Source organism: Eurosta solidaginis, chromosome 2 (genome assembly GCF_040869045.1).
Source record: "Eurosta solidaginis isolate ZX-2024a chromosome 2, ASM4086904v1, whole genome shotgun sequence".
In the NCBI taxonomy this organism is placed as follows: Eukaryota; Metazoa; Arthropoda; class Insecta; order Diptera; family Tephritidae; genus Eurosta; species Eurosta solidaginis.
Genome location: NC_090320.1, coordinates 113,699,073 through 113,771,161, shown reverse-complemented (window position 1 = coordinate 113,771,161; position 72,089 = coordinate 113,699,073). Strand labels below are relative to the sequence as shown.

Sequence of the window (72,089 nt, the reverse complement as noted above, 5' to 3'; positions counted from 1 at the left end):
CTAGTCCCGAAATGATCCTGACCGGCTCCCGGACAAATCCCGAAAACCATCACGAAATGATCCCTGGGGGGGGGGGGGGGGGGGGGGGGTCCCCAAATGATCCCGAAATAGTCCCGAAATTATCCTGACGGGATCCCGGATGGTTCCCGAAAACTATCCAGAAATGATGCCGAAAAAGTCCCGGAACGACCCTGACGGGATCCCGGACTGATCTCGAAAACCATCCAGAAATAATGCCGGAAGGGTCCCAAAATGATCCCGGAATAGACCCGAAAAAGTCCCCAAAATAACAACGACGGGATCCCGGACGTATCCCGAAAACTATACAGAAATGATCCCGGATGAGTCCCAAAACGATCCTGAAAAAGTCCCGAAATGACCCCGACGGGATCCCGAAAGCCATCCAGAAAGGATCTCGGAAGGGTTTGGATATGACCCTGAAGGAATTACAAATAAGGTGAAGATAATTATAAAAGCATGTTAATAAGGCAGCAGGCGCGCGTTGAAGCGAATGAAGAGTTCCAAACAAACATGCAGGTAAAACTAATAAAAGTGTGTTAATAAAAAGAATTGAAGGACGGAGGATGGCGGGAGGAGACGGAGAGCACCACCGATCGTTTTTCCAAAAATTTTTAGACTCGATCTGTATGAGCCAGATACCAAAAATGATTGATTTAGGAGAAAATTACATTGAGTTATAACAATTTATAGATTTTACACCAGAGGGGTGATGGGGAAGGGGAAGTGAGGAGACGGAGGGTGTCACTGCTCACTTTGTAAGCCCTCGACTTATTTCACCTATTGAATTTGTAATATTGGTGAAGGTCAGTAAACGTAAAGTTATAATGTGTAAAAATTATTAAAAAGTAATTGTTCGAAGGGTCGTGGGACCCGCTCCCCTTTCCATTTTCGAAAAAAATTTCGCCAGTAGACTATTGTCTATCTGTGTCCCAAATTTCATCAAAAGGGACCTCCCCCCTTTTCAAAAAATAAAGCTAGTAGATCCTTCTAGACTATTGGCTATATGTGTGCCAAATTTCATCCAAATCCGCCCAGCCGTTCTTGCGTGATTGAGTCACAAAAACAAAAGTCTGGACATCCAAAGATGCTTCTGTGTAAACGCTCTTGCTTAAACGTGTTGCGCATCGTTCGTTGCGTTCAAGTATCTATCATCAGCCCAAAACTTGTTGCCGTCATTCAGAAAAGTGAGCATGTTGCCACAGTAGCCCCCCAGGAGTAGTGACTTTAATGCACCTAAGAAGTCACGGATCGTTCCGCTGCCGACTTCTGGAGTATGTGTGTTAGACTGGATCGATTTATTAACCGATATCGTGCCATAGATTTTTCGATAGGATTTGGGCTCAGGATAAAAGTTCCCTCTACGCATACCCAAAAAATTAATTTTCGAGCCTGCGAAAAAAAAAAATGGCGAAAGGGTCAATTTTTCGGCCAAAACGCTCCCCAAAACCCAAAAAATATTTTTTTTTTCAAAACTGTTATCGCCAACGTTTTTACAACAGTTTTTTGAAAAAAAAAAAATATTGTTTGGGTTTTGGGGAAAGTGGCTTTGAAGCTTTTTACTCCTGCTGTAGGGTTTGTTTATAATTTTAACTTTACAATATTTTACTTTGTAATTTTGTTATTTTTTTTAAATGTATTCATGTATTTTTGGTTTTCAATTTTGAATTTGGTTACTTCAAAAATTTTCATTCTGGTGAAAAATTCAATTTTTGTACTAACGATTCAATTAAAAATATATTAATTATTACATAAAAATAGTTCCTTTTTATTTCAATATTGGAACTACAATTGGCGATCCCGCCTTTTGTCGAGTGCAGTAATTGTTTTTTGAATGTGGGATAACCGTATCCATATCGGTCCTCGTATATAATTTCTTGGCATTATAACGGTTTAACATAGAAGATCTAATATTAACATAGAATAACTAATATTAACCTAGAAGAACTAATATTACAGCAAAATTCTAGATGCAGTTGCAGATACATAGAAGAACTAATATTACAGCAAAATTCTAGATGCAGTTGCAGATACATAGAAGAACTAATATTACAGCAAAATTTTAGATGCAGTTGCAGAAACATTGAGGAACTTATAACAAATTTTATGGTGATATACAAACATTTCATTCACAATTAGTCACTATGATTATTGTTCTCAACGCTATTAGCTGTGTGCGTCTTCGTACATACCGTGTATTTTGCTGCGCCTAGAATTAAGATAGAGCTGGTTTCATAGCAATAACGACCATTGATTATATCAACCTTAACAACCTCTGATGTTATCAATGACACTTCCGTCACTTTCGCTATCGTTATTGTTAATAAAGTAAGAATTACACAACGTAAATGATACTTCTGATATACTACTAGCAACAATTTTATCTTCCTGCATCTCAAAAAAAAAACAATTTCATATTGATACTAAATCTCGAGTAATTAAGCCAATTTATTTACATTCAATTGGTAACTTATTTAGGACTATTTACATTCCATAAGGTAGTAGCAAAATTAAAAAATTTTAAATTGTGAACTCTTCCTTCAATTCAGTATAGTATTTATTTAATATAAATTATATAACTGTTTTACTGATTTATATTAATTTTGTTTTATTGATTTTCTAACAGGGAACGACTTTTTGTCATCCCTTGTCAAATTTGCTATTTTATTCTCTAACTTTCTTTTTCAAAACGGTTAATATGTTTCACTCCCCACACAACAATACACACAACATACAAACTAAACTCACAAGCAATTTAAATGACTCACTAATTGATTTACCGAATGAGAATTTTTCTGATCATATTTCGAATCCTTACGAAAATATAAGATCAAATGAAATTTCCGCAACATCAATTAAACTTCCACAATTTTGGACTAGTTGTCCAGAAGCTTGGTTTATCCATGCAGAAACACAATTTAGTACTAAAAATATAACGCAAGAGAACACAAAATATGAGCATATTATTACCGCGCTTCCACAGGAAGTAATTTTAACGGTTTTAGATTTTATTCAAAATCCCCCCCAAGTTAATAAGTTTTCTGAACATAAGAAAATCTTAATAGAAAGGCATTCATTAAGTGAAAGTTCAAAACTAGATACAATTTTTAGTGGTTCTGAGATGGGAGATCGTAAACCCTCAGAATTTTATCGATCATTGATTTTACTTGCCGGTTCAAATTTCAGTGAAAATATTCTTAAAAAGATTTGGATAAGAAAACTTCCCAAAAATTTAAGTGCGATTTTAGCTAGTTCCAATTCAACTAACATAAACGAATTGACAAAACTCGCTGATATTATTTGGGAAGTCATAAATAAAAATGAAGTATATTTGGTTAACGCGGTTTCGAATTTAGTACCGCAAAATTCTGTTGTTGAAAATTTGGTTAAAACCACTTCTTTGATGTTTGAAAATTTTCAAAAACTTTCTTTAGAATTATCTGAAATAAAAACTCAAGTTTATCAAAATCAATCTAGATCACGGTCGAATTCCAGAAATTATTTTAGAAATTCATTTAGACGTCGTTCCGATTCGCGTAATAATCCAAATTGGGTGTGTAGATTTCCCTACAAGTTTGGAAGTAATGCCCGAAATTGTGAACAACCGTGTTCTTATAATAAAAATAAAGATTCAACAAACTAAATTCAACCGTTGTTGCAGCGACGAACAACGGTAATTTGGAATTTTCAACTCGTCGCTTTTTCATTTTTGATAATGATAATAAACTACATTTTTTGATCGATAGTGGAGCAGAAATTTCAGTGTTACCATTGTGTAAATTTCCACATACGAAACGTACAGATATAATTCTTACAGCAGCTAATGGTTCAACAATTTCCACATATGGGAAAAGGCTTTTAAACGTAAATTTAGGTTTAAGACGTGAATTTCCCTTTACATTTTTGATAGCGGATATAGCTAAGCCAATAATTGGAGCAGACTTTCTTTGTAAATATGGTCTCCTTATTGATATGAAACAAAAGCGATTAGTGGATCCCTTAACAAATCTTTCGGTCAATACCATTTCTTCTTTTTGTGACATTCCTTTACCAAAGTTATTTGCGGTTGATAATAAATTTACGAAATTATTAAGAGAGTTTCCGTCACTTTTTGCAGAACCAGATTATACGAAACCTGTTAAACATACAACGGTACATCGACTTGTAACGGAAGGTAGTCTTCCATTTTCTAGACCCAGGCGCTTAGATCCGATAAAATACAAAGTCGCTAAAACGGAATTTGATTTTTTAGTCAAAACAGGCATTTGTCGGCCTTCAATTTCTTCAGTAGCATCGCCACTTCACTTAGTACCTAAAAAAGAGTTGCATGACTGGCGTTCTTGCGGTGATTTTAGGAGATTAAATATTGTAACTGTGCCGGATCGTTATCCTTCACCACACATACAAGATTTTAGTATGAATCTTCGTAATAAAAATATATTTTCGAAATTAGACTTAGTTAGAGCATATCACCAAATTCCTATGGCTGAGGATGACATTTATAAAACTGCGATTACAACTCCTTTCGGTATGTTTGAATTCATGCGAATGCCCTTCGGACTTAGAAATTCTGCACAAACTTTCCAAAGATTCATTAACGAAATAGTCAGTGACTTAGATTTTGTATATTCTTATATCGACGACTTACTTATTGCAAGTAAAGACGAAGAACAACATTTAAAACATTTGCGTATACTTTTTCAACGCCTTTCAGAGTACGGTTTAAACATTAAACCAAGTAAATGTACTTTTGGCGTATCAAATATAGACTTTTTAGGACATAATATTTCTGGTACAGGTATTCGACCTTCTGACGAAAAGGTAGCAGCTATTCGCAATTTCGAACGTCCGAAATCAGTTAAGCAAGCCCAAAAATGTATAGGCATGGTAAACTATTACCATATATATATTCCAAAATTAGCGGAATTTACGAACAAAATTTATAATCTAATTAACAGAACAAGTAAGAAACGTGACAAAACTTTAATATGGGACGATATATCTAGGGGAGCTTTTGAATGCATTAAGGATAAATTTGCATCTACGATATTGTTAAATCATTTTAACAAAGATGCCAAATTATCTTTAATAGTAGATGCATCTAATACGGCTATTGGTGGTGTTATACAACAAACGTATAATAACAAAATTGAACCATATATATAATTTTCTTCCGATCTGTTTGGATAATATTTATGTATATTTTAAGCTACGCAGATCTATTGTGTTGGGTGCAAATAAAAATAAGAATAAAGATTATTCCACCTTTCAGCTCGACGTTTCGCCAAATTTCCTTGGCATCTTCAGGAGCGTGACGCTGTATTTATTTAATAAAACAACAAAGAACACAATCAGATACATATATATTTGAAATTTAAAATACTGCAAATAAATATTGATTGCACAAAAATTTTTCTCACTTACAATGATTAACGAAAAACACAATTTTTACTAAAACATTTAAACATTTAAAACATTTGAATATTAAAAAATTGCGGAAAGTTAATAAAGTACAAAAAATCGATACCACCTACATGCGGTAAACTTGTCATACTAAAAATTAAATTACAAACATAATAGGTACGCGGCGGCGATATTTTCTGTATCTTCTTTTTTGTTTATTGTGTTTCCTCTTTTCTGCAAAATTCTTAGGCTTTCTAAGGTGTAACGCGCTTTTTCTCTCCTTTCGGTGTCTATTATTTTTATGTTTTCAAAATCAGCTGTGGGTTTGTCTTCTATTGCATGCTGTGCCAAAGCTGTGCTTTGTTTTTGTTTACGTATATCTGCTTCGTGCTCAGCTACCCGCGTGCCGAGCGCCCGCTTTGTGGTCCCAATGTAGACCTTATTGCAGCTATCTTCTTTATTCCCTTTAGAATGAATTTCGTAAACTACATTGCTACGTTGTTGGAGATCTATGGGTGCTTTTGTTTTTGTAAAGCACGTTGCCAAAGTGCAGTTTGACCTGTATGCTAGTGTAGTGTTTGTGTTTGATATTTTTGTCAAGTCATGTGTGAAATTTTCTGTGAGCCTAGGAATGTAAGTGACACTGAAGTATCGCTTTGTCTGGTTATTTGTATCTGAAGACTGTGTTTTTTGGGCTATATTTTCTATTTCCATTTGTTTCTGATTAATAAATTTGATATGATATGGTCTGGATAATTATTCTTTTTAAGCGTCAATTTAATTTTCCTAATATTTGCGTCATGAAAACTTTGATGGCTGATAGATAATATTTTGTCTATAAAGTTCTTCGCCGTATTTATTTTGTATTTGAAAGGCTGTGAGGATATAAAGTTTATGAGGCGCCCAGAAGAGGTTGGTTTCGAATACCAATCCAATATTAGTTTGTTATTGAGCCTGTGTATCCGTGTGTCTAGATAGGGGATGTTGTTGTTTTCTTCTTTTTCGATCGTAAACTTTAGTCGATTATGATATCTATTTAAAACATCTAATATAGTATTTGTGTCTTTTCTTGGGATGATGGCGAAAATATCATCTACATATTTGACTAGGAACTTTATTTGTATGTTGTGTTGTTTCTGTAATTCAATAAAAGTGTGTGAAAGCACGTGATCCATTATTATATTGGCAATGGTTGGGGAAAGGGGGTTGCCCATAGGCATTCCATATGTTTGTGTATATATGTTGTTGTTGTGCACGAAATAATTGTTGTCTTTTAGGCAGAACTCTAAAATATTGTGAAACTTGCTCTTAGGTATATTCGTATATTCCTTTATTTCATCCCATTTTTGCATTATTATTTTGGAGGCCATATTTGTTGGTATATTAGTGAATAACGAGACGACATCAAACGACACTAACAATTCATCATCACCTATAGTTAAATTTTGCAGTCTTTCTTTTAACTCAAACGAGTTTTTAATGTTATATTCGGTGGAAATCAACGACATAAGAATTGTTCCTATGTATTTGGACAAGTGATAACATGGAACATTGATAGACGAGACAATCGGACGTAAGGGACAGTCTGGCTTATGAATTTTTGGCAGTCCATATAAACGAGGTGCTGTAGCTGCTGTGCTAGTTAATTGTTGTTTTTCTTTTAGGCTAATGTGCTTTCCTTTGAACAGTTCGAGTATTATATTGTTGTTTTTCCTTTGAAGTGTGGATGTTGGGTCAGCTCGTATCGCTTTATAGGTATTCTTGTCTCCTAGTATTTTTTCAATTTTCGTGTTGTAGTCCGCTTTATATAGAACGACTGTTTTGTTCCCCTTGTCCGCGTCTGTTACGATTATGTCATCTTTGTGAAGTTTTAGAAAAGCTTTTGTCGTTTTGTAGGTCTCTAGTACAAATTTCTCTACGGAATTATGTTTAATATTACGCCTAAATTGAAGAATTCTGCTGCAAAATTTGTTTCTTGCTATTTATTTTTCATTATCAGTTTCTAATGTTTCAAACACTTGTTCCATTTCTGCTATTGTGTGTATAGGTGAGAAATTTTTGTTTGTTGTAGGGACGGTAAATTTTTTGCCTAAAGACAACAGCCACTTCACATCTTCGGGAAAATCTATGTTTGTAGTGTTTACAAACCATTCGCTGTTAATGTTGATTCCCAGTTTTCGTATTTGCTCGTGCTTAAGTTGTTTAATCTTAGAGGATAGTGTCGCTGCTTTCTGTTCTCCTATCTTTTTGCTGAGACAGTTTTGCTTGACTATAACTGCATTGAATTCTTCCTCACTAAGAGCTTTACGTATTTGTTTTTGAGTGTGGTATATTGTATCTTTGGTGGTTTTTATGTTCATATTTGTTTGTGTTATCTCAATGTTAAGTATTTTTAAGAAGAAATTGTGTTTGGTTTTTTCTATTTGTTGTGTTATTTTACCTGACGTTGTATCGACTATTGTACTTTTTAATGTGTTGGATAGATGTTTGGGAATAAGCGCGTACCTTTGCATTCTAACAAAAAATTTAGAGGTTCTGCTTGTTTCGAAAGTTTAATTTTCTGTTTACTAAAATGCTTAAGATTCATACAAATATGTTCACCATATTTATATTTCATGTGGTTGTAGTAGTTTTTCATGGTTCGGCTATGTTGTTCTTTATTGTTGTTGTTGTAAATTACGATGTAATACAGAATTTTTTTATATTACCGGCAGGCTTTCCGTGAATAATATATATAATTTTCTTCCGATCTGTTTGGATAATATTTATGTATATTTTAAGCTACGCAGATCTATTGTGTTGGGTGCAAATAAAAATAAGAATAAAGATTATTCCACCTTTCAGCTCGACGTTTCGCCAAATTTCCTAGGCATCTTCAGGAGCGTGACACTGTATTTATTTAATAAAACAACAAAGAGCACAATCAGATACATATATATTTGAAATTTAAAATATTGCAAATAAATATTGATTGCACAAAAATTTTTCTTACTTACAATGATTAACGAAAAACACAAATTTTACTAAAACATTTAAACATTTAAAACATTTGAATATTAAAAAATTGCGGAAAGTTAATAAAGTACAAAAAATCGATACCACCTACATGCGGTAAACTTGTCATACTAAAAATTAAATTACAAACATAATAGGTACGCGGCGGCGATATTGTCTGTATCTTCTTTTTTGTTTATTGTGTTTCCACTTTTCTGCAAAATTCTTAGGCTTTCTAAGGTGTAACGCGCTTTTTCTCTCCTTTCGGTGTCTATTATTTTTATGTTTTCAAAATCAGCTGTGTGTTTGTTTTCTATTGCATGCTGTGCCAAAGCTGTGCTTTGTTTTTGTTTACGTATATCTGCTTCGTGCTCAGCTACCCGTGTGCCGAGCGCACGCTTTGTGGTCCCAATGTAGACCTTATTGCAGCTATCTTCTTTATTCCCTTTACAATGAATTTCGTAAACTACATTGCTACGTTGTTGGAGATCTATGGGTGTTTTTGTTTTTGTAAAGCACGTTGCCAAAGTGCAGTTTGACCTGTATGCTAGTGTAGTGTTTGTGTTTGATGTTTTTGTCAAGTCATGTGTGAAATTTTCTGTGAGCCTAGGAATGTAAGTAACACTGAAGTATCGCTTTGTCTGGTTATTTGTATATTGAACCTCTTGCATTCTTTTCTAAAAAACTTTCTCCAACCAAAATTAAGTACAGCGCATTTGATAGGGAATTATTGGCAATTTATTTAAATATAAAACATTTTCGATATCTTTTGGAAGGACGACAATTTACAGTTTTTACGGACCACAAACCTTTAACTACAGCTTTAAATTCAAAAACAGAACGGAGTCCCAGACAAACGAGACATTTGGAGTTTATAGCACAATTTACTGATGACATACAATACATTAAAGGAGAATCCAATGTTGTAGCAGATACGCTATCTAGAGCTTTCGAGGTTAATGCAATACACAATACAGAGCTGAATTTCAAAATTTTACAAAGCGAACAACAAAATGGCAGAGATTTAAACGAGCTAATATCTAAAATACAATTTTTAAATTTGAAGGTAATTAATATTAAATTTCAATATTTGGTGTGAAGTTTCTGGAGATACACCTAGACCATTTGTACCGAGTAAATTACGGAAGACGGTATTTGACATGCTGCATGGAATTGCACATCCTGGTACAAGAGCTACACGGCGACTCATAATTAAAAAATATTTTTGGCCTAACATGACTAAAGATATTAATAGTTGGTCAAAAGAGTGTCTTAGCTGTCAAAAATCCAAAGTTTATCGCCACACAAAGTCTCCTGTTGTCAAAATTCCCATTCCTAAGAATAGATTTGAGCATATACATCTAGATATAGTTGGACCGTTACCTATTTCGAAGGGACATTGTTTTATTTTAACAATAATTGATAGATTTACTCGTTGGCCAGAGGCATATGCTCTAAAAGATATTTCAGCGTCAACAATTGCGAACAAATTTTTCAAAGAATATATATCTCGTTTTGGAGTTCCATTGAAAATAACCACCGACCAAGGTAGCCAATTCACATCAAAATTGTTTTTAGAGTTAACCAAATTACTCGGTAGTCATCATATTACTACTTCGGCTTACCACCCTCAAGGAAATGGTATGGTTGAAAGGTTTCATAGGCAGCTAAAAGTTATTATAATGGCTAGAGATGGGTCAAACAATTGGTATGACGAGTTACCTGTCATACTACTTGGGTTGCGATCTATTTATAAAGAGGATATTTCAGCTACACCAGCGGAAATGGTTTTTGGTCAAAATGTACGTTTACCGGGGGAACTTGTTGTTCCATCAGCTGAAAATAATTCATCAACTGAAATTTTAAGTAGTTTACGTGAACATTTTCGGAATATTAAATCAAATTTAAGTCATCATAGAAATTGTGATACAGGAATTTATGTTCCAAAAGATCTTCAAACTTGTAAATTTGCATTTGTTAGAGTTATAGATAAACGCTCATTACAGCAACCATATGAGGGACCTTACAAAATTGTGGAAAAAGAACGAAAATATTTTAAATTGGAAATCAATAATACTATTAAAACTATTCCAATTGACAGATTAAAACCAGCAATAATTGAAACAACAGATACAAACAACACTAACAATACACTTAAAAAGAGAGTTACTTTTAATTTGTTTGATGTTGATTTTTCTTGAAGGGGGAGTATTGTAGGGTTTGTTCATAATTTTAACTTTACAATATTTTACGTTGTAATTTTGTTATTTTTTTTAAATGTATTCATGTATTTTTGGTTTTCAATTTTGAATTTGGTTACTTCAAAAATTTTCATTCTGGTGAAAAATTCAATTTTTGTACTAACGATTCAATTAAAAATATATTAATTATTACATAAAAATAGTTCCTTTTTATTTCAATATTGGAACTACACCTGCTTCCCACAGGCCTCCCAAATGTGGAGAGACGGTGGGGATGAAGTGCCATTGCAGTAGTTGATGAGCGTATTTAGACAATGCGTTCTCACGAAAATCTGCTATAAACGCCTTAAAATCAAATCTCAGAGATCGTGAGGCTCCGACCAAGTTATTTCCATTGTCGGAGTAGACATTTTCTGGGCACCCTCTCCTGGAAATAAACCTAGAGAATGCCGCAAGGAAGGATTGGGTGTTGAGGTCGGTTGTGGCTTCCAAATGTATGGCTTTCGTACTAAAGCAGAAAATCAGACAGATATAACTTTTGAAATACGGCACCCTATACCTCTATAACTTTTTATGTCGAATGGTCCTGCAAAATCTACCCCGGTGTTGGTAAATAGTCGGAAAAATGTGGTACGTTCCTGAGGAAGATTCCCCATGAGTTGGGTTTCTAACCGCTTCTTATAGATCGTGCAGGCCTTAAAGCTGTGAATAATGGACTGATCATATTTTTAACCCTAGGAATCCAGTTGTTGAAGCAGACTAGTTTATAAATTAATACCTGAAAATGAAATGTAATTAAATAATTTAATTTAGATTAATGAAGTTAAATAGAAATAATTATGTACTTACCTAAATACTTAAAATAGAGTTACCTCATACTTACCTTATATTTTTCTATGACCTACCTTATACCTACCTTATAATTAATTTACACTTACCTTATTTTCCCTTTTAATGATTTTAATTACTTACCAATTTACTTACCTTAACTTTTAGCACCACCCTAATGTAAGCAAATTCATGATTACAGTCTGTATTCGACTGTACCTATGTGCATGCGGTGTGTGTATACACCTACTAACAAGGGCTTAAGTGCAGTATACGGACAACTCCAAAATCAAAAAAAGAAGTATGGGGATTGATAGACATTGCCAAGGTGAGTATAACTACACAATTTTTTTTGTGGGCAAATGACAATAACAGGAGTTATTAAGGGTCAAAGTTCATATGAAGCATTTTTTTAAATCTAAATTTCTGTTTAAGTATCGAAGCGATTTTCAAAATTTTTTTCATTGTATAGGCAGTAAAATTACCTTTCATTTGATATGCTGTTTGTATTCCTATCCCGTAAAATACTTAAAAAAATCGATGTTTAAAAGTGCTATATTTACTAAGTAAATTACGCATATTTATTTGTACATATGTATGTATGTATGTGTATGTATATTTCGTTAATACGTTGGTATTTAAAGCTTAAATTAATTTTCTATAGCGTTAACCAACAATTTTATTGAAATAAATGTATTCGATATGACGTTATGGTAAGGCTCCATTAATCGATTTTATTGATTTCTATAAGGTTGGTTGGAAGATTAGCTGGACCTTAGCAGATGTTTGGAAAATAACCGTTATTTCAATTTATTGAAAAGTGTTAATTTAAACTGTTAAATACAAGTGCAAATTATTATGGCAAATATCAAGTTGTTGCAAATTTATCAAATATTTGAGTGCTGTGAAAGTGGTCCCATAAGTGAGTCAGCCCCGCATACACTGCAATAGTGGGGATTGATTCCCAAGTTAATTGAAAATGCTGATAGCGGTGACGGTTACTCTTGGAGGTTAGCTTATATATGCTAGCATGTGATTATGTGTATGTAACAAGTTAATTTTTAAAATTATTTAGGTGTTGTGCTCTCAAGGAGGGCAAGGGCAAACGTAGATGTAACGTTAAAGTCTCGTTCTCCCATTCGTCCCATTTTCAAAATGGTAGCTTTCGCGTATTTATGGATTAAAAACACTACCCTCGATTTCATTATGGATGAGCTCACGATAGCAAAACATGCGGTGGTCGATTGGAGCAGCTTTTGTCGCAAGGTGGTGTTTGATGGTATGATCATAAATAATAATAAGATTAGCGGGGACGGGGTGATTGTTGAAATCGGCGAAAGTAAGTTTGGTCGTCGGAAGTACCACCGCGGTCATCGTGTAGAAGGGCAATGGGTGTTCGGTGGGGTGGAGAGGGGAACTAACCGATGTTTTATGGTACCTGTGGAGAAAAGGGACAAAGATACTTTGCTGCAAATCATAAAAGAATGGATTTAACCCGGTAGCATAGTTGTGTCCGATTTCTGGAAGGTTCGTTGATTTGATAATTATATATTTCATTCATTTATAAATATACATTTATGTATATCGTTTACAGGCATATGATTGCTTACAGGATGAGTGTTATGTACATTTTAAAGTGAACCACTCGCTCAACTTTAAAGACCCCGAAACTGGCCAGCATACAAATACGATCGAAGGGTTATGGAGGCATTCCAAGGTCTTTATACCCCAATTCCACCGCAAAAAGCAATTCTTTTGCGGCTATTTGGCAAAATTTATTTTTCTACGGCATTGCAAAGCTACTAATATTGATTTTTAACAACATTTTTTAAAATGGCTGGGAACCTTTACAACCCATTCAACCCACGACTTGTAGAGGAGGAAGATGAAGATGATTATGAGGTCGATATGTCGGCGTGAGTTAAACGTAAGTTACAAAATAAATACTTATTTTTTAAGGGGCTATGTATGTATGAAAGTATTCTGCGCAGAAATACTGTGGACGACGGTGGGGTGCAATAAAGCCATACGCAATAACGCCATAGGGCTTTATTTCCAATCAGTTTGAGAAATAAAGTCATATGGTCTTATTTCCAATTGCTAATGGAAATAAAGCCAGTATGGCCTTATTGCCATTTTCAAAACATGGTTGTGGTAATTTTATTAGGCTGTACCTAAAAACGCGCAAAAGAGTGCGTACCGTGGTATGTTGCCACGGTTCAGGCAACCACCCGGACTTGGCATGGCGTAGTCCAGGGTTATTTAAATAAGGGCGGCCGAAGGCCGCCAACTCGGAAAGGTGTTATGCACATAAAGGAAACAAATACCAGGTGTTCTGCGCAGAATTACTGTTAATTTGCCCAAAATTAAGTTTTGGTATACCAGGAACAGGACAGTTGGTATTGCATTGATGGGACTAAGGATATTATATATAATTTTAAATGAAAGCTTAAATTATTTCCCATCTACCAAACTATATTTTCATATATTTAATACAGCAATTAAATTAAAAAAATTATTATTTCAGGAAATTCTTTGCAGTTATATACTTAAGATATACATCAAATGAAAGGTATTGGAAATACCTATCCAACGACGTTGATAATCGGTTCAATACTTTAGAAATAATTTAGATTTAAAAAAAAGCTTATTATGAACTTTGACCTTTAATAACTTTTGTTGTTGTTGTTTGCCCAACAAAAAAAATATATCGTTATGTTTCTTTTATTAATACCTATCGATCTCAATTTTTCGCTTTTTATATCAGCATTGTCCGTATACTGCACTTGTTCCCTAACAAGCGCGACTTGTCCACGCTCCCTTGTACAAATACACACATACGTAAGGTCATAGGTCCAGGCGAAGAACTTACCGCTTATTGGAATTGGAAGTTGACAAACTGTAAATTAGATTTAAGAAAATATTATAAAAGTTACAGTCAATTAGTAATCGACAACGGCGGTGTTTTTTCTTGGTGCGAATTTAATATACTTTTGTATTTACCTAGTGAAGATAAAATACTTACTTGGCGAAAGTAAAGTTTCTTACTAAAAAATCTTAGTAAATTTTCATGGCGCCCGAGCAGGGACATATTGTATATTAAAAATTTTAAAAAATTTAATACACTATTAAAATTGTCACAAGTGCAAGTGAGTGCTTAATTAAGAAACCAATAATAATTTGGTTTTGCTGGCTAATGACCTAGTTTTTAAACAAAGTGCAAAAGCGTTAAATTAAAAACGTGCGTACAACTACAAACAAATACTTAAACAAAACAATTAAATAAATCAAAATTTTTATGATAACTATATCAAAAACAACAAATATCGAAGTAATTTATTTGAACAATTAATTGCCTGTCGCGATCACGTGTGCAAAAACAAAATACATACATAAATTGATAGTGCAGTGCAGTGGCTGAAAATAAACAAAAAAAGCTTAAAATTTTAAAAAGTTTAAAAGAGTTTTTAAAACCATTAAATACTTACTTTGATAATTAAATATAAAATAATGGTTAAAAATACTTACCTTTATTAAAAATATTTATATCAACCTAAAGATTAAAACACAACAAACACTTAAAACAGTGTTAAAAAATTAAAAATACATACACACAAAAAATATTTAAAAATAATATTTAGTTTAGAAGTGTTTCAAAATAAAGCAAATAGTGAAGAATTTACCTGTGGAACCAGCGCTTGTAAACTTACAGTAGCCCGCAAAATAATAGTAGTGCCAGTGTGAAAAACCTGAAAAGATACAAAAAATTAATTTTATTAAGACTTACCCACAAGTGCGTTACTATATCTAAGTAAAAGGGCAAAAAGAAGTTCTACACTTACCACCAAAAAGCTCTATGTGAAGAAAAAGGTTTATTGAAAGGCTATTTGCGCAATAAACTGTGCTGTACACATACGAAAATACTGCCGCCTGTACCCGATAACCCTCCTGATCAAATATTTGACCACTTAGGGATTTCTGGCCAGGAATGAATTGCAGCTGTATACTCTGCAAAAGGGAAGTCGAAGCTGGAAACGAACCAGTCCTTAAAGAACAGGTATTGAGTGCGAACAATTAAAAGCTGTTGAGGTTGTTGGTTTTGTTAAATTGCTGCGAAGATCACCCAACAAGCTTTAACTTTGGCATCTGTTGTATTCACTTTGAAATTAAATTGCTTATAAACAAATTTCGTGAAACAAGATTTCGGGATTGTTTAGTGAAAAATTACCTCGTACAATTTCCGACAAGGTTCCGATTACCATTCTGTCAAATATTTTTCGAAATCTATACAGCTTTAAGTGTTTGGTTAAATCATTGACCATAATTCTGCTCATGGTTAGGCCCTTAAAACTTTCGAAATCGCGTCTAGTTTTCCGAATTAAGGAATTATACGCTTATTTCTTGATTTGCGCCTTTTTTTCGATAGTTCTGGTGAAGTTTCAGCAATTTTTTTTTCGTTTTCGTATTGCCGCGTTGGAAACTTCCAAACTATAAATTTGTACAAAGTTACTGTACATAGCGAATCAAAATGAGTAAAAGTGAGAATCAGCTAGGCCAGGTGGAAGACGCTACTTCCTTAAAAAGACAAAGGACGATTTTAAAAAGAAGCATAGCTCGAATTAAAACGGGAATTCATAATCAGTCACTCTCATCAGATCCGTCAGAAGTTGAGTGTCCACTCGAAATGCTGAATAGTTGCAGCGAAAAGCTCCTAGCGTGTCAGTCCGAAATAGAAGAGATCGATGAAGATGATGACACTCGTGACAGCCTTGAAAATTTAATTGTTGGAACCAAGGCGATGTTAAAATCGATATTGTCAGAGAGCAACAAAACAAAAGCTTCTGACACCTCCTTCACAGCGCCTCACAGCTCAAGACTTCCGAAAATGTCGCTGCCCAAGTTTCGAGGGCAGTATTCGGAGTTAAAAAATTGTATGAGATTGTTTGAGAACCTCGTTCATAATAACCCAGCGCTTTCTGACATTGAAAAACTCACACATTTAGTTTCGTGCTTGTCTGGTGAAGCGTTAGGAACGGTGAAGGCCTTCCAAATGACGGAAGAAAATTATCCGAAGGCGCTGGCAAGCCTGAAAAAGGTATATGACAATAAATGTCTCATATTTTTGAACACAGTTTCGAAACTGTTTGAGCTTCCGAAAATCCAAAAGCCATCGTCGCTTTCGCTGCGGTCCATGATCGACACCGTATCAGCTGTCTATGACTCCCTGTTGTCTTTGGGTGATGATACAAATATTTTCAATGCGATGTTGATACATTTAGAAATGTCGAAGGTTGATCCCACGACGCGGTCTAAATGGGTGGAGCAACTTGACTACGACAAGCTTCCGCTGTGGAGTGAGGGCGAATCGGCTCTCGATAAGAGACACCAGCACCTCTCGTCTGAAGAAACTTCGACATCGTCAAAGTCGCACGATATCCAAAGGAAAACCAACAAGAGTGCTGAAAAGCCAAAGTCATCCTTTGTGGCTGCGAAAGCTAAGCCAACAACTTGTTTCGACTGCAACTCCAAGGACCACTTCTTAACCAGCTGCCCTAAATTCAAAACTCTCTCTCCTCAGCAGAGATTCGATTTCACGAAATCGGTCCCATTGTGTATAAATTGCTTGCGCAAGGGACATACGGTTTCTAAATGCCAACTAGAACGGTGTCGAGTTTGTAACCGGTCACATCACACCATGTTACACCAATACCCGAAAAAATACCAGAATTTTCGACCTCATAAGCTATGCACACAGTGAGCGTGCCTGATCGCGTTATGTTAGCAACAGCAGTGGTCAAGGTGAAAACTTGCTCCGGTGATTATGTGTCAGCTCGTACGTTACTTGACTCAGGGTCACAAGTAAATTTCATGACTGAAGAGCTGGCACAAAGGCTGCGAATTCGGCGAGAGAAGGCAACATTAAATGTTATCGGGATTGGTAATGCATCCCAAAAGGTTCGGTCCAAAGTTAGTGCAGTCATAAAATCCCGAGTTAACAATTTCGAGTTTCTCGCAGATTTTTGGGTAATGGGAGCGATTTCGGCAAATCACCCAGATCGGGCTGTTAACACCACAGGTTGGAAATTTCCAGCTAATGTTGAATTAGGCAATCCTGGGTTCCATAAATCCTCAAAAGTCGATCTATTGTTGGGAGCCGAAACATTTTTCGATCTTTTGTCGGTTGGTCAGATTAAAACTGACCTAAGGTTTCCGTCGCTTCAAAAAACACTTTTGGGTTGGTTTATTTCAGGCAAATACATCTCCCACCAAAGTGAACACTCCGAAGCTAGCAGTGCGTTATTCAAACCGAAGATGATTCCGAAGCATTTGATGAAATTGTCCAAAGATTCTGGGCAATGGAAGAAATCCCTTCGGAATCACAGGCTACAAAGTTTACTGCCGAACAAATTAAATGCGAAGACTACTTCGTTAAGACTACTGAAGTCTCACCGTCGGGACGGCTTAAAGTAAGATTTCCGTTCAAAACTGACCATTTTGCGTTGGGTCAGTCATTTGAAACCGCAGATCGGCGGTTTCAGGTGCTGGAGAGACGTACGTTGAAAGATCCAGAACTTCGTCAAATGTATCTGGACTTCATGGAAGAGTACTTGGCATTGGGCCACATGAGAACCACTGATAACAAAATCCCGAGTGAAGCCCACTATTTCATTCCGCATCAGTGTGTCTTAAGACCACAAAGTACGTCGACGAAACTCCGCGTTGTTTTCGATGCGTCGAGTCGGACGTCAACACAAATTGCGTTGAATGACATTTTGATGGTTGGACCGACCATTCAAGAAGAACTTTTTTCGACGCTACTTCGCTTTCGAATGCATAAGTATGCTATTACAGCGGACATCACTAAGATGTATCGCCAAGTTCTCATAAATGAAAATGATAGAAATTTTCAATTAATAGTGTGCAGAAAGCATCCATCGGAGCTTCTGAAAATTTTTCGTTTAAACACCGTTACCTATGGCACTGCTCCAGCTCCATTTCTCGCAACACGGTGTTTGCAGATGCTAAGTGATATGAATGCACAAGAATATCCACTCAGTGCCAAGGTAATACGTACCGATTTTTACGTTGATGATCTGTTAACCGGATCTGAAAATTTTGAATCCCTCGACAGAATTCGCTGTGAGGTAACTGACGCCTTAAATTCGGCAGGATTCCAGTTAGCTAAGTGGTTCTCCAACCACCCAAGTTTTTTCGATAGTCAGAGTCTGGAAAAATCGTTAAGTTTCAACGACTCAGACTCCACTAAAACGCTGGGAATTCACTGGTCGCCAAAAGACGACTTATTTTGGTTTAGATTGGATGATACATTTGATGAGTTACGAGCTACAAAACGAAATATTTTATCGGTATCTGTCCAACTCTTTGATCCTCTGGGTTTGCTGGCCCTACTAGTGACCTCAGCTAAAATCTTATTGCAAGAGCTGTGGTCTAAGAAACTAGATTGGGATGTGTCCATTGCGTTGTATCTCAACAGCAGTTGGCAGAATTTTAAAGTGAATTTGTTGCAGTTGTCGTCAGTCAGCATTCCTCGGTTTGTTTATACTAATTCGAGTGCTAATTGTCAAATACATGGCTTCGCCAACGCCTCAATAAGGGCGTATGGTTGTTGTATTTACATTCGAAGCCAATTCGCTAACGACGTTAAATGCATTCTACTAACTGCAAAATCCAGGGTTGCTCCGCTGAAAACTAAGTCTCTTCCTAGTTTACAGCTCATGGCAGCGCATCTTTTGGCCAAGTTATGGTCCCGCATTGCGCCAATATTGAATCGACCTATTGGCAGCATATCATTCCGGACAGACTCCGAAATAGTTTTGCATTGGTTAAAAACACATCCATCAACGTTGCAAACTTTCGTTGCAAATAGAGTGTCCGAGATTCAAAAGTTGACTCAAAGTGCTTCATGGAGGCATGTGCCAACTAAAAAAATCCTGCGGATCAAGTGTCTCGGGGTTTTAACGTGGATGAAATACAGAACTCGATATGGTTTTCTGGCCCATAGTTCCTCTGGCTCATAGTTCCTCTTAGAAGACCCCGCAAGTTGGCCAATAAATACCCTTTTCGAATTAACGTCTGAAAAACAAGCACTGGAGCCATTCCATGTGAAAAGATGGGTCGACCTCTCCAATTTTCTTCAAATTATGTAGTATTTGACGTCCAGAATAGTGTGTGAAAATATTTTTTTTTAACTTTGAATATTTTGGATTTTATTGACAGTTGAAAATTTATGAAAGCTTTTCTTTGAGTTAAAATATCTTTTAAACTATTAATTTTAGAAAAAAATCTTTTACTACAAAAAGTCTTTAAAATTATTGAAGTTTATAAAAAAATTGTATGTTTAGAAAAATAATATGATTGAAAAATAAAATTAACCTACCCTTCAAATTTAAAAGAATGTTTTTTTGTTTTCGAGAAAAAAAATTTGAAAATTGTATTTTGAATAAATCTATGATTTTTACGCACAGTAAGTTTGTGATACAAAAATTGTTACACTATATAACACTTCGAAATTGCATCCATATTGTTAACAGATGTTTTCTACATATATATTTACCTTCTTATTCATAGAAAATAAAAAAGAGTGGTCAAACCTATTTTATTTTCTATGAATAAGGCCGTTAATTAATATATAATGCGAATTTGGGGTAATTCTATCAAAATTACGACACACATGCATATACACGCGTTTAAAATTCTCCGCAGTTTGACAAACATCACATTTTATAACTAATGTAAATAAAAAAAATTAACAAATCAGCTGTTTAATAACGCCATATGTAATTAATTCCACTTATTAATAACGGGAACATGCACTTCAGTTATTTTTTTTTATTCTATCGCAGTAGTCATTGATTTTGTGAACTTCCTTTATTTATTACCTTATGAAAATTGTTTGCATTTCATAGTCATTTGCTATTTGATTCGTACAAGAAAAGGTTCTTCTCCAAAGCTGTACGCTGTATTTCTTACAAACTATCGTACATATATACATATTCTGATTCCCAAAAATGCCAAATAAAAAATTTTGTTGTAATCCATTTGATTTGCCTAATCACAACTGGGTTCAAAAAAATGTAGGTAAATCCACGCCAGAACTATTAAAAAAACTACCCAATTTGGGGGAATGTGTCTGCTTTTGCTGCAGGATTAAAATTCTAAAAGATGCTGTACCATCTAAAGAGGTTAGCAATAGTATTATTAAAAGTCCATTGAATGATTTTCCAATGTAAAAACAGGTTCCGAAGTAAATCCATCACCAAATATAAGTTCTGATGAAGATAGTGAAGTGTATACAGGAGGAGATGACGGCTTGGAAATGCTTTTATCTGTAAAGAAAAAGTTTCAACCCATATCGAATTATTCAGAAAAGATTTTTTGGTTCACAATTTCTCCACCAAGTTGGACAGCATACAAACTCCAAAAAGAATTTCACCCCTATTGCGAATGTCGACTGAGAATAGATAATCGACTATTAAGCGATTATCGATTATCACCCCTATTGCGAATGTCGATCGCTCGCTCATTTATCGACTGTGAATACTCTTTTGATCGATTGTCTTCCTACAGCCATTTTGTAGCCGTTGAAGCGTTTATGTGATAGAAAAAACTGAAAAAACTGAAAAATGGAAGAAAAAAAGTAAAAAAATTTGAATAAAAGTAAAAAATGTAAACATAAATAGTAAAAAGTGGTTATTTTAATTGCTGGTCAAAAGTTGTAAGCAATAAATGGCAAATCGTAAGACTAGTGCAGCTAATGCAAGAAAATCCTCATTTAGGCAAAGGCGTGTGTGGGAAAGCCCAGGGAAAATCAAGATCGGAATTGATAACGGCTGAGCTCAATAACTTGGGACCACGGATGCGTTCCTGTGAAAAGTGGTTAAAGGTAAACAAATTTGTATATAGCTTTCATAAACAAAATACTGAACATTTCTTTGTAGGTGTGAACGGATTTGAAAAATAAAACGAAGAAAAAAAACTAGGGATACTGTAAATTAGCCGAATCCTATACTAAAGTCATTGCCTACACTTAGCTGGTATGATCCGTGAGCGCAGAACCGTAAAGTTGCTGCAGGCTTTAAAATTGTTGGGATAGATGTCTTTCTAACACCAGGTTGTAGTTAGGCATCTAGCAATGCCAGCAAACCCGCAAATGCAGCTTTCGGTAAACGAAAATTTTTCAAAAATTTGTATAAATGGAAGCTTTAATAAATGTTTAACTTTACGACAAATTAAATCCAAATAGTTACATGTGATCTTCCATTTCCAAAGGATTCGACGAATCCCTCAACTTGCGTCTTTCCCTTGCCAGCTCTATTAGCCTTGTACGTGCATCTTCATCTTCCTCGCTATCACTTAATCACAGCTCAACACAATCCATTTATAATATTTATTATAAAATATCTAATTTAAATTTATTTTTAAAGTGTTTTATTATTTTGGTTTTACCAAACACGGTAAAAATGTACACAAATTGTAAACAGCTGATTGCAATTCAGCGAGTTTTCTTCTTTCTCGTCTTTTTGCAGCGAGTTATTCACAATGGTACAAATTTTTTTCGATCAAGTTACACAATACGAAAATAAAAGACAATCGACTCGGTCGGCAAATTTCTATTCTACTGCTGATCGACACTTGCAATAGGGGTGTTTAATACAACTTATAAGTTAGCTTCTCATGCGAAAAAACCCCAAATTTGTTTGGATTTGGTTCCCACCCAACTCAAAAAATATCAGGAAGGAAGATTTCCGAAAATGATATTTCCGTAGTCCAAAATTTTTATAGGTCAAATGATATTAGTCGACTTATGCCTGGGCAGAACGATTGCGTGTATCTGTAACACAAATGGATGGAAAAAAGTCAAAAATTCAGAAACGATTGGTCTTGTGCAATCTGAAAGAAGCTTATGTCGAATTTAAAAATATTTATCCTGATTTAAAAGTTGGATTCCGTAAATTTGCCGAACTATGTCCTAGGGGATATATTTTGGCCGATGCTGCTGGAACTCACACAGTGTTTCGTACAGGGGCATTTTCTCACTGTGCGTCATAAATGTCGCACAGGGGAGAATGCGCCTGTCCGAATAAATTTACCGTTTTTAAATATACGTTGGAGTGGAACATGTCATGGCTTGCCATGATCGAAACTATTGCGCATTAGAATTGAATAACGATTCAAGTTGAGCGAATCAATCAGTTTAGTTTAGATAGGAATTGAACGCGGTGCAAGCAGGTTGACAGAACGGCTGTCTGTACAAAATAGTAGTTTTGTGCGTGAAGATATTATTATATAAGTATACAGAAATAACAATGTGTGCTGAGTGCAAGATTTTGTGTATAATAAAAAGGGTTTCTTTGGCCTTTGGCCTTTTTCCCTTTAGCTATGTGCGTTTTATTTCATATAAGATGAGTGCGGTTGCACACACTCACACATGTGGTAGTAAGTATGAAACATTATGGTCCGTGTCGAGTCGGATCAAGACCAGTTGAGTGAAGGAAGTTTTTTTTTGCTGCGTAATTAAAACGGCTGCTGGTCAAAAGTGTTTAAGCATTCAAGCGATCAAAAAGTATACGCGTAAAAGCAAAAACAAAAATTTGATAAAAATTCATTAATTAAATATATTGAAACTGAAATTTTTTGGAAAATTTTTAAATTGTGATCTGGTAACCTTGCCGTGCGCGGACGTGTTTTTGATCGCTCTTCGAATTGTTATTCTTTTTACTTTGTAAACAAGTTTTATCTTTCATAAATATTTATTCATAGAATAGAAAACAGTTTAAAAGTTTAATTTCGTATTAAATCTTTACACAGTGCAATATACATAGTGGCTTTTTGTGCAATTTAAACATTCAGTCTGTGTGTTCATTTATCATAGATTTTCACAAAAATTTGTGATAACTGCATACCTTTTTGTTGGTAGCTGCTATTAGCAAGTCATTGTGTGCCCTTTTTGCTTTGTGTTGTGTTCGCTGCTAGCTATACGCTGTCTTGCGATTTGCATCCAGTGCTCCAAAATAACTCTTGCCCATAATTTTTGAACAGCTGTTCAATTTATCTTATACTTATAGTTTCTTTTGCCTATTTTTCTTTTGGGTTTGTTTAACTTTGCAATTATGTTGGATTGCTGTGTCAAGAAGTGCACCAATCAAAAGAAAATTTCCCGTGGTGATACTTATGTTTGTTGTTGGCTCTGTGATAATATGGCTCATGTTATCTGTGCCGGTTTCTCTCACATAGGTGGTCGGGTGGTTGACCTAATATCCAGCAAAATTGGACTGAACTGGACATGTCATGATTGTCGTTCCGTAGAAAATGACATGCGAGCTTTTATGAGGCAAACTCAGAAAAAGTTCCACAACATTTTTATTGGGTTTCGTGACCTTAACGAAAGATTCAAACCGATGGAGGCTTACTTTAAAAAATTGAAAGTGATATCTGAATCCCCAAAATGAAAGAAATGTATGCCCAACAATGACTCCAACTTGTCTTCGAGTCAGGGGCAAAGCTGTCCTCCTACGAATGTCCCTTCAACCGCGTTGACTAATACGAACAGGCTAACCAAAGACGTTATGAACAATGCAGCTCAGAAATCTCCACAAGAATCTCCACAAGGTTGTGTCGAGACTTCCAGTGAGACGATCTCTGGCAAATTAAACGATGCACGAACTAATAGTGGTATCTTTGCGGCTGTTTGTTCTACGTCACCAATGTTGATTTCGCTGGACTCCCCAATTCATCCTACACGTCCACCGGTATTTTTAGCTCCAACAATAACGGACGGTGTTCCTAGCTGCGTGCTTAGGTACTGCGCCGAAAACATGTATGAGCCTATTTTAAAATTATTTGAGCTATCTCTGGGATCTGCGTCATTCCCGGCACTTTGGAAACAGTCTTTTATTATACCCCTGCATAAAAAAGGTAGTAGGTCAAAAGTTGAAAACTACAGGGGTATTGCTAAACTTTCAGTCATTCCTAAAGTCTTTGAACAGATTGTCACCAATCAACTGCAATATCAGTGTTCTAGTCTTTTATCTCCATGCCAACACGGTTTTATTCGTCAAAGGTCAACCACTACAAATTTGCTTGTATTCACCTCTATAGTTATGGAAGGATTTTTAGCGAACAAGCAAACGGATGTCATCTACACGGACTTCAGCAAAGCATTTGATACCGTCAACCACGAGTTGCTTATTCATAAGCTTGATTTACTGGGCTTTCCGTTTCACCTATTAATGTGGCTGAAAAGCTATCTTTCTAACCGGACCCAAAAAGTCCTGTTCAAGTGCAATCTGTCGGAATCGTTCGGAGTTTCCTCTGGCGTACCCCAGGGAAGTCATCTAGGCCCTTTGCTCTTTGCCCTTTTCATTAATGACTTGCCACAGACAATATTATATTCCCATACTATAATGTATGCGGATGATGTAAAACTTTGCTACACTTACTGTCCTACCGATTTGAGTTCCTTGGATCTTCTTCAGGCCGACTTGGACTCGTTCCAATGTTGGTGCACAACAAATTTATTAGCTTTAAATTGCTCTAAATGTAAGCATATGACATTTCACCGAGTGAAGCCAGCATTGAAATCTTATGTAATAGATGGTACGCCTTTGGAGCGTATATCTATTGCAAATGATCTAGGTGTCCTTTTTGATCCGAAATTGAATTTTAACATGCATATTTCATCTATAGCCAACAAAGCGTTGGGTTTACTTGGATTTGTTAAAAGATGGGCTAAAGAGTTCGATGATCCGTACCTCACTAAGGTTCTTTACACATCGCTGGTTCGTCCAATACTCGAGTATTGCTCATGCGTTTGGTCCCCTGTTTCTCAAAAGCATATAAAGCGTCTTGAGTCAGTTCAAAAGCAATTTTTGATATTTGCATTGCGCGGCCTTAATTGGGACTCAAGTCTCCACCTTCCTCCATACAGAAGTAGAAGTCTTCTTATTAACTTACCCACTCTGGAAAATCGGAGAATATTACTGGGGGTATTGTTCATCCATAAGCTCATTATTGGAGAAATTGATTCCGCGGACCTCCTCAGCCGCTTGTTTTTTGCGGTTCCCCCTAGAGTATCCAGACACTACGTTCCTTTCTATTTACCCCTTTGTCGACGAAACTTTGCTAAAAATAATCCTCTTCTTATCTGGTGCGCGCACTACAATGACTTGTATAGCTGCATCAGTCTTGAACGTACTTTTGCCACTATACGTAATGCAATACTTGCCTATCTAATTTAAGAGATACAAGCTAATTTAATTTGCCGGCATTTTATTCCTTCGATAAAAAACAGGAACTATCTCGCTTAAGGATGGAGGAACATTTATCAACATGTCTCATTAAGAAGGAACAAGACAGTACTGTGTTGATTGGAATCTAGTGCATTCCAACAACGTAAAAAACATGCTTTTTCAAGAGTCACTGACCGGAATCGTATGCATTCCGGCAGTATAATCTTATGGGTCAGGCATCGAGCTGATTGGAATCCGGTGCATTCCAACAACACAGGTCATGTTACTTTTTTATGCCTTGTGATGGCGTATCCTCATTACACTACTCTTAGCACTGCCGGATTCCCATGACATGCTGATTGGAATCTTGTTGCATTCCAACAGGGAGATTGGAATCCACTGCATTCCGAAGTCATGCTGAGCGGAATCTGATGCATTCCGCCAGTATAAGATTTCGGCATAAGATCTTATTTCTGCTCATATTTCTTATTATTATTATATTCTGAAATTAAATAGTAATGTTCATTAATATTTCTTTGTTTGTAATATAACATTGTTGAAAGCTCGATATATCTTAAATTTTATCTTTTGAGTTGTATATTTATATATCTTTTATATTATGCAGTCGACCATAGTTTGTCGTCGACTTTAAATAATAAATAAATAAATAAAAAGGTGAGCGTTAAAATAATAGTTAAATAAATTATCTACAGTCCACTGAGAAAATTCGGTAGAATTTAAAAAGATAAATTGGAAACTTGCGTATGTAAAAAATATAATAAAATGTATAATCATAGTGGGGAATTTTTGCGCGAGTAGATAATATTGAGGTGTACATATATTGTGAGCGTGGGGAAATAATACGCAGTGCGCATGTCGGGCAAGAATGTATATGTAAGGTTATAACGGGGCGTATGTATAAGCATGCTGAGATTTGTCTCGAGTGCGCAAGTAAATATTGCATTGGAGCATTAAAAAATAAAAATAAAATACATATTGTGCGCAACGGTTTGAAATATAGATAAAAAGAAAAAAAAAAACAAGTAAGGAAGGCTAAGTTCAGGTGTAACCGAACATTACATACTCAGTTGAGAGCTATGGAGACAAAATAAGGGAAAATCACCATGTAGGAAAATGAACCTCGGGTAACCCTGGAATGTGTTTGTATGAGATGCGTATCAAATGAAAGGTATTAATGAGTATTTTAAGAGCGAGTGGGCCATAGTTTTATAGGTGGACACCTTTTCGAGATATCGCCATAAACGTGGACCAGGGCTGATTCTAGAATTTGTTTGTACGATATGGGTATCAAATGAAAGGTGTTAATGAGTATTTTAAAAGGGAGTGGGGCTTAGTTCTATAGGTGGGCGCCTTTTCGAAATATCGCCATAAGGTGGACCAGGGGTGACTCTGGAATTTATTTGTACGATATGGGTATCAAATGAAAAGTGTTAACAAGCATTTTAAAAGGGAGTGGGCCTTAGTTCTATAGGTGGACGCATTTTCGGGATATCGTTATAAAGGTGGACCATGCGTTTGTACAATGAGGGTATCAAACGAAAGGTGTTAATGAGTGTTTTAAAAGGGAGTGGGCCTTAGTTCTATAGGTTGACGCCTTTTCGAGATATTGCCATAAAGGTGGACCAGGGGTGACTCTAGAATTTGTTTGGACGATGTGGGTATCAAATGAAATGTGTAATGAGTATTTTAAAAGGGAGTGGGCCTTAGTTCTATAGGTGAACGCCTTTTCCGGATATCGTTATAAAGGTGGACCAGGGGTGACTCTAGAGTTAGTTTGTACGATATGGGTACCAAATAAAAGGTGTTAATGAGTATTTTAAAAGGGAGTGGGTCTTAGTTCTATGGGTGGACGCCTTTTCGAGATATTGCCATAAAGGTGGACCAGGGGTGACTCTAGAATTAATTTGTACGATATGGGTATCAAATGAAAGGTGTTAATGCGTATTTTAAAAGTGGGTGCGCCTTAGTTCTATGGGTGGACGCATTTTCGAGATATCGCCATAAAGGTGGACCAGGGATGACTCTAGAATGCGTTTTTACAATATGGGTATCAAACGAAAAATGTTAATGAGTATTTTAAAAGGGAGTGGGCCTTAGTTCTATAGGTGGACGCCTTTTCGAGATATCGCCATAAAGGTTGACCAGGGGTGACTATAGAATTAATTTGTACGATATGGGTATCAAGTGAAAGGTGTTAATGAGTATTTTAAAAGTGGGTGGGCCTTAGTTCTATGGGTGGACGCCTTTTCGAGATATCGCCATAAAGGTGGACCAGGGATGACTCTAGAATTTGTTTGTACGATATGGGTATCAAATGAAAGGTGTTAATGAGTATTTTAAAAGGGAGTGGGCCTTAGTTCTATAGGTGGACACCTTTTCAAGATATCGCCATAAAGGTGGACCAGGGGTGACTAGAATTTTTTTACGATATGGGTATCAAATGAAAGGTGTTAACGAGTATTTTAAAATGGAGTGGGCCTTAATTCTATAGGTGGACGCCTTTTCGGGATATCGTTATAAAGGTGGACCAGGGTTGACTCTAGAATGCGTTTGTACATTATGGGTATCAAACGAAAGGTGATAATGAGTATTTTAAAAGTGGGTGGGCCTTAGTTCTATGGGTGGACGCCTTTTCGAGATATCGCCATAAAGGTGGACCAGGGGTGGCTCTATAATGTGTTTGTACAATATGGGTGTCAAATTAAAAGGGAGTGGTGGTAGTTGTATATGTGAAGGCGTTTTCGAGATATCGACCAAAATGTGGACCAGGGTGACCCAGAACATCATCTGTGGGGTACCGCTAATTTATTTATATATGTAATACCTCGAACAGTATTCCTGCCATGATTCCAAGGGCTTTTGATTTCGCCCTGCAGAACTTTTTCATTTTCTTTTACTTAATATGGTTGGTGTCACACCTATTTTACAAAGTTTTTTTCTAAAGTTATATTTTGCGTCAATAAACCAATCCAAATACCATGTTTCAACCCTTTTTCGTATATGGTATAGAATTATGGCACTTTTTCCATTTTTCGTAATTTTCGATATCGAAAAAGTGGGCGTGGTCATAGTCAGATTTCGGCCATTTTTTATGCCAATAGAAAGTGAGTTCAGATAATTATGTGAACTGAGTTTAGTAAAGATATATCGATTTTTGCTCAAGTTATCGTGTTAATGGCCGAGCGGAAGGACAGACGGTGGACTGTGTATAAAAACTGGGCGTGGCTTCAACCGATTTCGCCCTTATTCACAGAAAACAGTTATCGTCCTAGAATCTAAGCCTCTACCAAGTTTCACAAGGATTGGTAAATTTTTTTTCGACTTATGGCATTAAATGTATCCTAGACAAATCAAATGAAAAAGGGCGGAGCCACGCCCATTTTGAAATTTTCTTTTATTTTTGTATTTTGTTGCACCATATCATTACTGGAGTTGAATTTTGACATAATTTACTTATATACTGTAAAGATATTAAATTTTTTGTAAAAATTTCACTTTAAAAAAAATTTTTTTTAAAGTGGGCGTGGTCGTTCTCCGATTTTGCAAATTTTTGTTAAGCATACATATAGTAATAGGAGTAACGTTCCTGCCAAATTTCATGATGATATCTTCAACGACTGCCAAATTACAGCTTGCAAAACTTCTAAATTACCTTCTTTTAAAAGTGGGCGGTGCCACGCCCATTGTCCCAAATTTTACTTATTTTCTATTCTGCGTCATAACTTCAACGCACCTACCAAGTTTCATCGCTTTATCCCTCTTTGGTAATGACATATCGCAATTTTTCGATTTTTCGAAATTTTCGATATCGAAAAAGTGGGCGTGGTTATATTCCGATATCGTTCATTTTGAATAGCGATCTGAGATGAGCGCCCAGGAATCTACGCACCAAATTTCGTCAAGATATCTCAAAATTTACTAAAGTTATCGTGTTAACGAACAGACGGACGGACATGGCTTAATCAAATTTTTTTTCGATACTGATGATTTTGATATATGGAAGTCTATATCTATCTCGATTCCTTTATACCTGTACAACCAACCGTTATCCAATCAAAGTTAATATACTCTGTGAGCTCTGCTCAACTGAGTATAAAAAGAAGGGCATTTGTCTTTACATATATTATGAGTGTTGGGAAAAATATGCTGTGCGCATCGGTTTAGCGTATATATGTAAAGCTACAAAGGGGCGCTTGTGTAAGGTTATTGCGATTTGTCACAAGGGCGCGAGTAAATAATGTATTAGTATTTACATATATTATGAGTGTTGGGAAAAATATGCTGTGCGCATCAGTTTAGCGTATATATGTAAAGCTACAAAGGGGCGCTTGTGTAAGGTTATTGCGATTTGTCATAAGGGCGCGAGTAAATAATGTATTGGTATTTACATATATTATGAGTGCTGAGAAAAATATGTTGTGCGCATCGGTTTAGAGTACATATGTAAAAAGAGGGTGTGCATAAAAAAGAGAATAGTCTCAATTTGGTGAAGTCTTGATGCTGTTGTGCTAATGGAATTTGTGTGACATGGGCTTGTTCGAGATTCAACTGCAGCGTATTGCGTGTTTTTCTTCTTCTTGATATCGCTTTCCTTTCTTGTGCATTCGAAAAAAAAAAAAGTGTAATTTGTTTACATAGTAGGTACAAGGTGCCTGCTAAGATTTTACATATATTGTAGTGAGGTTGCTTTTGTTGTTTTTTGTCGGACAAGTCTTAGGTGGCAATGTGGAAAATTTAGTGAAAGAAGATTCTTGTATCATGCAATAAAATTGAAGCATGTAAGTTTGGTGTGCTAGACATGAGTGTACATGTATGTACGTATTTATGTATATATATATATATGGATATGCATGTGTGTTTGGTGTGAAAAATAGTGCATGATACCAGAATACATTTTTCGAAAACAGCAAATATAAATGAATAAGATTGCATGCGACATACTAAATAAAATTGTGTGCTTAAATGTTTGCTTATTTGGATTTTTGTGTTTGAATGTTTGTGTGCTTGGATGTGCGTAAGAGCAGATATTTGTATGTACCACTTTAATGGTGATAAAGTTTTTAAAAGAAAACCGTTGAAAAAAAGAAAAAAGGGGATAGCATGAGATAAATTTGAATGGTGAGATAAGTTGAGCTGTTATTGGGGGCTTAAATAAAAAATATTTTATGCATAAATAAAAGATGAGCTCGGGGCAAGATTTTATAGTAGTGCATGTGTACTAAGTGGGCTAGCGTACCTGCAGGTGTTTAAAGTCTTTCGGCAATTGCATGTTTGAGTTGGCACTAGTGATGGATGAGCACGGTTAAGGTGAGCTAGAATTTTTCAAACATATATGCAAGCCGGGAGCATTGGTGCAAGCGCTTGAATCAAATGTCAGTTGGCGAGTCAAGATGATTGATTGAGGGCTTGGTGATAACCATCATTAGGCGCTTGTTAAATGAAAGAAAATAATAAGTGGTGATAACATAGTTGCACATTGTGTGCGAGACTTCAATATTATTAATACCATATTCAAACATATTATTTTGTTTGTTTTGTTTCCTTTCTTTATGTTTCATATATAGACATGGCATCTCAAAAGAAATTGAAATCCTATGCAGCTACAATCCAGCGTGCACTAGAGTTTGCTAATGACACTGATTTCACTCAAGTGTCATTGGGCGAGATCAAGGTGCGAATTACCTCACTACGGCTAGCATGGCAGGCATATCATGAAGAGTATGCAGCTGTAATTGAGGATGTGGATGAGGAAGCGCTATACCACTTCTGTAAGCAGAATATGGCAGTTGTGGAAACGATGTATTTTGAGGCGCATGCCAAAATGCAGACGGAGCTAGACAAGATGAAGCAAGATGAGGGGCTATACAAAAATTTGCAAGCAATTAACGGGCAGGTGCAAATGCCTGTCCAATAAAACGACATTAAAAATACATGGGGCGAGTTTGATAGGGCATTGGTCAAATGGACAAGTTTTCCCGATCTGTTCCGGGCGGCTGTGCATGACAATGACAAGATAGACCCGTCATTTAAATTTTTGTACCCGACTAATTCACTGGTTGGTAGAGCAAAATTAACGTTTGGTCAATGGCCATTTAATTTTAATAATTATATTCACGCCTGGAAGCGGCTGAATCAGATGTACGACCAAAGCTACTTGATAGGACGCGAGCATTTAAGAAATTTTATTCGGCTTCCGGAACTCAAGGGACAGATAAAGGAGAACGACTTGCGGCGCATGTCTAATGTTACCCATGACGTGCGTCGTCAACTCCAGGCACAGGGGCTACCAGTAGAGCACTGGGATTTCTTTATGGTGCACATGTTGCTTGAAAGTTTGGACAATGAAACAGCAAGACAATGGGAGCTCGCAAGGAAGAGTGATACGCCAAAAGTTGATGAAATGCTATCATTCTTGGACAAGCAGGCATTGGCGCTAGCAAACTCTTCAGACAATCGCAGGAAAATTGAATCGGCAGTGGTAATTCCAGCTTCAAGTACGAAAACGAAGAATTATTGTGCAAATGAAAGAGGGGCTAGAGTTAGCGCATCAACATCGGGCGCAAAGAATAGGGTACTATTATGTGAGGTGTGCAATGAAAATCACATGCTATACCATTGCCCAGAATTCATGGCACTTAACTTGAGGGCCAGGAAAGATTTTATTCATAGGAGAAATCTCTGTCCAAACTGTTTAAAAGGGGCCATGGTGCTAACAATTGCTACCAGGCAGAGTGTTGGAAGTGCCCTGGTAGGCCCAAGCACAACAGCGCATTGTGTCCAAACAGGGAACCAAAAAGGCATGTAAACAACATTCAGCGCTATGTATCCAAGTCGAAACAAAAATTGGATTGACAATCAACTGAGGCGAGAAAGCGTACAATTAAGACGCAAAAAGAGGGCAAGAGAGCGCAAGATAAAGTGAGCGGTCGAGATGACGCGGAGCTGGGGCCAAGCGAGAAAAAACTTAAAATAGAAAAAGAAAATAAAAATGCAGTAGTCAATAATACTATGAATAGAAATAAAATTGATTTGTCTTGTGAACAATATTTGATGAATTTCAATAAGGGGAAAGAAGAAGCAAGGGCATTGTTGCCAACAGCAATGGTGCTGGTTGTCGTAAACGGCATTAAATTTGGGCCGGTTCGTGCATTACTGGATACTGGAGCGCAGATAAATTTGATTACCTTTGTATTACAACAGAGGTATGGCATACACACGAAACCAATTACTAAAAAGATGGTTGGTATTGAAGCAGAGCCGTTCCAAGTGAACAAGAAGGCTATAGTGTTGATTATGCCTTGGTATCCATCAGGAGATCAAATCGATGCAGAGTTTTGGGTTTTACCTAAAGAGAGCCAGTGGTGTCCCTTACTCCCTCCACCTGGTTCAGGGTTGGGTCCTATACATGACTCGTTGGGCATTAGGTTAGCTGATCCAGAATACTGGGAATCAAGAAGTACTCATATGTTGCTGGGGCTAGTTTTGTTGCGAGAATTGTTACCAAGATAGTTCGCGATGGTATAAAAGGAATAGCATTGATGGATACAATGTTGGGCATAGTTGTATTCGGCGAATATGCACAAAGCCTTGATGATGAGACCGGTGAGCTAGTATTAGCAGTAAATTACAAAGATAATAGAGAGCTAAACACATTAATAACAAAGTTTTGGGAAATGGATCAGATTAATGAGAATTCAATGCGAACAGAAGAAGAAGAGAAAGTTGAGAAAATCTTCTTAGATACATATTATAGAGATAGGGATGGTAGGTTCGTGGTAACCATACCCCTAAAGGAGGTCACAGAGATTGGCAGTTCCAAAGAAATTGCACTCCGCAGATTTCTATATTTAGAAAAGCGTTTGGAAAAGGAGCCAGAGATTACAGCGAAATATGTTGAATTTATGAGAGAATATGAGGAGTTAGGGCATATAAAAATGGTTGATAAGCATGTAGGGCAAAATGAGTTGACATATTACATCCCGCCCCATTGTGTGACGAAAAAGTTTCGGGTAGTTTTTGATGCAAGCTGCCGAACTAACAAAGGTATTTCTCTTAATGAAATTCAATTGCTAGGTGGAAAATTACAAAGAGATCTGAGCGAGATCATAATGCGGTTTTAGGCAGCACCGATTTGCATTTAGTGCAGGTATAAAGATGATGTTTAGACAAGTTAAGATTGCTAGAAATCAATGGGATATGCAACGAATATTTTGGCGCGAGAGCAGAGAAGAACCATTGAAGGAATATTGGCTAACTGTTGTGACGTATGGTATGACATCATCGGCGCTTGATGGTAGAATGGGATGAAGAGCTACCATCTGAATTAGAAATGAGATTCAGAAAATATTGGGGCGAGATGAAAAAACTTGAAAATTTTAGAATTCCAAGATGGCTCGGTACTGGGATGTCTGAGAACGTTGAATTATGTGGCTTTTCTGATGCATCAGAATCAGCCTATGGTGCAGTTGTTTATGCTAGAATGAAGGAAGCAAATGGGAATTTTAAATGTAGATTAATAATATTAAAAACAAGAGTAGCTCCAGTAAAGAAGATGACTATTCCCAGGTTGGAATTGCCGGCATGTGAGTTATTGGCTAGACTGGTCGTTGAGGTTAAAAGAGCAATGAATTGGGGCGAGATTAATTATACATTGTGGACAGATTCTCTGATTGTACTGCACTGGTTGGAAAAAATGCCCAGAGATTTGAAAACATTTGTAGCTAATCGCTATCAGCAATTCAGGATAATACTGTGGCAAAGAGTTGGAAACATGTGGGTTCGGAAGATAATCCAGCGGACTTATTAAGTCGAGGATTAGAACCCGGTGAGTTGGTTGATAATCGATTTTGGTTGGAGGGCCCAGAGTGGCTATCTTTTCGTAAGACACAGTGGCCACCTGAGAAGTTTGAACAGGCTAAATCAAAAAATAATAAGGATGGGCAAGCAGAAATTAAGGTGCACATTGTAAATGTATGTTATGAGGAGATGGATATTTTTGTGCCAAAAATGGGGGGAAGTGGTGAGCTTGTTCCAATCACAAAATATAAAAGCAGGCTAGAAGGAGTTTTGAATGTATTGGCATATGTAAGGCGATTTATAGATATAGTCAAGACAAAATTGACGACTCGTGATAGGATAAGAAAGTCAGCGAAGAGGCGCAGATTAAGGGGCATGAAATTGAAGGTAGATTTACCAAGTGAGCAAGAAAAATTGTGGGCAATGGAGTACTTACTGAGAAATTTGCAGGAGAAATATTTTCACAGAGGATTGGTATTATTAAAAAAGGAGCACAGGTTACCGGAACATAGTAAGTTGGAATCACTACGACCAATTTTGGATAAAAGCGGGCTTTTGAGGGTAGGAGGTCGATTGAATGAGGCGAACCTTGGATATGAAGCAAAGCATCAAGTAATTGTGGCAAGAGGTTCCAGATTGGCTTACTTCATAGCTGATTATGCGCACAGACAAACTAAGCATGGGGCAGTGCAAGTAATGACACATTTTATTCGGCAAAAGTACTGGATTCCACGTTTGGGAGATGAGTTCAGAAAATACTTACGTGGGTGTGTTGTATGTGTGCGATACAACTATAAGCTCGAACAACAGTTGATCGCAGACCTACCAGCTGAAAGGGTGCATGCAGGTAAACCATTTCTTCACTGCGGGCTAGATTATGCAGGTCCATTTAATGTACGTGTGAGGCTGCGAGACGATTATGTCGATAAGACTAAATGTTGGGTTGTTGTGTTTGTATGCTTGAAAACTCAATCCTTCATTGCGTGTTTTGAAAGATTTATTGGACGGCGAGGTCGTTGTGCAAAACTATTCAGCGATAATGCGACGACATTTGTTGGTGCGAGTAAGTCAATTAAAAGGGCTATGGATCGCTGGAGAGGGCAAGAGGCGCTGGAACATATTGGGCTAAAAGGTACTGAGTGGCATTTTATGATTCCAGCAGCGCCACATCAAGGAGGTATTTACGAAGCAGCTGTAAAGTCAATGAAATTCCATTTGACCAGGATCGTGGGCCAGAAAACGCTGGCACAAGACCAGCTCGTGACGTTGCTAGTTGAGATCGAGGCAATACTGAATTCCAGACCTTTATATCCACTGTGAGATGATCCAAATAACATGCAAGCATTGACACCGGGTCATTTTATTATTGGGGAGCCATTGATTTTGCCACCTCCATTTCTGGTGGACGACCAACGGACAAGTTTAGGGATAAAACTCTGGCAGCAAAGGCAAATAATGCTTCAGTACTTCTGGAATAGATGGCAAGCAGACTATTTGAACAGTTTACAAGAGAGAAAGAAATGGCGCAGAGAACATGAAAATGTTAATATTGGGCAGATGGTAATAATTAAAGCAGACAATTTTCCACCAGATCAGTGGGCATTGGGACGAGTTATCGAACTGGTCCTTAGTAAGGACAAACTGGTTCGATCTGTTGTGGTGCAGACACAAACGAGCAAATTAACGAGACCCGTACAAAAGATATGCATACTACCAGTGGAGCCATACACAGCAGAGCAGCGGTAAAAGATGAAGTATTTGGGCTAATAAATTATGTAGATGTTTATGTATGTATATTTGAGCTTAGTTAAGAAAACCGTAGGTTTTCGCTGGCACTGTTTCGTACAGGGGCATTTTCTCACTGTGCGTCATAAATGTCGCACAGGGGAAAATGCGCCTGCCCGAATACATTTACCGTTTTTAAATATACGTTGGAGTGGAATATGTCATGGCTTGCCATGATCGAAACTATTGCGCATTAGAATTGAATAACGATTCAAGTTGAGCGAATCAATCAGTTTAGTTTAGTTAGGAATTGAACGCGGTGCCAGCAGGTTGACAGAACGGCTGTCTGTACAAAATAGTAGTGTTGTGGGCGAAGATATTATTATATACGTATATATGTAACAGAAATAACAATGTGTGCTAGGTGCAAGATTTTGTGTATAATAAAAAGGGTTTTTTTGGCCTTTGGCCTTTTTCCCTTTAGCTATGTGCGTTTTATTTCATATAAGATGAGTGCGGTTGCACACACTCACACATGTGGTAGTAAGTATGAAACACACAGTATGTCTTTGTAAAATTCATCAAAATTTCAAATTAATGATGGATGCTTTAAAAGATATCTCCAACCAAATTTCTATTCAAACATACGAAGATGTCTCACGTGAGATGAATTGTGAGAAATTCGAACATAATTGTCATCTTAGAAAGTGTAATTCTTGTCCAGGTTTTGAAGGAATAAGTATTGAACTTGGAAAAGCATTTAAAGTAAATAATATAAAAAGTTTGGAATTTTTACAATGGACCAATACAGACCGTTCTTCTATAGAAACAGTGAATAAAGATACTCATACGTTTATTGAAATGCAGAAAACCGATGCATCAGTACTCTTAACACACAATTTTATAGCCAAGAGCCAAAACAAGTTCTTCAAAGCACTAAAACTTCAATTAAAGGAAGGCGAATTTATAGTAGCTGGTGATTTCTCTGAAAATTTCACTTTCCTGGTACAGAACGCCATTCACGATTACCACTGGAATAGCAATCAGGTTACAGTTCACCCCTTTGTTGTTTATCGCGCAGAAAAGGATAAGAATAAGAGCTTCACATTTGAGAGCTTTGTACTCATCTCAGAATATAGTATCCATGATATCAACTGCTGTTTATTTATTTCAAAAGAAAATGATTAATTGGCTTGTATCAAAATATAATAACGACAATGTTAAAAAAATTTACTACTTTTTAGATGGCGCAGTTTCGCAATATAAAAATAAATACAATTTTATTAATTTTATGTATCACTTTCAGGATTTTAATATAAAAGCGGAATGGCACTTTTTTGCCACATCGCTTGGTAAAAACGCTTGTGATGGAATCGGTGGTACTGTTAAAAGATTTGTTCGACGAGAAAGTTTACGCCGTCCTGACTCCACACCAATTACTACCCCAATTGAATTTTTTAATACTGTCAAAAATGAATTTAAAACAATGCAATTTGGTTTTTGTTGTAAAGCTGATTACCAAAAAGAAAAAGATTTCTTAAAGGATCGTTTCGCTACAGCTGTTCAAATCAATGGCACACGGTCATTCCACAGTTTTATACCCTTTTCAAGCAACGAAATTAAATGTAAAGTTGTATTGACTTTTAATGAGAGCGATAGTAAAATTTTTAAAGTAATAAAAAACTGACCTAATTTAAAATATAATACTACATTTTCATAATATTTATGCCATTTCGAAGGGTTATATAGTGTAAAAACTTTTGTATCACAAACTTACTGTGCGTAAAAATCATAGATTTATTCAACATAAAATTTTCAAATTTTTTTTTCTCGAAAATAAAAAAAACATTCTTTTAAATTTTAAGGGTAGGTTAAGAACATATTCAAGTTTCTTTCAGATTTTTTTTAAAGAGCATCGGTGCTATCCTTCATTACTTTACACTGAAAAAAAATTTTATTTTATTTTTCAATCATATTATTTTTCAAAATTTTGAGAACTTGTGTTTAGGCCACAGGCCTAAATATATCACCCCCCCCCCCCCCGTCGTAACATAACTTTCTTTGGTTATTTTCTTTCGTTACTACCACCCACATATTCTTGTGATCAGTGGTAGTACGTATGTATCCTAGATTTTTACCGCTGTGAGCCCGCGGTACAGCAACTTTGTTGCCGGGAAACCCAACGAAGGAGCTGTATCGTGGGTTCATCGGCTCATGTTGCAAAGAGTTTCGTCCTCTTTGAATCCAGCAGCCAGCAAAGGTACACGTAATCGCCCGTTCACGTAAGTTGTCAATTTCATAAAATATATTTAATAATTTCCGAAAATATATTTAATATTTTCATTTTCACAACATCTGTTAAAATCTTCCTTAACACTTGTTGTATTTACATACATTGAATAAAACAACACTGTGAATTCCTTTTTATTAATTCAAAACCTTTTTGGTGTTTTTATTTCCTTCATTTTTTCGCCTTAACCTAATCTTTAACAAATACGTGGGTGCGCGCCGTTGCCACCACGCATTTGTCCATGGTCCTGCGTCGCCGAAAATAAGAGAACCAGATATTTACAATTCAGTCCACTCCACTCCTTTAGAGAACATCGAAGAAGCAGTAAAATCGTGATATAATCAAAGCGAAACTTCAGCATTAAGTCAAGAAAGCATAGAAAACAGTGGTGATAAAGTCAAGAAGCACGCCTTTGTACAAGAAGCCCGCAATTATTATTCACACAGGAATACATTATCAGCAATTTGCACACAACAACTCTCTTGGTGATACCAGCAAGTTCATATTGGAAACGACAACATCAAAAAATTTGAATCAGTACTCCGGATAATCAATATAACGAAAGTACGTGGTTTTATAAACATTCCGTGCTAGGTAGGGTTTTCCTTTTCACTTGTTAATAAAAATTTCAAAAATAAAATTATAAATCTGTGGAAAGTGTTTCCCATTACTAAAGACCGTGCAAGTGATTTTGTTGTGAAGTGAGATCTTATTTGTGCAAAATAGAAAAAAAGCGCTTAACGCAGTTATTTAAAGTTTGTGCATCACGCCTTGTGACTATCCGGAATAATCCCCCACCAGCGGTAAATTTTCCGGACACAGCTCAAGGTAGCACAACACTGCTCTAAAAGGTTAACATAACCTCAACACCGCTTAGCGCCACCTTTCTAATTTCGTTTTTGCAAAATTTTCATTTTCAAAATGTTCACCGAAATAAATTTTGATCTGTTAAGGTTATTTAAACAAAGAAATTAATCTAATTTGCGCGCACATTGAATTAAACAAATTTTTCCACATAAAAATCACTTGCGCCTATTTACACCGGCAGTACGTTTGCAATTTAGTTTGTTGCTTTATCACAAAGTGCACTTAGTTTCATACACACATATTGTTGTTGTTGTTTGGGTGGCCAATAGACTTATTCCTTGCACAATTATTTGAAATATTGAAGAATTATTATTCTCATTTGCGGCAATACACAAATCAGTTTTTACTGATCTAATTTTGTGATACAAAAGTTCACAGTCCTTGGTTAAATTACCAAAAGTCCATAACAAGCGTTCATATATTTTTATCTTCACTGACACAATTTTTTCACTAGCCATTACTTATTGGCTTACACAATTTGTTAACACAGCTGCATTAGCACTAACCTTTAACAAATACGTGGGTGCGCGCCGTTGCCACCACGCATTTGGACATTCCCTCAAACTACTGGCTTTCTTGCAAGCTTCGAGGCCACTTCACCGAGAAATCTCTCTCGAATACATACCTTCATTCCAGTTCATTTTCAATCAGGACTCTCTGCAAAGGCAATTAATTAATTAATATTTAAATAAATTTTCATTTAATATAATGGATACCTATATACGCCAAGCAGAGGCAGTGACTGAGTTTGAAAATGACTATCATGATATGTCCCCTTCAGACCATACAAAACACACCCTCTTAGTCCAAAAGGAGGAGTTGAAATCGCTATGGGAGAAGGCGAAGCAGACATATGAGGAACTCTTGAGCTCCTCAGAACTGGAGGCAAAAGAGCTGTCGGCCATCAAAAAGAAGCACAAAATTGCATACTTCAGCTTTCTCAAGTGCCAGGCAGCGATGGCTGAACTTTCGGAAAAACTTGAGAAAGCCGAAAAGAAAGAAGAAAGCTCAGGAGACAGGGAATATCGCGTGCGCCTGCCACCGTGTGATACGGACGTTTTCAAAGGAGATTACCTTTCTTGGCCTTCATTTAGAGACATGTTCACTGCTATATATATACGTTACAAAAACCTCGAAGCAGTAGAAAAATTATATTATTTAAACCAAAAGACTCTAGGCGAGGCCAAAGAGATAGTTGGGCGATGTCCTTTAACGAAAGACGGTTTCGAAACAGCGTGGAAAAATCTTTGTGATAGATACGAAAATAAACGTATCTTAGTAAACGCCCAATTAAAAATTCTTTTTAGTTTGAAAGCAGTTGAGAGTGAATGCGGTAGCTCTATAAAGAAACTGCAACGTGAAATAAATAATTGCATCTCGGTGCTCCAATGTCATCATATAGACATATCAAACTGGGATGCAATTATAACATATCTATGTTCCACAAAACTGCCAGAAACCACACTGGCACTCTGGGAACAAACAATTGAAAACAAAACGGAAATTTCAAAATGGGCTGATATGGATAGATTCTTATCCAATCGTTTCCAAACCCTAGAAACCGTGACTGATCTGAGAGGGGATACAGTTTCCAAAACCTCAAAGCCACAAGTATCTCGTTCGACAACAGATACATCGGCTAAAAAATTAAGGTCCTATCAGCAAGTGCAAGTGTAGCCAAACCTACGTGTAAGATGTGCAAAAGTCCTGCACATCGAATTTCAAAGTGTGAAAAGTTCTTACGTTTAACACCCAATAAACGGTTTGAACAAATTAAGAGCAGCCGTGGATGTATAAACTGCCTTTCTGCTGGCCATTCGGTAACAAAGTGCACCAGTCAAATGAACTGTGCCACATGTCATTTAAGACATCATACGCTGCTTCATATTTCGAATCAGCCAAAACAAACAAATACTTCAGACACTATCGGAGCATATACCTCACGGGAAGCTCAAATACGACGCAATGCTGAAAGGGAAAATGCTCCGATTAATAATGTGAACTCATGTTTTGCTAATACAAATAAAGGGGTATTACTAGGAACAGCTCAGGTTAATATTCATTTTAATGGTGTTGACTATTCGGCGAGAGCCCTAATAGACTCGGGATCTGAATGTTCATTCATTACCGAGAAACTAAAGCGCAGAATTAATCTGCCATCCAAACACCTGCATACCCAAGTTTCGGGCATCAATAATACAATGTCTGCACAAGTAAAAGAAGCGTGCAACATACAACTGCGGTCTCCAACCGACCCATTAATCGAGATCAATACGATCATGCTGGTTTTACCACAATTGACAGGGAATCTTCCAACTTACCAAATAAACGCAATGACTAGGCAAGCATTCCCTGACTTAGTACTGGCTGACAAACGATTCTTTGTCAATGAGCCAGTCGATCTAATTCTGGGCGGAGACATATACCCGCAAATTATGTTAGGCGGCATTAGGAAAGATGTGCTAAACACATTAATAGCACAGGAAACGGTGTTCGGCTGGATTTTGACAGGCCGGACAGATGCGGTTGATACAAATAAGACCCTAGTTTCATATTTTAACGAGGTCACTTTAGACAAACAACTGGCGGCTTTCTGGGAGATAGAGGAAATTCCAAAGAAGAGGAGCATCAATAAAGAGGATACTTACTGCGAGGAGCTATACAAATCCACAACAGTTCGGAACAACGATGGCAAATACGTAGTCTCCTTACCCTTTAGGTAAGAATTTAGCCTAGGCCCCTCATTAAGAAGTGCGTGTTTTCAATTCTATCGCAACGAAACACGACTTGCGAAAAACCCAGTCCTTCAAACGGAATACAATAGAGTTGTATCCGAATATGAAACCTTAGGGCACATGAAACAAATAGGCAATATTTCGCCAGACTCAAATGACTGTTACTTTCTACCTCACCATGCTGTTATAAAGCAGGGAAGTACAACGACAAAAGTCAGAGTCGTATTTAATGCATCTTGTCATACCACTAATGGCAAAAGTCTAAATGATGCCTTATATCCAGGTCCGATTCTTCAATCCGACCTAACAATTCTTATATTACGTTGGCGGCTGTTCAAATACGTATTTAACAGTGACATAGAAAAAATGTACCGCCAAATATGGGTTAATGAAAATCAAATCAAATTCCAGCGAATCGTATTTCGCAACTGCCCTAAGAATCCAATCAACCTTTATGAACTGAAAACAGTAACATTTGGAGTGAATTGCGCTTCCTACCTTGCGATTCGAACACTACACCAACTGGCTGATGACGTGAAGACATCGTATCCAATGGCAGCAGATATCCTGCGGAATTGCATGTACGTTGATGACGTACTCGCCGGTGGACACAGCATCGAAATTGCAATAAAGGCAAGGGACGAAATATCATCGGCATTGCAATCGGCAGGTTTCCCATTGCGAAAATGGACGTCCAGCTGCAAGAAAATTTTACAGGGTATACCGAAGCAACACTTATTAAGCGAGGATTTTCTGAGTTTGAAGACACCAGCATGGTAAAAGCACTCGGCATTAAGTGGAACGCGCATTCTGGCCTATTCTATTTTACTGCTAAACCTTTTGAAACCAGCGATGCCATCACAAAAAGGGCTATACTTTCTGCGATTGCAAAGCTATTCGACCCTCTTGGCTGGCTGGCACCAGTGGTAATTGTAGCCAAGATTATAATGCAAAATATTTGGTTGGAAGGCACGGGTTGGGACGAAGAAGTATCACAAACTACTCTAGATCGTTGGACCGCATTTATGCAAGAATACGGAAAAATCAACGATATCCGCATACCGCGATGGATTCATTTTACCCCAAAGGACAGCGTCGAAATACATGGATTCAGCGATGCCTCGGAAAAAGCATATGCCGCCACTGTTTTCCTGAGGGTACAAACAAAGGATCAAGTCTTCACCAACCTGTTGATGGCCAAAACGAGAGTAGCCCCGGCCAAAATCATATCATTGCCACGACTGGAACTCTGCGGCGCAGTCCTACTTGCAGAAATTATAGAGTCGGCCATAGAAAATATGCAACTTTCAAACATTAAAGTAACCCTTTGGACAGATTCGACTATAGTACTGGCATGGATCCGAAAACCACCATGTTCGTGGTCAACGTTCGTGGCACATCGAATAACTAAAATCATCGATAAAATAGGAGACAAAGTATGGCGGCACGTAGACTACGCGTTAAATCCTGCAGATTTGGCGAGCAGAGGCCTCTACGCTTCGGACCTAATCAACAATTCTTTGTGGTGGCAGGGACCTTCTTGGTTACAAGAAGACGTCAAAAATTGGCTAACACAAGAAGAAGATTACAATACGAATATGGAGGAAAAGAGGGTGAAAGTTCATACAACTTCGGTCAAAAATAACTTTGATATTCTGGATAGGTTTTCCGATTTACCAAGGGCTTTGCGGGTTATATCCAATATTCTTCGGTTTTTCCAGAATACGCACCCAACAACTAAAGCCTCCTTTAAAATGGATTCTCATTCGATAGCTCCTGACGAAATAGAAAAAACAACACGAAGATTGATAACAATATGCCAGAGGCAACATTATCAAGAAGAGTACGCAAATTTGAAGTCAGGAAAACTAATAAATGGGAAGAGTGAGATTTTACCCCTGAACCCATATATAGATGAAGAAGGCATCATTCGAACTGGGGGCGGACTGGGGCATCGAAAGACATGTCCCATAATGAAAGTCATCCCATTATTCTTCTTTATACTTGCAGGTTATCCAGACTTATAGTCCAATCCCCTCATGAGACCACCCTGCATGGAGGGAACCAGCTGATGCTACGTCATAACCGCACTCAGTACTGGATCCCACGTGTTAAAATAATGATACGGTCTGTTATCCACAACTGTAAGGTCTGTACTATTTACAGGAAGCGGACACAAACGCAACTTATGGGGATCCTTCCGAAGGAGCGCACCACCTTTTCTAGGGCCTTCGCTAACACCGGGGTAGATTTCGCGGGACCATTCGATATAAAATCCTACAGAGGGTGGGGATGTCGAATTTCAAAAGGATACGTTTGCTTGTTTGTCTGCTTTTCGACGAAAGCCATCCATCTAGAAGCGACAAACGACCTTAGTACCGGGTCCTTCCTAGCTGCCGTCGCCAGATTTGTATCCCGACGAGGCTGTCCGAAAAACGTTTACTCCGACAATGGTACTAATTTTGTCGGAGCTTCTCGATCTTTACGATCCGAGTTTAAAGTATTTCTGCGTGAAGCAAGGGAAGGAACTTTGAATAAATATAGCCATCACACTTTAGAATGGCATTTTATACCTCCAAGCGCTCCCCACAGGGGAGGTTTTTGGGAAGCGGGGGTAAAAAGTTTTAAAGACCCTTTTTAAAAAGATCGCGTCCGATCATAAATATACTTTCGAAGAGTTTACAACCCTCTAATGTCGAATTGACGCCTGCCTCAACTCGAGACCTCTAAGTCCCTCATCCAACGACCCTTCCGACCTGGAGCCGCTTACTCCAGGCCATTTTCTCGTAGGTGGGCATCTTTTAGCTCCGCCAGAACTCGATTGTAGTGAAAATCCTGCCTCAATCGTCAATCGATGGCAAAAAGTGAAAGCCCTACATCAAACACTCTGCAAAAGATGGAAATCGGAATATCTCACCGAGATCCAGAAACGGTATAAATGGAAACATCCACAATCCAACTTAAAAACCGGGGACCTAGTCGTCATAAAAGAAGATAACCTACAACTAAACGAGTGCAGAATCGTCAACACACACCCAGGTTCCGATAACCGTGTACGTGTTCTTGACGTCAATACAATTAAAGGACAAATCACGAGACCAATCGCGAAACTGGTACTACTCCCGCCCAACGACAAGGAAAATTAACTTTAATAATCCATATTCCTTTATCCAAAAAAAAAAAACCCAGCTCTCGTTCACCCCGAACGAGGCCAAGCCAACACACAAAAAAAACCCAGCTCTCATTCCCCCGAACGAGGCCAACACAACCTAACGCAGATTCACTATCTGCCACAGAATACAATTCAATCATTTTTTTTCCTCATTATCACAAAAATCCAATCGCCTATTGCCAAATTCCTCAAACGGGTTTTTGGGTTTGCTATATCTGACACCTTGCACCCGCAACCGCTTGGGCTTAAATGCATAATAATTTTCTCTCAACCGTGATCACTTAAATGAGTATCCAAATGTATTATTTACATTTCTTTACAACAGTTAAATAAAATGAACTAGGTATGTATACTGAGCCTCGTCCGTCCGGATGTCACGTTGTTTAAAAGTTTTCCCGAATTATTTAACGAATTGAATTGCTTCAAATAAATGTTTTCATACATTTAAAGCGATACGAGGCATCCCTGCTTAACTCATACAAATAGACAACCTTGAGTAATTCGTTGTATTTCCATAAATGGAACACAAACAGCAACATTACTAAGTTTCTTTGAAGACCGCCCTACCAACAAGCATAACTTTAACACATAATTACATATGTACGATGTATGTACCCTGCAAAAATCGTTGGACCATGTGGTCCACTGGAGTACTTACCATTCTACTCCACTGTAATGCAGCGATGGACCAACTCATGTTTCTACACGAACATGTCGTAAGCCGATCATTGCTCGTTTTTGACGATTGTAATCACTACACGATGTTTATTGGACTGTGGGTACTCCATGGATTACTCTGATGTAATGCGGAGCTGGAGTATATGGTCCGGCCCTAGGACATCGCAATGTTAATTGGACCATATTTTTTGTATGAATTGTGGTTAATTTTGGAGCACTCGCTTGGTCCATAGCGAGTACTCCATACATGCATGCATGCAGTACTCGCGATTTTTGCAGGGTAGTGTGTAAAAGCACAAAATATGTAAAGAAGGCAATTGGGAAAACTTTTCAACCACTACGGCATGACGCGGCTGAATACGCGTGTAACACTTCAACCATCGTAGGAGTGCGGGTCCAAATCCCACGCCTGGGACCAAACGCTTCGACGAGTTCTGCTGTAGCACGGCAATCAATTTCATCATCACGTGCAGCTGATAAGCCTCAAAATTAACAATAAAACCTTTCCACCAAAGCAAACCCCCAGATACCACGAAATCTATTTCTTGTGACTCGTTCCCAACTAATTTCCACCCTTTGCCACCCTGTATTTATCAGCGTCAGCGAATTTCAAACAAAGCAAGATTACTTTTCAACTTTTATTACAAAAAAAAAAACAAGAACAGCTTATTTTCGTTCGTAGTTTTTCAACACACTACGCTTACAAAAGCGAAAGACTTACAATTTTTGAAACTACAAAAAAGATGGCGTTCGACCTACAGTACGCTTTGATATTTAATGTTGTGGATGACTGAGAAAGGGTATACTATGCATGCATTGAGTTGTTTAACTTTAACTTTAAGTGGAACACTAATCAAGTATTCAAATCTCAGTTGATTTTTATGCAGTTACTTCTTCTTGTATATTGTCATTATTTGAACATTTTACCCTGATTGAATTTACGTCCATCCTTATCGGTACCTGTCCAAGAAAAATATTGTGGCACTAATTTTTTAGTTTCTTCGGAATTGGCATCCAATTTCTTCCATGCATAACAATCATAATCAATTTGCCAATCGGGTGATAGGGTGAAGGCTAATTCATGACCGCGCCACACCGAAACACCGGATATGGTACTATCATCATCCTCACCAAACAGGCACACTAAAGCAAAAGCTTGCTTACGCATTTCATCGAGACGTTGAAACATACCAGTGATGAGATTGCACGACACAAACACTTTTGTAAGCTCACTATTATATTTATATTCACCGAACCAGATAGAGTAATTTTCTGGATCGAATTTTTGCCAAAAGTAGGGAACGGAAACAGATTCATCCTCGTTGGAGTATGAACGTTTGAAATCATCGAAATTGAATGTGCCTATTGGGAGTGAATCGAAATGATTTAAGTAGTTACGTGTCAAAGGATAAGCAACTATTATATCCAACTGTCCACTATAAATGCAAATAGTATAATCATTTAATAATTGTGCTATCCATGGTGCAACCGTGTCCATTACATCCTTCTTCAAAAACTTTTCAACTTTATTTTCTTTATCCAAATCATGAAAAGTCATATTACCAACATGCATGGCACGACGCGTTGTTGACGATTGCAGGAAATTACCAAGCGCATCAGCGGGTTCGTCATTATCAGTTTTCAAATAATTATAGTAAAAATTAAAACCGGTTAGATTAAGAAAAAGTGAACCATTCGCAATAATATCATTGATAAGACTATCAAAATTTCGAAAGCGAATTCCATGTCATGTTGTTCTATGCATTTTTTACCCTTTTCTTCTTGTTCATGGAACTGTTGCAAACCACGATCATCTATTAATTCCAATTGGTATAAATAATCATCATAATTTGGTTGATGTAATAGATCTGAAAGTCCATTACCAATGGCTAAGCCCTTCAGTGGTATATAAACACGCGTCTATTGCATTTTGCACCAAATGTATGTGATATGCTAACGCTGGTACATATTCACCTGCATACGATTCACCCGTAATCCAAAATCCACTGGAATTACGGCATTCAAATAATTCGTATAATTGCATAACAGCTTCATGTAAATTCCGTCCAACATCTTTTTCATTACCCGCATAACCATCGTCACTACCAGTAAAACTGAAACCAGTACCAACTGGATTATCAATGTATATCAAATTATGTGTGCGACTCCATGTATAGTTGCGTTTTTGTAAATGGCCACGTGCATCGAATTCGAAAAGTCCATTCTCAATGAATAAGCCAAACATTGATGATGCGCCTGGTCCACTTTGCAGCCATAAAACGACTATCCTCAGCGGGGTAGGAAGAATTTGCAATTTTCCCACCGCACTAAGTGTTCTGAATCTAGCCATCGGGAGCTCCAACGTTATTTATGTTAGACTAATGCGGCAGTTACTCACGAACGTACGTACCAAAAACGTGTCAGCTGACACGACCTATCTTATGAGTGTGCAATGTAAACGAAAACTCACCGACGTGCAACGCCCGTACGTACGTATTCCGGAACGTAGAAATCAAAACAATTTTGATTTTTTCCGTAAGAACGTGTCAGCTGATCGCTCTCTCCCTAGACAGAGTTGCCTAGTAAACTTTTGTGCGCTAATTTTTGACCGTTTGCAGTTTTATGCAAAAAAAACTAATTAAAGTTTGAAAAATTGTGAAAATAATTCGAAATAATTATGTAAAAGTGCAGATTATAAATATGTAATCTATTTATATATATTTAATATTAATTCCAGCCTTTTACAACATCAAAAATTTAATTGGAAAAAGTTGATATTTCCATAAGCATGCATGCAAAATGGTCAATGGCAACAGTGCTAATCTGTAAACAATACACCCACAAATATGTTATGTACATGTACACAGACGCACACATTGATTCCTACGGGCTTGAGGGTTCGGTCAAACGTGTTTCGTACGACAAACGTCCGTACGTACGGCACACGTCGGTGGGTAATAGCCGCTTAATACACACCCAAATATTTTGCCAAAACATCTTAGCAACTGTATGGCCAAGCAATGGGTAATAGAGCGCAATGGATGGCATCACATCCGAACCTGCTACACAGTGTCCCCATCATCAACCTTGCTATACCCGGATCTCATGACTAAACGACGTATGGTGTAAAATGGGGAGCCGAACCCGCCCCAGATGCATAAAATCCTACAAAGTGGCTTAACTTTTGTCTTCCGTGGTTTGTACGTCGTTGGGCGAAAACCCAACCTGCCAGCGTATGTAAGCAACTAAAACTAGGAATACGATATTTTGATTTACGCTTGTGTCAGAAGAATACATTTTTTTTTTTTGCACATGGTCTATTTGCCATTGAAATATTTGAACCTCTTACAGAGCTGAAACACTATTGGGTATCAAATAAAGGCGAGGTTTGCATTTTGGATTTTCAACATTTCTATGATATGAATATGTCACATCACATGAAATTACACAGCGATTTGCTCCAATTATTTGGTCCCCTTTTATTCTCAACATATGAATTCACATTAAATAGATGTCACGCATTAGGCCGGCAAATATTTTTAATTTATCATCGATGCCCGCTGTTTTTTTGCCAAATGAATTTTTATCGCGTAAAATTTCGCTTACCACTACCTACGCCATTTGGGCACCTTTTCGCCAACCAGCTACCTCTATTGTGACTCTAAGAGCCTCACGCTATACTTCTATGCTCGTATAAGCTGCGCTAAAGTTGCCCAGATACACTGAGCCTCATTGCGATTGTTAATCACGTAGAGAGAAACAAAATAAATCAATGAAACCAGGTCGTTGTTAGTGCATTTACATTCAAAATTTTGTAACTGACTTCAGATCATAACGAGCGGATGACGTCCAATAATAAACTTACATCCACACACTCATTTTCTCTGAGCCACACTTTTCATTTATCCATAGCCGAAAAACCGTTCATGGCCTATGTTAATTTCACTCATAGTGGACGTTCAATTGTTGATATCATTTCATTTCATTTATTCGGAAAAAATACATTAGTACAATAAGACAAATTGTCTTTTGTAGTACAACAAACATAATTCATATAATTCATTTAAATAAATAAATAAAAGATGCTAGAAAACAAGCATATCAAAACAATACTACAAAACTTTAAATTTTTAATTTTTTAAATTTTAAATTTTGGTTAAATTAGATTAAGATAAGATAAAAATAAAATAAATGCCCAGTTTAAGTTTGTTGACTAGAAAAATAACTGAAAATAATATGTTTGTAGTTGCTTTGGTTTACATTATTCCTAATTGCAGCTGGGATAGAGTTCCAAATACGTACGGTGTTGACGAAAAACAGCCTTGTCGAAGCAACGAAGTTAAAGTTAGGCACCACTAGATTACTCGTCCTGGGAGACCTAGTGAATGTCAATTTCTCAAAAAGATATGCTGGTGATTTTGTGACAATTAAGCGGTACAAAAAAATCACACTTCTAGCTTTTTGGTAGTCAAATATGTTACATCCTAATAGCTTGGACCTCCAAGCCGAAATATGATCAAATTTTCGTAACCCGAAAACGTAACGAGTTACATGATTAAAGGCGACCTCAACTTTGTGTGCAGAACATGAGTCCAACTTGTTATAAACGAGCTCTGAATAGTTTATTATTGGCAAAAGAAGCTGTAGGGCCAGTTTTCTTCTAATATGCGGAGGTGTGAAAGGTGCAGATTGCCTAAGATTGCGCAAAGTGGTATACACTTTACCCATGACTGTATTGATGTGGTCTTCACAAGTTAGATTAGAGTTGATAACGAAACCCAAATTTTTAGTTCTAGAAACAATTTGTAAAGCCGTGTTTCCAATGTATATTGGTGAGGCAAGGGCATCAACGGACCTATTCTTCGAAATGGGCAAAATGAACGATTTAGTTGCATTAAGGCAGAGACCATTATTATTGGCCCAGCTCTGTACTGACAATAAATCATTATTTACTTTAAGACAGAGGTTGGCTACGTCCGTGAAACTACCAGACAAATATAATTGTATGTCATCTGCATATGCGTGCATTTTCATGTGCTGACAAACCGAAAAGATATCGTTTACGAAGATACTGAATAACAAAGGCCCAAGAATGGAACCCTGCGGAACACCTCGGGGTAGGTGTTTGATCCCCGAAATTTCGCAACCAGTGTTAACAAGTTGTGATCTTCCTGTTAAGTAACTCTCCATTACCATCAAAGCACTGTAGGAAAATCCAAAATATGTTTTAAGTTTATAAGAAAGTAACGCATGGTCAACAGAATCAAAAGCTTTAGAAAAATCTAATAGACAAAGCAGAGTTAGTTGGTTTTTATCAAAAGGTATGCGTATGTCATCAAGAATTTTAAGTAGTGCCGTTGTACAACTATGTTTGGCTCTAAAGCCCGATTGGTGTGGTGATAAGAGGTTATTTCTAGAAATGTGCAAAATTATTTGCTCTGCTAGCAGCCTTTCAAAAACTTTCGACAGCGCGGGCAATATGCTAATGGGTCGATAATCACGGACCGAGTTCGCAAGCCGTTTCTTCGGGACGGGTCTTACCATAGCACATTTCCACGATTCAGGAAACCGAGAAGTTGTGATGCAATGGTTGATGATGTGTGTGAAGGTACTCAGTATAAATGGTAGAATAATTTTAACAAATTTTATTGGTATACCATCAACCCCGATGGCATTGGATTTAACTTTAAGTAAGCACCTTACCACGTCGCATTCGGATACCGCCCTGAACTCAAAATTTTCTCCACAGTAGCGCCCATAAGCATTTGGAAAAGGCGAAGTAGGATTTACAGCAGGACTACTCACAAACGCATCATTAAGGGTGTCAGCATTTAGTTCGCATACATGCGTGTCCCTTCCATATACTCGCAAGCTCTTTAGATTACGCCAAAGAGTTTTTGGAGGTAGCGAAAGGTTTAGCCTTGAGGCAAAAAATCTACTTTTTTCGTTCCTTATTATCTTAGTAGCGATATTTCTGGCAGCTTTATAGGCAAGCCATGCAACATTACTTTTACTCCTCCTCCACGATTGGTATGCCCTACTACGTGCTTTTATTGCCGCTTGAACTTGGCCATTAAACCACGGACACGAAACATTTCTAGGTCTACTTGAGCGAATAGGCACATGTATGTTAAAGGCATTAACGATTTTGCTGTTAAGGAACTCAAGTTTTTCATCAGCAGAAACTAGTAACCAACAATCACTCCAATTAACACAGGACAAATCAGAACACAAAGCATTATAGTCAAGTAGGCGGTAATCCCTAAAACTAAAGGTACTACCAGTATCACAGCGGTTAAATTGTATATCTAAGGAACAAAAAATAAGATCATGGTCTGATAAAAATGGCATCTGGTCAAATTTTAAAACTATTGAAAGGTCAGAAACAATAAAATAATCCAGAAGACTAGGACAACAATTAACACCAAACCTGGTTGGCACATTGTTATTGACAACACTTAGACCAGCACCAGATACATAATTTAACATACTATTACTATATGAGTCACGAACAAGCAGATTAACATTGAAGTCTCCACAAACTATTAAGCTGTCATAGTCTACAAGGTACCGAGACAACGTAGCAAATAACATATCAGGGCTGTTGGTTTTGTGGGGACTATAAACACAAGATACAAGGACTTTGGTAGACAAATCGTGCACCTCGACAAACAAGTATTCAATGCTCGAATCCACCGACTTGCAAATGAGTTTCACGTTAATGTGACTCCTACAATAAACTGCTACGCCACCTCCTTTCCTACCCACCCTATCATTTCGAAACAATTTGTAGTTATTAATATTAAAGTGCCTATCATCAAGATCCTCAAGAAGCCACGTCTCCGACACGCAAATGACATCAACACATGAGTTTTCAAACACATATCTAATAAAATCTATTTTCTCAGCATTTAAACTTCTGGCATTAAAATGCACAATATTAAAACCATTGCTTTGCTGACATAATATGTTTATCATGGCAAGACTGCTGTCGCCCGCACCACACAACTTGCTGCTAAGGGTCATAATGAGTAATGTAAACAAAAGCAACCATACAAACAAACAAAGTCACAAAAGAGAAAACAGGCGAAAGGAAAAAACAAAAATTAAGATTAAAGAAACTTAAACGGACCATTTTTACATGTAGGAAAATAGGGAGTATATATACGCATAAACAAATATAAAGTAAACATACAAAAGTTAAAACTAAGTAAATTATACTGCATACGCATAAGGCTGATAGTCAGCAGTAAAGTTTTAAATCATCATTCGTTGATATTTTCACTGCTACGGACTCTTTGGTAACTCTTCCAAACACCTCACCACGAAGTGTAAATACAGAGACAAATTTGCCTGCGCGTCTCAGCTTGATAGCTTCTTGAAGCAGCTTTCTATTTTCTCGTGATACGCTCTCATATATTCTAAATTGGCCATCAATACCAAGCGGAGCAAGAGAGATAATAGATTTTGTTCGCTTTCGATGTTCACTAAATGCTCGCAGTGTACGATTTCGATCCATCGGACTATAAAATTTAATTATTATTGCGCTGTCTGCATTTGTTGATGAGCGCGCAATTCTAAAAATATCTCTTATTTGCGGTGAAAAGAAGTCAATCGACAGGCAGATTTGGTTGTATAGACTTTTCAAGTTGTCTCCCTGTATATGCGGCACACCAAAGATTACCGCATCAGAGGCAAATTCCGGCATCGCTTTCGCAGTTTGCAAACTCTTCAGTTGATTTTGCAGGTTACTCATTTCACTCTTGCAAACACCAACCAACGCTTCCAAATTGTTTACGCGCATCTCTGCTTCGACCGCTTTTTCTTTAAGAGCACCAACTTCCTCATCAACTCTCTTAGTAATGCTAACTTCAAGTGCAGTTAACTTACCAGATATGTTGTCAAAGAGAGACTGCAATCGGACTGCATGTTGTTGCAATTGGTCTGATTGTTGTTGGACCTTTGCCTCCAAATCACGAAGCGCAGCAAGAACCGTACTTAAAATTGCGCTCTCCTCCAATTTTGCTGTTTTAGCTAATGGAGAGCCCTTGCTTGACCGGCGTTTGAGAGGTGGAACGTTGGCAGAGGTAGCAGACATCATATGAAAAATGTAAAATGTAAATTAAGCGCGAAGCAACAAAAAAAAAAAAAATAAACACAGAAAACACAGCGATGATGTATATTATAATTTTTTTTCACACAATTATAATGAAAATAATTGGTAACACGAAAAAACTTCTTGGAAAGTTGCTTATTTTCAGTTTTTGAGTTTGTTATATTAAAACCAAACTTTATCGTCCATCAATATAAATATTTGCACGGAGCTAACAAAAACACGTCCGAACACGCCTTCGATTTCATGGTACGAGTATTACGAAAATTCACGTCTGGCTTTAGCAAGAATAACAATTTTACAAACGGCATAACAACCAACTTACCATCGAAAAGTTTTAGCACTCAACAGGACGACAACCTTTTCATCAGCAACATCAGCACTAAAACACATTGTCGTTAGTTGCCATTTGAGATGGTCTTGTGAAATTCCAATGCAGATATATCAACCAGCATTTTAAAACCAGCAAACAAGCGCAGCAACCCAACTACCGATGCTACGACCAAATAGCCAAAAGTCCAACAATGTTGTGCGCAACATCCAAGTAAAATTTCGCTTACCAGTTTTATTGAGAACCTGCAAAGAAAGACAAGAAGAAAAAGAAAAAAAAGGTTAAAATTAGCAAATTTTACTACACGAACAGTAACTATACTCACCGCGTGTTTTAAATCAATGAAATTTTTTTTTCATTCATGAAGTGAGAAATTGTAGAAAACGTCAAAATCTCTACATTTAATGTCTGACTGATGTCTGACTGATTATTGCAATAAAAACGTTAGGCCTCATGCGCAAGCATCTCCCGCACTACACGTCATGCACTACATGCCGCAATACACGTCACGCATTACATGCCGCACGACAATCATTCATTTGGTCGAGATTTAAAATACTTAATTCCACGAATCTCAACATTATCGACAATACACGTCAAAATAATGTTGAATGGTGGAAGTGCAACTCTGTAATACCTTTTCAGCCAGGTTTGGAACCGTTCCGTGTGGTGGCAGGCCACTTGTTGTGAAAACAAAGTTCACCACAAATCAAAAATAAATTTTAGGACTACTTCGGTGACATCTACCGACATAAATCAAATTATAAAATGTACTAAAGGCGCTAAAGCAACAGCCACATCGCATGGATGCGTGCTAAATCCGTTTTTTCTTCCTTTCTTTGCGCGCATAAGTATTTACTTATAGCCTTTAATTTTTTATTTCAACTAAATTTTATTTCAATAAAATTGTTTTTTTTTTCTTCTATCTATTAGAGATAATTTTCTTTTTGTTTACGCCACCCAAACAACATTCCACTAACCTCAATTTGGGCATGATCAATGATACTAATATTCTTTCAGATCATGACCCGTTATCAAACCTTATTGGCCAAGTCAGAGGGAGGCGCAAAGCGTTTCGACGTTGCGTGCCAGCTCTGCGGCAGGGACCATAGTCTCCGACTCTGTGCCGAATACAGGAAACAATCCCCGGAGGAGAGGTTGCGGGCCGTGCTGTTGCACAAATACTGTCCGAATTGTCTGTCGCCCTTCCACCGCGTTGACAAGTGCAATAGCAAATATCGCTGCAAACGGTGCCAGCAAAAGCACCACACCACGCTCCATCTAGATGAGAGTCTTTCTGAACACGATGATGCAACAACCATTGGCGGCGACAACCCGTCCGATGACACGTTGTCAATCCACTTAATGGGGCCGACAAAGTCCTAGGCTCAGCAGGTGGAGGAAGAGGAAATGGAGGAAGAGAGAGCGAAAATGGAGGAAGAGAGAACAAAAACAGAACTGAAACCGTCAACGAGCAGGAACGGGATGCGCAGTTTTCGACCGCTGTTGCAGCACGAACGAAGGGCGGAGGAAGTAAAGAAAGCTCGGAACCATCAAAATAATTGGCGGCGCCGTGACGTTGGACTCCAACGAGGCCCCACCAAGCCATCCAAACGCGAGAGACAGCAGCGGCAAAAAAAATCGACGCCATACTCTCCTGAGTACTCTCAGAGTACAAGGAAGCTAACGCGCGACACGCCGGAAGGCTTCCGGACAGGGCGGCTGCTCCAGGCTACTCAATCGCCCATTATGCGGCCTTTCGTGCCCATTGCGCCAACGGCTATCGTACGAATTGCATCGCGTGGGCATTTACACCTGGTTCGGGCCATTATTGATCCCTGCGCCACCAGCACGATCGTCGATGCGGAGCTGGTGCGCGACTTACAATTGGAGCGCCAAGGACATGGACAATGCACCCTCATACTGCGCGGCAAATTCGGATCGTCGACGCGCATAACGACCCAAGCAGCCGTCGTCGAAAGCCATTACCGCTTGAGTCCACCGTCCGATGTGGACCCCAAGATCGCCGCGCCCTTTGAATTCATGCGGCTGGCGGATCCGCAATTCTACCGCTCATCACCAATACGGCTTACACTCGGCGCTGACATTTACGCCGAAATGATGGTGAGCGGTACAGCGGCATCGACAGTTGGCGGTCTCCTAACTCAACCGACCGTGTTCGGGTTGATGGTCTCGGGAGCCTGCCAAAAATAAATAACCGACTTTCACGCCTCACACATGCGCCATCTTATATATATTTAAGTAAATATGCACGGAATTTAAAACCACGTACGTATATCTAATAACTTCTTTTCTTTTTCCACAGGAGAGCGAAACGTGAGGTCAACCATCTGGCATGCAGTGCTTGCAGTCCGCATCTGCACTGCCTTTTTTCGGTACAGCGCCTTACTGGACGTGCGATCACGTGGCATCCCTTTTTTTAATTTTTTCTTTGTTGCTTACGGCAAGGGGGCCGGTATGTTTAGGCCACAGGCCACCAAGTATGATCCCACACCATCGGCGCAAGAGTTGCAATTAAGCTTCTTCAAAATTGTTCTAATAGTCCAAGGTGATGAATATGGCCAAGAAAAATTGTCAAAAAACATTCCACTACCGTCGAGCTTGCAAAACTTGAATCCATTTTTGCATGAGTATTCAGAAAAGTCATTGTCGTTGAAATTGTTACGAGTAGGCGGTCGTTTATTAAATGCGCCTATCCCGTTCGATGCCAAATTTCCTCTATTATTGAGTAAAAATTCGCAGTTCGTAAATTCGTATATACGGTTCCTACATTTGCGCAACCACCATGCAGGTGCGAAAGCATTGATTGCAATTTTACGCGAAAAAATTTGGTTAGTTAATGCTCGAGAAGCATGTAGTCGAACGGTGCGAAACTGCATACATTGCTTTCATTATAAGCCAAAAATAAAAAACCAAATTATTAGCAAATTTACCAGCCGACAGGCTACGTGCCCTACGACCCCTTATAGTGGTCGATTTTTGCCCAATTTTTTTCCAATTTACGTCACACAAAAGATACGGAGTCGTAAGAGCCGATCGCAAGCTCAAGGAACTGAGGGAAGCGTTTCTGAGTCAGAAGGAGGAGGTAACCCAATACGCCGCGGACGGAGGGTTTAAGTTCACCTTTATACCTCTCAGGGCTCCCCACTTCGGCGGGTTATGAGAGGCCGCAGTGAAGTGGGAGAAGCACCTGCTCGTAAGAGCCGTAGGCAACGCGAGTCGCACCGCCGAAGAAATAGAAACGCTGCTCGTCGAGGTAGAGGCCGTGCTCTACTCGCGCCTAATCGCTCCACTCAGCCAGGACCCGAAGGACGGCGAGGCTCTAACTCCGGCGCACCTGTTAATCGACTGCTAGCTCAGGGAAATGCCAGGTGAAACAGAACTCCCGGAACCCAGCACGCGCTACTCCGACAGATGACAACATGTTTGCTCAATCAAACGTGGGTTTTGGCAAACGTGGTCCAAGAGCTACCTCCTGAGTTTGCAGGAGCGCAACAAGTGGCAGCACCCACAGCCCAACGTAGAGATTGGAGGGCTCGTCGTCGTTCAAGAAGACAACGTCCCGCCCCAGCAATGGATTCTAGTCCGAGTGGCAGATACGATCACCGGCCATGATGGGAAGGTGAGAGTGGCCGACATTCAAACAAGAAACGGAATAATTAGGCGTCCGATACACAAGCTAGCCGTGTTACCATTAATTTGAAGAATGCAGATTCGTTCAAGGTGGCCGGTGTTGAAGCAGACTAGTTTATAAATTAATACCTGAAAATGAAATGTAAATAAAATTAAATGTAATTAAATAATGAAGTTAAATAGAAATAATTATGTACTTACCTAAATACTTAAAATATAGTTACCTCATACTTACCTTATATTTTTCTATTACCTACCTTATAATTACCTTATAATTAATTTACACTTATCTTATTTTTCCTTTTATTGATTTTAATTACTTACCAATTTACTTACCTTAACTTTTAGCACCACCCTAATGTAAGCAAATGCATGATTACAGTCTGTATTCGACTGTACCTATGTGCATGCGGTGTGTGTATACCTACTAACAAGCGCGGCTTGTCCACGCTCTCTTGTACAAATACACACATACGTAGGCTCACAGATACAGGCGAAGAACTTACCGCTTATTGGAATTGGAAGTTGACAAACTGTAAATTATATTTAAGAAAATATTATAAAATAGAGGAAAATGAATAATTAAAGTTACAGTCAATTAGTAATCGACAACGGCGGTGTTTTTTCTTGGTGTGAATTTAATGCGACAGGCCATATTATAGTTTAATTTGTGCACTTCCAAAAATTAATATACTTTTGTGTTTAACTAGTGAAGATAAAATACTTACTTGGCGAAAGTAAAGTTTCTTACTAAAAAATCTTAGTAAATTTTCACCAGTATTGGGTTCTACTAAGCCAAAACATTAGTTGATTTTCCTCATGCAGAGAGATTTTGTGTATAAACTGAACTAAAAGGCGAGACAATTTGCATTTGTAAGGTAAGATGATTGGATGGCGTTCGTTATAGGGTAAGCGACCACCAGTCCTTATGATGTCATCCTTATCTAAGAAAGGGTCAAGATGGAGCACTTCGCTTTTAGAATCGGCCGGTTTCCCTGATTTGAGATTTTTGTATTCTGTAGTATAAAATTGCAGTTGAGATAATCTCACCGAACGTTGTGTCGTGGTTTGTCATTTGATGAAACCAGACACGAGGCTTTCTTTAAGGAATCTTTTGTCTTTGGATGAGTTCTTTTGAAGAATCTCATGGCATAAGTTATCACCCTCAAAGCTCTGGTCAGAATCTATCCAGAATTTCACAATTCATTTTGGTCGTGACTGTACTTCGTCGATCACCGTGTTGTAATTTGTATCTTGTATCGGCAATTTTGAGATGTCTTCTTGTAACCAAGAAGTTCCCTGCCACCACTACGAATTGTTGACCAGTTCATGTGATGGAAGTCCTCTGCTAGCCAAGTCGGCTGGATTTGATCCCGAATCCAAATGGCGCCAGTTATCCTTTGCAACCTTTGCAACGATTTTGATAGTACGGTGCGTTACGAAAGTTGACCACGAACAAGGGGGATTTCGTATCCATGCCAGTACAATCGTTGAATCGGTCCATAAGTAGGTTTTTGGATTCCCTAAGTTGAGATTTGTTGAAACTGTTTCCATCATTTCGGAGAGTAGTGCGGCTCCGCATAATCCCAGTCGGGGAAGCGAGATGGTTTTTACCGAAGCTAATTTTTTTTTTGCGAACTGCAAATTGATGAGAACTTGGTCATTGTTTTCCACTCGTAGGTACTGCCGCGGTATACACTTTATCCGATGCGTCACAAAAACCGTGAATTTCCACTTTGTTGTGCGGCGAGAAGTGTGTTCATCGCGGTATCCGAATTTTATTAATTTCATGATACTTTTCCATAAAGGTGTTCCAACGTTCTGTAGTAATTGGTGATACATCTTCATCCCACTTTGTACCTCAAGCCAAAGGTTTTGCATGATTATTTTGGCTACAACTATTATTGGAGCAAGCCATCCTAATGGGTCGAGCAGTTTATTGATTGCCGATAGGATCGCTCTGTTTGTTAAATTGTCGCAATTTTCCGTTGGCTTTGCGATGAAGTAAAACTCATCATTGTGTGCATTCCATCTTATTCCTAGTGCCTTCACTGAACTTGCATCGAATTCCAGGAAATCTTTGTTGAGTAGATGGGGTCGCAATTGGCTGTCCACTTTCGTCGTGGAAAGCCCGCTGATTGCAAGACCTGAGATATTTTATCTCTGGCAGAAATTACTGATTGGATGCAGTGTCCACCAGCAAGAATATCATCCACATATATATACTCTTTGAGTACTGTGGATGCAATTGGAAAAGTGCTTTCGACGTCATTTTCCAATTGTAAAAGCGTTCTTATTGCGAGATAGGGAGCGCAGTTTACCCCAAATGTTATAGTCTTCAGTTCATAAAGGCCTACGGGTCTTCAGGACTAGTACGGAATACTATGCGCTGATATTTTGTTTGGTTCGGATGTACCATAATTTGTCGGTACATTTTCTCAATATCGCTGTTGAAGACGTATTTTTATAGTCTAAAGCGAAGAATGAGAATCGTCAAGTCCGCTAGTTGGGTAGGGCCCGTATAAAGAACGTCGTTCAGGCTGACTCCGTTTGCAGTCGGAATAGATGCGTTAAATACGACGCGCTTTCTTCATTGATGACGGCGTGATTAGGTAGGAAATAATGGTCAGAGGAGTCTGGTAGTACGTTGGTGTTTATCCTTGACATATGTATTAACTCCTCGTATTCGGTCACAACTCGATTGTACTCCATTTGTAAGGTAGGATTTTTTGCGAGGCGTGTCTCGTTCCGGAAGAACTGAGAGCAGGCTCTTTTAAGAGATTGTCCTAGAGAGACGTTTGAAGGAAATTCCCGTTTAACTTGTAGCGAGACAGAATATTTCCCTGTATTATCCCTTGTGGTTGTATTTCTATACAATTCCTAGCAGTATTGTTCGTCTGGATTTAGAAGTTTGTTTTTGGGGAGTTCTTCGAGCTCCCAGAAGGCGGTAGTTGTTTATCCAATGATACCTTTCTGTAAAAAGAGATGATTCAGTTTCTTTGCTCTTGAACATCTGCACGGCCTGTAAGAATCCAGCCGAAAACCGTTTCTTGTGCTAAGAGTGTACCAAGCACATTCTTCTGCAATCCTTTCAGGATGATTTGAGAGTAAATTGTCCCTCCAAGAACTAGATCGACTTGCCCATTTACAAAGAATCTTTTATTTGCCAACTCGAGATCTGAGAATGATTGCTTTGTCATCGCATTGATCTGGCACGTTGGAAGATTCCCTGTTAGTTGAGATTGCGTTCAAAGAGACTAATGGGTCAATTAGATACCGCAACTCTATTAAGCAAGATTCTTTGACCTGTGCAGAGAATAAGTTGGTAATACGGGAAACTTGAGCGCGAATTTTCTTCGATGGCAGGAACGAGCACTCAGAACCAGAGTCAATTAAGGCTCTAGATGAAAAATTGGTATTATTTTAATTAATGTTGACACGAGCAGTGCCTAGCAGTACACCTGTGGTTGTATGCGCATGACAAGATTGCACATTCGAGACTTGCTTCTCATTTGACTTTGAATTTTGTCGCTCCCTTGCTTGTTTTGATGTTGATGGGACATCATCATCCGAAGGCTTTACATGCGCTGCTGTCTTTTGTTGAATTTTTGATATATGTAGGAGCGTGTTGTGTCGAGAATGACAAGTGCTGCAGTTGTATGAGCTTGTACATTTCGGCACAGTATGTCCAGATGATAAACAATCAGGCAGTTATTATTGTTCTTAATAAAATCGACTCTACGAGTAGGTGAAAGTTTAAGGAATTTCGTGCAGTTGCGTAGTTTATGCTCATTTGTGTGACACATTTTGCAATGAAATTTCTTTATGCTTGTTTGGAAGCTACCAACCTTTTTTTGTTGGGGTTCAGGATTTTGTTTTGAAGTTTGAGGTTTAAAACCTTTTAAAGTCTTGTTGCCTCTATGGCTAGACAGGTTTTCCAACGCAAGAAATCGGTCAGAAAAAAATGTATTCATGTCCTCCCTTATTCCCCAAAGACTGTTCCCAAATCGAGAGGCTGCTTTCGGGCTATTTTTTAGCACACAGGTATTATTTAATTATTTAATTTTAATTGTAAATCCTTTTTTGATTTACCAACAATCAGACTCTATGGGCTTTATGCCGAAGACTGTGTCGAATTGAGCCTTCACTAAACTACGCTTATTTTCATACGCTTCCGTTAAACTCTTCCTGGCAAAATCAAAACCTTCATTAGTGACAGGTGCATTGCTTACAATATCGTTGGCCTCCCCTTGAGTTTTTTAATTAAGATGGAATAGCTTCTCAATCGGGGCAAGGTCCTTGTTCGATATGTAAATGGCCGTGAACATATCTCGGAATATTGGCCACGACAAATAGTCACCCTTGATCACAGCTGTATCGCACGGAGGAAGACGTATATTGTGTGTTCGGGTGGTTGGAGCTTCAGGCTCCTTGGAGCCCTTGGATAACTTGTCAGACAACTTACCCATTACAGTCAAGCATCTTACATGTGCTTGGTATGACAATTTATATTTCTTTTTAATTAACGAAAGTTTTTTTGGTTGTAGCCCTTGAGTAGAGGAGGTAGCTTCTTCATATGCAGTCCTGCTGAATACTGAGGGAGATTATGGAGTGCTCAGCTGTGGGTTGATCATTTAAATCCGTTTCGAATTCCAAGATCGCTTCTGCCTTTTGTATAAAGGATTCCATTTTTAAATATGTATACAGAAATTAATAATTAACAGTCCTTCTATTCTCTTTTTTCCTTCAGTTTTGAATTGTGCAACGATATGTCTGTTAACAACGATGGATATGGTGTTTGGGAGAATAGCTTAGCCATGATAAACATTCTTTGCAAACGTCATAAAGGTTTCAATATTGTGCACTTTAATGCTAGGAGCCTTAATCCCGAAAAAATGTATGCTGTTAGATATGAGTGTTCTGCGGTCGACGTAAACTGTGTAACTGGAACATGGTTCTCAAGTTGCATTAATGAGATGCACTTTTCCCTTGAAAATTATACAATGGTTCGAATGACAGATGTAGTAAAAAAAGAGGCGGAATGGCTATTTACTGTTAAAATAATAATAATAATATGAAAGTTTTATACCGATCTGAGACCTTTGCCGTGGAATATTTGTTTGTTGGCCTGTCTGATAGATTTTCCAAAGCCCTCCTGTCATGTGTATACAACCCAAAAAGGGATATAAGTCTTGATCCGTTCTTTGCCTCCCTATCTCCGCTTGTTGTTGGTTACCAAAGCATAATCGTATGCGGTGATTTTAACGTTAATCTTCTTGTGCGTGACTCCATTACTTCTAGCTTGTTGAACAATTTATCTGGGTTTGGTCTCCCTTTGCTAAATACATCCATTCCCACAAGGTATTCCAACATAAATAACCTAAACTGGACTATTTTATTATCCATGAACTTTCCTCTATCTCTGCGTTTGACCAATTTGCATTTATATCGGATCATGACTTAATATTCTTTGTACTTGACATAAATCTTGGACAATGTGAGTCTGAGGTGACGTTCTCATTTAGGGACTTTCGAAACATTGACATGAACTCATTGGCTATGGATGTTAGCTCTGTGAATTGGTCCAATTGTTGGTACCTTAGTAGTGTTAATGATGCGCTTGAGTTCCTAAATCAGAATCTGCTAAGTATTTTTAACACGCATGTCCCCGAGCGATTTGGTAAGAGAAAATCATCGGTGTCGCCCTGGTACACGCCTAGAATGTTGACAGCAGTCAAGGCGCATACAAGGCTTTATCTAAATGGAAAGCAAACCCTTAGCAGTCTAACTGGAATTCATTCAAAGTCGCCAGGAACAGAGCAACTTCCGTTATCAGATGTGAAAAGCGTAATTTTTATGTTGCCAAGCTTGACGCCTCCCTGCCTCCTAATGTTTCATGGCGTAACCTTAAACGCCTGCGTATATGTGGTAGTGAAAATTTTGAAGCTTACACACTAGACCTTGACTTGCTTAATGAAGCCTTTGTTATCTGCCCTACACCCGGCGCTCATCGTGCGTTTATCCCCCGCGATAACGCCTGTTATTAATACGTTTGAAGTAATACGTTTGAATTTGAAGCTGTATTGGACTTGGACGTCATAAAGTGTATATCAAAAATTAAATCGGATGCTACTGGTGTGGATGGGATTCCCATAAGGTTTATAAAAATGGTGTTACCATTCATCATCGGAGCCTTAACTCATATTGTGAATTACTGCATTACTTCGTCTTGCTTCCCTAATCAATGGAAGATTGCATCAGTTCGACCCATTGCAAAGAAGAAATATGCCGACACTCCTTCTGAGTTCCGTTCTATTAGCATACTACCTGCCCTGTCCAAAGCATTTGAGGCATTAATAGCCGAACAAATCTGAAACCACGTGCAGAGATATCAACTTCTGTCACCTTTGCAGTCTGGATTTAGAGCTAAGCATGGTTGTGCAACAGCTATGCTTAAAATCCTCGACGATATTCGTAGTCACTTCGATGAAAACTTACTAACGTTGCTGTGTCTGCTTGACTTTTCCAAGGCATTTGACTCAGTTGACCACCATTTGCTCTGCGCTAAGCTGAAGTCCTACTTTGGTTTTAGTGACAATTCATTGGCGTTAATTAAAAGCTATTTAGCCAACCGATACCAACGGGTAATTATTGGGTCCCAAATGTCACGACTTTGTGCAATACACTGCGGTGTGCCTCAGGGGTCAATTCTTGGGCCGTTGCTGTTTAGCTTATTTGTCAATGACATTTTTACAGTCTGTAAATTTGTTACTATGCACGCTTATGCAGACGATGTTCAGCTTTACCTTTCTAGCCGTATTGATGACGTCGATGATCTCTGTTATAAACTTAGTGCTGACATCTCAGAAATTTTCCATTGGGCTAATAACAACGGGTTTCGTCTTAACGCAAATAAAACTTACGTCTTACCTATATCAAAGAGAAAATTGGCTGAGATGGGTATTCCACCGATTTGTATTGGTACCGACCAAATTAAACTGGTGAGTAAAATTACAAACCTCGGCTTTGTTGTCAACTCCAGTTTGACTTGGGTTGACCACGTTAACCAGGCTATAGGAAGGGTGTATGGCGCACTGCGAAATCTGAGGCTATCGGCGATATTTACCCCTCGTAACATCCGCCATAAACTGGCTGTCGACCAGGCCCGCCGAGATGGGGGTGGTAAGGGTGGGATTCCCATAGGGCCGGGAGTTTCTAGGGGGGCCCGGATTTCAGTCCAAATCTCAAAATTTGGGGAACATTTAATATATACCTTTACAACTGTAGTAAGTAACTTTGTATATTTCATTTCATATTTCGTACGAATTGAACATATGTATATTTCAGTAATATTCTGTTGAATAATAATTCTGCAATGCATTAACACGCACATACGTATTTACATCTTAAAATACATATGTTATAAGCTCAGAAAGAAGTTTACTTGGTAATTTACTAAACGATCATGTACATATGTATGTATATACCGACATGCATATTTTCGCTTTAATTCTGTCAATGTTCATTTAAATTTGGCAGCATGCAAATATATACATATGTATGTATGTGTGTACATATTGCTGCTTTCCATATAATTCTACCAGTGATTCTTTTGAATTATGGTCTTTGAGAAATATATCAAATAAGTTATTGCAAATAGCTTTGAAATATCTAATTTGGTGAAAATTGAGAAGATCAAAATCAAAGATGACTAGATATTCGACTCTCTCAATAACTCTCAATTTTATCACGCTCTTAGCCCATGAACTAGTTTTCGCAGCTGGCAATATTGCCAAACGATGGGCTAGAGAACAGCTGACACGCAAAGTGACCAGGTACCACTAACTGTTGTGACAGTTGAAGTGTGTGGCTATTTCTTGTATTTGCGAAGTGTTTTTCTCACTTACAGGTGAGTGATATTTTTATACTCAGTTGAGCAGAGCTCACAGAGTATATTAACTTTGATTGGATAACGGTTGGTTGTACAGGTATAAAGGAATCGAGGTAGATATAGACTTCCATATATCAAAATCATTAGGATCAAAAAAAAATTTGATTGAGCCATGTCCGTCCGTCCGTCCGGTCGTTAACACGATAACTTGAGTAAATTTTGAGGTATCTTTATGAAATTCGGTATGTTGGTTCCTGATCACTCATCTCAGACCGCTATTTAAAACGAACAATATCGGACTATAACCACGCCCACTTTTTCGATATCGAAAATTTCGAAAACCCGATAATTCATTACAAAAGGCGGACAAAGCGATGAAACTTGGTAGGTGAGTTGAACTCATGACGCAGAATAGAAAGTCAGTAAAATTTTGGACAATGGGAGTGGCACCGCCCACTTTTAAAAGAAGATAATTTAAAAGTTTTGCAAGCTGTAATTTGGCAGTCGTTGAAGATATTATTATGAAATTTGGCAGGAACGTTACTCCTATTACTATATGTATGCTTAATAAAAATTATCAAAATCGGAGAACGACCACGCCCACTTTAAAAAAAATTTTAAAAGTAAAATTTTAACAAAAAATTTAATATCTTTACAGTATATAAGTAAATTATGTCAGCATTCAACACCAGTAATGATATGGTGCAACAAAACGCAAAAATAAAAGAAAATTTCAAAATGGGCGTGTCTCCACCCTTTTTCATTTAATTTGTTTGGAATACTTTTAATGCCATCAGTCGAACAAAAATTTACCAATCCTTGTGAAATTTGGTAGGGCTTAGTTTCTGGGACGATAACTTATTCCTGTAAAAAAGGGCGAAATCGGTTGATACCACGCCCAGTTTTTATACACAGTGGACCGTCTGTCCTTCCGCTCGGCCGTTAACACGATAACTTGAACAAAAATCGATATATCTTTACTAAACTCAGTTCACGTACTTATTTCTTTGTATTGGTATAAAAAATGGCCGAAATCCAACTGTGACCATGCCCACTTTTTCGATATCGAAAATTACCAAAAACGAAAAAAATGCCATAATTCTATACCAAATACGAAAAAAGGGATGAAACATGGTATTTGGATTGGTTTATTGACGCAAAATATCACTCTAGAAAAAAACTTTGTAAAATGGGTGTGACACCTACCATATTAAGTAGAATGAAATGAACAATTCTGCAGGGCGAAATAAAAACCCTTGAAATCTTGGCAGGAATACTGTTCGTGGTATTATATATATAAATAAATTAGCGGTATCCAACAGATGATGCTCTGGGTCACCCTGGTCCACATTTTGGTCAATATCTGGAAAACGCCTTCACATATACAACTACCACCACTCCCTTATAAAAGCCGCATTAATACCTTTAATTTGATACCCATATCGTACAAACACATTCTAGAGTCACCCCTGGTCCACCTTTATGGCGATATATCGAAAAGGCGTCCACCTATAGAACTAAGCCCCACGCCCTTTTAAAATACTCATTAACACCTTTCATTTGATACCCATATAGTACAAACATATTCTAGAGTCACCCCTGGTCCACCTTTATGGCGTTATCTCGAAAAAACGACCACCTATTGAACTAAGGCCCACTCCCTTTTAAAAAGACTCATTAACAGCTTTCATTTGATACCCATATCGTACAAACAACATCTAGAGTCACCCCTGGTCCACCTTTATGGCCCTTTTAAAACCCTCATTAATACCTTTAATTTGATACCTATATCGTACAAACACATTCTAGAGTCACCCATGGTCCACCTTTATGGCGATATCTCGAAAAGGCGTCCACCTATAGAACTAAGGCCCACTCCCTTTTAAAATGCTCATTACCCCTTTCATTTGATACCCATATCGGACAAAGAAATTCTAGAGTCACCCCTGGTCCACCTTTATGGCGATATCTCGAAACGGCGTCCACCTATGGAACTAAGCCCCACGCCCTTTTAAAATACCCATTAACACCTTTCGTTTGATACCCATATTGTACATACGCATTCTATGGTCACCCCTGGTACACCTTTATGGCGATATCTCGAAACGGCGTCCACCTATGGAACTAAGGATCACTCCCTTTTAAAAACCTCATTAACACCTTTCATTTGATACCCATATCGTACAAACACATTCTAGAGTTACCCCTGGTCCACCTTTATGGCGATATCTCGAAAAGGCGTACACCAATAGAACTAAGCCCCACGCCCTTTTAAAATACTCATTAACACCTTTCGTTTGATAACCATATTGTACAAACGCATTCTAGAGTCACCCCTGGTCCACCTTTATGCCGATATCTCGAAAAGGCGACCGCATATACAACTACCACCACTCCCTTTTGAAACCCTCATTAATACCTTTAATTTGATACCCATATCTTACTAACACATTCTAGAGTTACCCCTGGTCCAACTTTATGGCGATATCTCGAAAAGGCGTACACCTATAGAACTAAGCCCCACGCCCTTTAAAAATACTCATTAACACTTTTCGTTTGATACCCATATTGTACAAACGCATTCTAGAGTCACCCGTGGTCCACTTTTATGCCGATATCTCGAAAAGACGACCTCCTATACAACTACCACCACCCCCTTTTTAAAACCCTCATTATAAATAAAATAAATGTAAGGCGCGATAACCTCCGAAGAGATCTAAGGCCGAGCTTCTCTTCCAATTTGCGTCGTGCTCCTCTTGATTTTTCCCTACAAATTGGCCGGACGGGACCTACATGTTTTATGCCGACTCCGAACGGTATCTGCAAGGCAGATGAGTTTTCACTAAGAGCTTTTCATGGCAGAAATACAATCGGAGCGCTTGCCAGACACTGCCGAGGGGCGACCCCGCTTAGAAAAATTTTCTTCTAATTGAAAAATCTTATTTCTAAAATTTTTGATGTTGCTTTGCCCGGGAGTTGAACCCAGGGCATACGGTGTGATAGGCGGAGCACGCTACCATCACACCACGGTGGCCGCCAAACCCTCATTAATACCTTTAATTTGATACCCATATCGTACAAACACATTCTAGAGTAACCGCTGGCCACCTTTATGGCGATATCTCGAAAAGGCGTCCACCTATAGAACTAAGCCCCACGCCCTTTTAAAATACTATTAACACCTTTCGTTTGATACCCATATTGTACAAACGCATTCTAGAGTCACCCGTGGTCCACTTTTATGCCGATATCTCGAAAAGACGACCTCCTATACAACTACCACCACTCCCTTTTAAAACTCTCATTAATACCTTTAATTTGATACCCATATCGTACAAACACATTCTAGAGTAACCGCTGGTCCACCTTTATGGCGATATCTTGAAAAGACGACCTCCTATACAACTACCACCACTACCTTTTAAAACCCTCATTAATACCTTTATTTGATACCAATATCGTACAAACAAATTCTAGAGTCACCCCTGGTCCACCTTTATGGCGATATCTCGAAAAGGCGTACACCAATAGAACTAAGCCCCACGCCCTTTTAAAATACTCATTAACACCTTTCGTTTGATAACCATATTGTACAAACGCATTCTAGAGTCACCCCTGGGCCACGTCTATGCCGATATCTCGAAAAGGCGACCGCATATACAACTACCACCACTCCCTTTTGAAACCCTCATTTATACCTTTAATTTGATACCCATATCGTACTAACACATTCTAGAGTTACCCCTGGTCCACCTTTATGGCGATATCTCGAAAAGGCGTCCACCTATGGAACTAAACCCCACGCCCTTTTGAAATACTCATTAACACCTTTCGTTTGATACCCATATTGTACAAACGCATTCTATGGTCACCCCAGGTCCACCTTTATGGCAATATCTCGGAACGGCGTCCACCTATGGAACTAAGGATCACTCCCTTTTAAAATACTCATTAACGCGTTTCATTTGATACCCATATCGTACAAACAAATTCTAGAGTCAACCCTGATCCACCTTTATGGCGATATCTCTAAATGGCGTCCACCTATAGAACTATGGCCCACTCCCTCATAAAATACTCTTTAAATTCATTTGATACACATGTCATACAAACACATTCCAGGGTTACCCTCGGTTCATTTTCCTACATGGTTATTTTCCCTTATGTTGTCACCATAGCTCTCAACTGAGTATGTAATGTTCGGTTACACCCGCACTTAGTCTTCCTTACTTGTTTATTTTGTCTGTCTGAATGTTTTCCGCAAAGATTCCGGCTAAATACACATATCGACTAACCTCCCAGATTGACTGTAATCTCATTAAATATTAGTTGAAAAGATGTATTCGCGTAAGTCCGGTTCCCAAAAGCGTAAAGAGCGCTCCACTCGAGAAGAAGCACTTGCAAAAGCACAAAAGGCACAACGAACTCTGGAAGCGTTCAACTTTCAGCAGAATGCGAATTCAAGCTCTGCGACTCCTGCAAGTGACAAGAACTCATGCCCTCGCCAGTCTGAAAAACCTGAAAATTCTTCAACTCAGCCAGTTAGCAACGACATACAAGGTGAGCCGAAAAATACTTCATTCAGTTCCCATTTCAGAGATGATAAGAATGTTGAGCTAGATAACTACGAAAACGATGACACCACTGGTGAAAAATTTGTTACCTCAGTGAAATACGATACGAATGAAAAATTTAATTCGAAATGTGTTGATAAACATTCGCATGATTACGATATTGGTACTCTCGAAGCTGAGTTCTTACAACCGCAAGAAGTCCAAGAAGTCCTCCGTCGAGGTCATTCCAAAATGCCGTCAACTTTTCCTCGGGATCGGTCGGGCGAGCCATTTCCACTTTCACTTCTGTCTACTGTTTTGCCTAACGGTGAAAAAATTCAACGTGACTGGTTAGTTTGGAGTCAAACGAAAAGCTCTTCTTATTGCCTCCCCTGTCGCCTTCTTAGTAAAAATACATTGAATCGTTCAAAAATGTGTTCTCCTAACGGCAGCACAATTTTGGAAAAAGTTGTATCTTAAATTTCCTTCACATGAAAGTAGTTACGATCACATTCAATATTACGTAAAGTGGTGTGATTTAGAAGTACGAATTGTAAAAGACTAAACTGTCGATATGATGTTGAGGGAAGAGATAGCGAGTGAAGCGAAAAATTGGCGAGAGATTCTAAAGCGCATTTTAGACACGATTCTATTTTTGGGTGAAAGAGGATTAGATTTACGAGGAGAGATTAATTTAGTAGGCCAAAAAAACAACGGAAACTTCCTGGGAATCCTTGAATTAATCGCTCGCTACGACCCAATACTTCATAGACATTTAGAAAAAGTTAAATTTTTTCAAGAAGCACATCAACGTTTGCAAGTACACTACTTGTCGGTCGAGATACAAAACGAGTTCATTGAACTCTGTGCTCATCATGTTATATCGTCTATTTTGAAAGAGGTAAAAAAAGCAAAATACTACACAATCATTGTTGATGCAACCCCAGATTCCAGTCACGTGGAACAAACTACTTTTATTTTACGCTACCTTCATTACGGAACTGCAGAAAACGTTTACCATATCAAAGAACGTTTTTAGCCTTCGTGGACTGTTATAGGAAAACAAGCAAAGCGATTGCGGACTTGATATGTGAAACGCTATAAAAGTACAAAATTCCTCTGGAAAATTGTCGTGGACAAGGCTACGATAACGGCAGAAACATGAGCGGACAAGATAAAGGAGCGCAAAATTACATTCTTCAGAAAAATAAGTACGCAATATATTCGCCTTGTGGAGCACATACATTGAATCTAGTTGGAGTCGATTCTGCAGAAAGTTGTATCCAAGCAATAACCTTTTTGGAGTATTTAAAAAATTTTATAACATTTGTAGTTGCAGCACACAACGCTGGGAGATTTTTAAATCAAATATAACTAATTCGCTTCACTGTCTTTCCGATACACGGTGGGCTGCAAGAATCGATGGGGATCCGTTTGCGAAGAATCTTCCTGGATTGAGAAAGTCTCTCGAAGAAATCAAGAAACTGAATCTGACCGCAGAAATTCTTCGGGACGTCAATGGCATTCAAAACAATATGTGAGTTCATTTGAGTGTGTCTTGATGGCTTCT

The 72,089-nt window shown here is 38.1% G+C and overlaps 1 protein-coding gene, 1 long non-coding RNA gene and 1 pseudogene across 3 annotated transcripts; 1 reads left to right on the top strand and 2 right to left on the bottom strand.

Annotated features, from left to right (window-relative positions):
- Positions 1 to 20,402: 20,402 nt before the first annotated feature.
- Positions 20,403 to 54,838, bottom strand: LOC137240163 (uncharacterized). 2 transcript variants are annotated; one of them, XR_010949616.1, is made up of 4 exons: positions 54,747 to 54,838; positions 54,416 to 54,666; positions 20,850 to 21,081; positions 20,403 to 20,791 (listed from the first exon to the last, which is right to left on the bottom strand). It is a non-coding gene; the product is annotated as an uncharacterized lncRNA (long non-coding RNA). The 2 variants fall into 2 exon arrangements; XR_010949615.1 differs by having other exon boundaries at positions 20,403 to 21,081.
- LOC137242318 (elongation factor 1-gamma-like) lies at positions 46,611 to 48,276 on the bottom strand. The gene is made up of 2 exons (XM_067769646.1): positions 47,952 to 48,276; positions 46,611 to 47,339 (listed from the first exon to the last, which is right to left on the bottom strand). Exons 1-2 carry the CDS (start codon positions 48,220 to 48,222, stop codon positions 46,888 to 46,890), a joined length of 723 nt encoding a protein of 240 aa, XP_067625747.1. The 5' UTR covers positions 48,223 to 48,276; the 3' UTR covers positions 46,611 to 46,887.
- LOC137239389 (PI-PLC X domain-containing protein 2-like) lies at positions 48,998 to 49,636 on the top strand (annotated as a pseudogene).
- Positions 54,839 to 72,089: the final 17,251 nt, after the last annotated feature.

What these genes read in the sequence shown, in the direction of transcription:
- LOC137242318 (XM_067769646.1), bottom strand. Translation starts at nt 48,222, where the DNA reads ATGTTTGGCTTATTCATTGAGAATGGACTTTTCGAATTCGATGCACGT. An exon ending in TACGGGTGAATCGTATGCAG is followed by an intron (nt 47,340 to 47,951) that starts GTGAATATGTAC and finishes CACTCCCAATAG; the next exon opens with GCACATTCAATTTCGATGAT.